This window comes from Leptosomus discolor, chromosome 6 (genome assembly GCF_034619465.1).
Source record: "Leptosomus discolor isolate bLepDis1 chromosome 6, bLepDis1.hap2, whole genome shotgun sequence".
Lineage (NCBI taxonomy): Eukaryota > Metazoa > Chordata > Aves > Leptosomiformes > Leptosomidae > Leptosomus > Leptosomus discolor.
Genome location: NC_141396.1, coordinates 11,482,618 through 11,554,474, shown reverse-complemented (window position 1 = coordinate 11,554,474; position 71,857 = coordinate 11,482,618). Strand labels below are relative to the sequence as shown.

General features: G+C 39.9%; 1 protein-coding gene across 2 annotated transcripts; it reads left to right on the top strand.

Annotated features, from left to right (window-relative positions):
- The first annotated feature begins 17,888 nt into the window (after positions 1 to 17,888).
- On the top strand, positions 17,889 to 55,762 carry SHOC2 (SHOC2 leucine rich repeat scaffold protein). Of its 2 annotated transcripts, XM_009954549.2 has the most exons (8): positions 17,889 to 18,591; positions 32,881 to 33,018; positions 45,379 to 45,509; positions 49,092 to 49,280; positions 50,627 to 50,749; positions 52,870 to 53,007; positions 53,498 to 53,615; positions 55,526 to 55,762. In XM_009954549.2, exons 1-8 carry the CDS (start codon positions 17,889 to 17,891, stop codon positions 55,732 to 55,734), a joined length of 1,749 nt encoding a protein of 582 aa, XP_009952851.1. In that variant the 3' UTR covers positions 55,735 to 55,762. The 2 variants fall into 2 exon arrangements, with proteins under 2 accessions (XP_009952851.1, XP_009952852.1); XM_009954550.2 differs by lacking the exon at positions 32,881 to 33,018.
- Positions 55,763 to 71,857: the final 16,095 nt, after the last annotated feature.

Genomic DNA, 71,857 nt, shown 5'->3' with positions numbered 1-71,857 from the left:
TACAGAAACTGTTTTTTTTCACTTAAACCTGCTTCTTATTAGCAGGGAGACTTTCACAGTTTGCACACCGTTGGTTCTTTGGGCCAGCTTGTTGGCTGTCTTTCAAAAATATTTTAATATAAACTGATTAGTTGTATATAATGGCAATCTAAAAGTGTGCTTTAGAGCTGCTTCTACTGATTTTTTCCCATTGTTTTGTACTTTTATGTTATTTTTGTCCCTCTTCATCTTTGAAGACACTTAAAGTGAAAATACATTACACTCAGTTCCAGCAAAAAGAAATGCTTCAGGATAAGTTTCTGTAATTTCTGTTGTAAATTTCTTGTTTTGTGACACAGAATGAAGTTAATGCAAGGCAAAAGGGTGTACAGAGCGTGAAAGCTACTCGTGGGTACTGCTTGTCTGTGTTCCCTTTTCCCAGGGTAACGTGAGGTATCCTGCCTCCATTCATCTTAACTGAGAGTAGGTGTGCATGCCTGAACTTTCTGCAAGTAACTGGTGTGCTTTGACTATTCATTTACTCTGTTTGTGAGTCTACCTAGAGATATGAAGTATTCAAATAGAAGTAGGGGGAGAGAGCATGGAAGGTTCGTATGAGAGTGCTACTGTGAATATGTTGCTGATAGCTATCTAATCATTTTCTAAATGGAAATCTAGTAATGATTTGAACTTTTCTCATGCACCTTTTCAGTGATAAAGCAGTGACTTGTTTACTATGTTTGGAGATAAGAGCAAAGGATGAGTGACACAGAGTTCTGCATGGATTGTGTGTGGCTGTAAAAGCTCGTGGACTGCGTTTCAAGTTGGCCAAGCACAGTGTAAAATGGCTGCTCAGACCCTTTTCTCCCTATCCAGGGTCAGTTTTATTTCCTCTCTAAGGAACTTTCTCAAGCAGTGAAGGGTGAGATGGGCAACAGCCTTGGATATCTATTTTAATTATGATTTTTATATAAATTGTGTTGTATAACCTGGTTTATGAACTAAATGGGAGACTAAGGAACTAGTTAACAAGTTTACATTTGTGGGGTTGTACTTTGGTGGCTCTTCCATAGGTACTGCAGGTGTGTGTATATATTCATCCAGTACAAACATGTGCTGCTTCTCAGTTACCAAAAGTAAATGGGCAGAGCTCGATTATTCCTGGAAATTCTTTGTCCAGTTTTTGACCACTTCAGGTGGCTGCTCTGGTATGAGAGTTGCATTGATCCATTGTAGAGATGACAATTCCACACCCCCACCATTTAGGATTCATTTGGGTTCTGATTTTCCTTGCTGCCAGAATTCTTTAATTACCAGCTGGTGAGCACTGTGAGTTCTGTTACCAGTCAGGCGGGGGTACTGATGTATGCTCCTTTTTCTTCATCTTATGTGACGGTGGGCACTTTACATCTGAGAGTGCTGTTTGGTTTTGATTATTATTAATGTGCAGCTTTTAGCACTGTCTAGCGCTTGAAGCCTAATGTAAATAAAATATCCCAGCTTGAAAAGCAGTGACAAAGTGAAATGAGTTTTTCTGATATGAAAGCTTAAACATGTGATCACAGAGCAGACTAATTAGCTAGTGCAAGGAATTTGGTTCTTTTAAGTCAAGCTTTTCATTTGCCTGTAAGGTTCACTTTTCAGTACGAGATGTTCTGACACTGTTGTAATTGTACCATTATAAGTGAGAGAGATATATACATACAAAAAGAAGGGGGGATTACTTTGTGCTGTGAAGTTCACCAAATTCACTTATGGATCACTCCCAGCTTTATTTTGGTACTTCTGATGGCATGTAGTGGTTCTTGAAGTAGTGTAGCTTTTATGCAAGTCTTTTAATATTTGAAACAATATCTAGAAATAATAAATAACAAATTGAGAGCTCCTGATGATGATATAGGTGAGAAAGAAATTTTAACTGGAACAGATGGTATTTTTCTTAGCTCAATTTAGATTTGCTGTTTTATCTCTCTTACTGTTTATTTATTTTAAATAAGATTTCAAGACTTAAGCATGCTCATTGTGACGGTCTTGCTCTCTAGAAATATGTTATATTCTTTCACCTGCACCCTGTCTGGGGAAATTATTTTCTTTGGGCTTGATGTATTGCTTAGGCTAAGCAGTATTCTGTTCATTCAGTGTTTGAAAAATGATTTAAAAGGAATAGCCGGGAGATGCTGGATTGATGTTGGGGTATGGCTGTAGCTTCTACTTCTTGTTAAAGTGTTTGTGTTAGTTCTCCTAAGACGACATTTTAGTTGCTAGGTTCTTAATAGTTAAATTTCAGTGAAAGCATGGATTTTAACAGCTCAAAAAAACCCACTTAACCAGCTGTGATCATATTTTCTTGCAGTAGGCTCAAACTTTAATGTTTTTCTTGAGATACCTATGGTGAACAGCTGGTCTTCCTACTGTAGTTTCTTTAGTGGAAAGATTCAGATGTCCTCTGTGGGCTTCATGTTTGCTTTCTGAGTGTAGGGACATGTACAAGTTTTTGAATCTTCTTGTGAAACACAAAAGAAAAGCACTGTATCACTTAGCTGAAATAGTAAAATTTTACGTTCTCGTTTTACTTTAGTACTATGCTAAATAATGGTTTTGATGAAAAAGAATCTAATCTCACTGCTGATTTGAGTTGCTGTTTGTTTGTTTGTTTGAGGGAGTGAGTTGCTCCTTAGTTCTGTGCCTCTGTTTGGGAACTGTTTGTTGGTATATGACTACAGATCCCCAAAACTGTGGTCAATCACAATTACTTTTTGCAGTTATTTCTGATCCCAGACGGGAAACTCAAATAGATGCAGCCTGTAGGGATCTTTGTTTGCCCCAGGGGTCTGTAACAATTCCAGTTTTACAGTATACTGGATTTGTAGTAGTATTTAAATTGGTTGCTGACAGCTGATAACCGAATCCCAAATTCGGAGAAAGATGAAACTCTAATTAACTGATATTTTTCTTTTTGATAGAGGGTCGGTTTTCTTTTTGCTGATCTAATGTAGTGTGGAGAGTGAAACAGCCATTTCCTTCTTGCTTTTTGTGGTCTCTCCCAGACATTGAAAATACTGCGTTTGTGGAGCCATGTGCAGATATCTGAAGTCTGATTTATGGTCACATGAACTCTGTAAGGCTGGTTCTTAAACAAAACTCCAAGCCTTTTAAGCTTAGTTTTAAACCAGATAGTTTTGGTTTCATTTCTGCCGAAGTTATTTTTATGGATATCTTGCATTTTTTTGTCCTGCTGTCATTCACATGGAAAAATACCATCTACTAAGTGGTGCATTCTAGAGATTTTTGTTTGTATTTAATGTTCAAGCTCTTGTATCTCTGTTAGCAGCTTCATGTATTGTATATGTAAGCATCAATATTACGTTGGAGCGTGCAGGGCAGCATAGCTTGGTAGCAGTCCACAGACCAGAATTACAGGGCAATGATTTGCTTCCTTCTGGAAGGGTGGAAGGGCTGTTGGGGCAACAAATACTTTGAGCATGAACTTTTTTTTTAGATAACACTTTGTAGCCTCATCTAGATATCCTAGTACCAAAGGCCAAAGGATGGAGGGGATAGGGAATTTTCTAGCAGATACCTACAGAATTATTGTGTGATTGTAAATAAGAGAGGAAGTGGACCCACAAAAGCATCCCTTGAAGACATCACATTCTTTGGGGGAGAGATGAACAGCTCTTGAATTAAAATGATAGTTGATTAATAAATGCTAGATAGGAAAGAGATGGTACTGCCTAAGATCAAGTATGCTGAATGCTGCCTGCAGTAATGAGCCTGACTATGGCAGGGATCATCTGGCCTGGATTTAGTGGTAATGTTATTCGCTCTGTAAAATAAGCTAGAGGTTGGTTGTGAGAGAAGTGAGCAGTGAAATAGTATCATCTGCCCAGATCTGACGTGAGGAATTTAGGAGTTAGAGGACAGGGCACAATGTGTCAAACAACAGACGCCGTGATTAAAACCTCTTTCAGTCATGCTTCCAACTGGAAGTGCTCATGACCACAGATCAAATTTAACCTTAGCAAGCAAGAATAATTTTAAATTCCCTTGTTTGCGTCATGTCTGAATTTGATCCCCATAGGATGCTGATTTAATACAAAGTCATTTTATGTGTATCTTCATTTTTTTTAAAAAAAGAAATATAAAACACATGTTTATAGCATTTAATTAACTTTAATATAGGGCAATACTGGCACTTGTCAGACCAGTAGTGTTACTGTCCCTGTAAGAATTACTGAAGCTTTTGGTTTGCTAGGAATTCATGTGATACAGACAAGCCATATTCAGCTCTTCAGATTGCAACTTCTTCTCCACCTTCTGTTTGAAGAATTATTGTCAGAGAATACAAGGGGAGGAAGGAGGAATCGTGGGGGAGAGAAGCTGTCCCTGTTTGCACAACCTTATGTCCAAGAATCACAGGAGCTGGAGGCTGGTAGGGAGGAGGAGAAGGTTTCATCAGACACATGGTGATCCTTCAGCCCTGCATAGGAATAAAAGACTTCATGTAATTTGTCTGTTTCTTGCCTTGCAGCAAAGAGGGGGAGGGGTGGAGAAAGGTTTGGGACAGGGTGGAGGAACATGGCACTGACATGTTGTGCCTTGCTGCAATGGAAGCCTGTGCTGGGAAGATGGCATTGGTCGTGCCCTGTTGCAGGAGACACATCGGTTCGGATCCTACTCACCACATCTGCTCTAGTTCTGTCTGTCTGCTACTGCTTTTTGGTCGTTATTTCTATACGTTGTCATACTTACATCTCGTTGCGGTCTGTACCCAGTACTCCTTGTCTCACTTCGGGTAAATGCTGGTGATCATCATCTCTCTTTTACCTGTACCTGTGCTTGTTCTCGCTTTCTCATCCTTTCTGTTTTCACTGGAAGAGTCATTCTTTGTTCCCTTCCCCCCCCGCCCCCCCCCCCCCCATTTTGAGAATGGTTGAGTAAAAAAAAAAAAAACAAAAACAAATCAGTAGCAAGTATTTGTTAAAATTAATCAAATTCCTTGTTAAACTAATTTTTATGTATGTATTTTCAAAGGTTCAAGTACCTCTCCAGTGTTTCAGTTTCTGTTTTTTCCTTCTGTTCAGAAGCTCCTATCTCACTTCCTCAGATATTCTCTTTGTATCCTCATGCTGTTCGTATGAAAATACAGTACCCTGATTTTGAACGTACTGTTCTGGAGCACATTATCATACTAATATTTGTTCAGTCCTTCTAGTTGGTTTAAGAGTCTGTATACCTTTTCTGAGTGCTTTCAGCAGGTGTCTGATTTTTTGGATTACATTTGTTTTGAAAAGGGCTAATAATCTCCCCATCTGGATTACTTCAATTTGCACTACTTGTGTGAATGTCACTTAGGTGGTTGAAATACCCGTCTCGTACCCTGTGTATCAAAGCAAAAGTCCAGGCTCCATCGCTGTGGCAAGCTGTGCAGTGGAGGTCGGGTGCGGTACGGGGACGTGCTGCAAGGAGCTGAGAGCAGTCCTTGCCTTTGTGCAGCTCAGAGAAGAACAGATGTGGGCAATCGAGTGCAGTGAATCATCTGTTCTCAGCTCGCACCTCTGGTCCATTTATTTAATAAGTATAGAGTTTGCAAGGTACAGGTATGTGGAGCAGGTCTGGTGAGGCACTGTGGTGTGCCTGAGCTAGTGTAAAGGTTGCATTTTTCTTAGTTGTTTGTCTTGTAACTTTTAAATTTTCACAAACAGATCAGATGATTCCTTGCTGAGTTACTTAGACATTTATAAATAACATCTATTTTTCTGTCTAAAATGAAGGGCAATAAGGTGCAAGAATGTCATTCATTATAAATAGGCATACAGTACAATTTTTTTTTGTTGTTTTGCTAGGATAGTGGTATGAACTTTAATCTAGCTCTAAGATAGCCTGCTTTTTTTGTCATTTTTGTCAGATTTCCATTTTCTTAATTCATTAGAAAGTGGTGAGGTAAAAGGCTTATTTTTGCATCATATTTGTACAGTGTTGTTTAATTGTTTGTGTGTCTAATTATTTTCCATGACTCTTTTCATTAACATTGCTGTGGCTTTCTACTTTTACAATACACAAGCCTTTCAAGCATGCTAAAGAATTCATCGTCCTCCAGATACCATGGTTTTCACTATTTCTAGTAAAAATGTCATTGAAGACCTTTTGTTTTTTTAGAAGGGAAAAAAAAAAGGATGCCTCATCTGAACAGATTTTGAAGAATCTGCTTGGAAGGGATCACAGTGGTTTTCTTTTTTTCCTTTTGAAGGAAAACATCTTGTTCCTGTGAAGATACCCAATTTATCCTGCGTTTTCCAGAATTGTTGTATATGTGAAATAATCTTTTAAGCAGGCTCCTATAAGCAGAATAATATTCAGTGCCATTTGGAGTCTTTTGGGTGTCAGGCTGGGGCTTAAGGTGTTGTGTGAATAAGGCTGCTTGACAGCAGGAGTGAGCCTGAGTATTCATGGCAGATCTGGACTTTTTACATGGTTCTTCATAGGAAAGTGAACAGGGCTTGCTTTCTCTTCCATGTTTGTTTCAGTTTTATCTTCTATCCTGGGAAAGAAATCTGTAGGATTGTCACTGCAATCTGTAAGAACATGGATGAACTCGCAAGAAGTTCAAATGTTGCCATTCTTGGTTTTTTGTAATGCTAATGCATTAAATGTTGATTGGGGGAGAAAAAAAAACATGTAAAAACGAAATAAAAATATTCTAAGGAGTTATGAAAACTAAGTTTGCAACATAAAGCAGTCAAAATTAGACAGGTATGAATGAGATGGCTTCTAGTGCATTAGCTGACTGTGCTGGTCAGGATGTGTCTAATACCTCTCCAGTTACTACATACTTTTGCCCTCTTTAAGACCCCTTCTCCATGCAGTGTGTAGGAGCAGGAGTGGTGTTTTGTTGACTGATTACTGTCTCAGTATTTTTATACCTGTGATATTCTCTTACGTGGATTTTCTTACCAGCTGCTTCTTGCCCCCCACCCATGCCTGTCGGCCTCCTGTCCCCGTTCTTGTTCCACTGCCTGTTTCTCCCTTCCCCGTGTTTCTCAGCTTGCCTGTGCTTTCCTCCTCTGCGTGGCTGCTGTGACCCCATGGAAGGTGGGGAGGATGGTAGGAGGGTGTCTCAGCCAGTAGGAAAGGCCTGTTCAGCCACTGTGCGTTTGACTTGCTCTGTGGGAATGCCTTCTATCGAAAGGAGTTGGCGTGCAGGAGTTGAGGAGGTGAAACAGGCTCAGGGTTTATGAAATACTCAGCTCTTTGTGGCCAGAGGAATTCCTTACAGTTTTCTTCTTAGAGGTTTCAGAGTGGCCAGGAGTGTGAGTATGTGGTGAAATTCACTGTGGCACCGAACATCATCTTGATAGATTTCAAGTCTCTAATCTAAACCAAAAATGCCATAGTTGTTACAAAATCAGTGTTAAGATTACCATCAACATGAACAAAGCAATGTGCTTTTACCAGCTGTCAGTCTTATAACAGCTGAACCAAATAAATCAACTTACTTTTCCCTCTATTATCATGGCTCCTCAAGGCCCCTATCCCCAACCCCAAAACAACCCAAAAAACCCCAAGGGCTGCCAGGCAGCTGCCGGTAAATGTTAGCTTTGAGGAGTGAAGTCTAAAAAAGTTCAACATAATTGAAGAAGCCTTTGCCACAGAGCACTGGCTGTATATAGCTGTATACAATGCTACCTGAATCACCTATAGTATGCATCTATTTGCTTAAATTATATTTCATTGCTTTATGTCATTATGTTTAATTCTGCTTTGCTCATGGGGGAAAACAGTTGAAAGCTTTGGAAAAGACTTGGGAGTAACTTTATTCTTCATCACCTTATCAAGGTGTATAATGAGCCTACATTTCTGTGGTGCTGTTAATTTACAGAGTTCCCCAAGGTATTTCTAAGTTGCTTCGGCTTCTCCAGCCGTGGTTGAGCATCATTTCAAGCAGCGGTGCAGGAATGTGGTCTGTCCATTGGCATGTGGAAGCTGTTTAACGATGTGCAGTAATGCAGCACGAGAGGGTAAGGACAGGGAGGGAATAATGCAAAATCGAGTTGAAACTGCAGGGGAGAATCTGGGTAGGCAGAATGCAATTAACCTTAGAAATGTAGCAGTTAATAATGAGACTCTAGCTGGAGTGGACACACATACTACAGGAAAAACACCATTTCTCTTTGTCAGTGGTAGTCCTTGCATCTGAATAAGAATACTCGGAGGGCAGAAGTGGTCCATCCCATTATGTTTAGGCAAATGTTTGCTGGAAAAGAAAGATGAGCGTATTTTAACTTATATCCAGTTATCTGAAACATAGCAGTTTTCTTTGTACTCCTCTTCTGTCTATATGCTAACTTGGCCTGATTCAGTTTGTTTTCACCCGGTAAAATGCATTTATCTGAAAGGGTCAGATTACAAAACCAAACAAAAAAACCCACCTTGCTGGAAAAACATTGGTTAAGCAGTAATGGGGGAAGATGTGTAGGTCTCTGATTTTTCATTCAGAATATTCCAAATTTGTTTTAGTTGCCTGTAGCATTTAAATATATAATGTAAACTTTGGAAGAATGTGCCATCCCTGAGAAAACAACTGTAGCTAATCATTGTGCAGTTTTCAAATAAATTTTATTTCATTTAGTTGTAATCAATTGGAAATGTACACTTAAATTGGAGCCAGTTTGATTCCGATTATGGTTGTTATCTTTTCTCTGTGAAGAATGCTGATCTGTTCAAGGAGATATTTATTTTCTGAGAGCAGGTTAGATGCAAAATATGTTAATGACCTCTAAAAGTGAGGAGATGTATAATTGGGAACTTGTGGGTAAATATGTATTTTTTTGGACTTTACCAGACACTTGTATATCTTCCAAACTCACGTATGTTAGTTGGAAAGTAAATGTTATTGCATGTATCTTTTCTATACATTAGTTATATTTAAACTAGGTGTTCAGTAAAACAAAAATATAATTTTAGCTGAAGATCAAGAACTGCAAATAATCATAGCTAGAGGAAAATTGAACAGGGGGGCAGATATTGTGCAGTGCAGAGCTGCCATATGTAGTTATTGTGGCTTTGTCTGCTAGAACATGGAAAGTAGAGAGTCATTCCTCCTTTTCATGTTCAGAATTGTGTTACAAGCATATTTTAAGTTAATTTTTAGACAGGCTTTTTTCTTAGTAGTAACCCACTGCAAAGGGGTCTTGCGACTTACGCGGGCACTATTTATGGTCAGAAAATTCAAGGGACTGAGAGTCATCCAGCACTAAACTTGGTGAAATGGTCATAATTATTACATGAAAACATGTCAAAGACGATGAGCAAACTTACTGCATCAAATCCAGAGACAAAGAAACAAAAAGAAATGCTACAATGAACAATATTTTTGCTTTTTTTGCTAGATAATTCTGTGTTGCTGGTAAGAACCAGGGTAGGATGCTGTCCTAGATAATCATAAAGCAATGTTTTATTTAGCTGAGTTGGCATGTAGTTTGTCCCAGTTTCTGTAGGATCAACGTAACTTAAGTTGTTGATAATATAGATAATCAGTAGGTAATATATTACTCTATGGTTGCTTTGTGTGTTTACTTTCTCTCCTGCCCACCATTCTTGTTTTAGCTGGTTTTGTTTTGATATGTTGTTTTTATTGCTCAGAGGAAATGATGAATAAAAGAAAAATATTTGATTCTGGTTTAAGGTTTGTCTTTGGTGGGACCAATGCCATTTTCTGTCAAAATTGTAACAAAACTATGTGTGGCAGGCTGCTTCCTTTGTTGATAGGTACTGTTGAGGGATCTGAAAGGTAGTGCCTGGGTGCTGAGTAGTGGTAATAGTGAAGTTTTATTATAGTGGAAAGTAAGTTTTTTGCTACAGCGGGGTGATCTTTATTCAGTGGAGGGTACTGTGTAGATTGGGACCACTTGCTCTTGTGGAAGGTTGTGTACCACCACAGATGCAGAATTTGTGTGGTCACAAAAATGAGATAACTGGATGTTCCTAGACTACTATATCCATTTGGAATAAAGTTTGATTTTTTTTTTTTTTTGGCATATCTAATTATTAGGACCTGTACTAAGACTGGGAAATTTTGTTTCATCTAGCGAGTTACGATTTTCAAATTTCATGTGTTGTGCAGGATTACACAGCCTACTGGTACAACAAGTTACCATGGAAACAGAGACGTGAAGCCCAAAAGGTACCTGCTGGGGGCCACACATGCACAAAGTACCTTTTTACATATTAAAATAAGCTGCCCTATGGAGTCAGCAGAATTCTTTGTACTTGTTTTTAAAAGTCTATTTCTACAAAAATATGAAATGGGTATTTTATGTCTTGGCCAAAAACTAGTGGGGTTTTTCCTGTAAAGAAGAAGAGAAAATGGTTTGTAAAAATAATGTTGGAGCTCAGAAAATGAATCACAGTATGTGTATTTTTGTTCTTGCTAGATGAGTTCAAAGGCAGGGCACAAAAGACTATTTCTACCCCCTAGGAACTTAAGGCGTAGGTGACTTTCTGTCTGCTAGCGTGCAGCCTTTTAGTCATGATAGATCTGGACTTTGGTATGTGACCTGGCATTTGGTGCAATGAAGTACTTCCAGAGACCAGCAAATCTGACCAGTGAATGGATAAAGGATTCAAAAGCTTTGAAACTGGCAGTAATTTCCACCTGCCTGTGTGCTTGCTGTGGAAGGGCATGATTGTGTCAGAAGCTGGGGTGGGATGTGCTGGGAGATATGCCTGGTTCTGCAGGCACAAAGCGATCAACCTCCAAACACCTCTTGAAACTGATTTGCTTATTTATAGTAACTTCAGCTTTAATTGCAGGTAGGTTTGTAATTAGGTGCCTACAGTTACAGATGTGTCTGCAGATTTAAGAAACCACAAGTAAAGCAGAAGCAAGCCTTCAAAAATGGTCTTGGTTTGTTCAGTCGTTCCCTCGACCTCCAGGTTTTGCTTGATTGTGAGACTGGGTTGTGCTCAGCTGTTCTGAAGCCATGGAAGCAGCAAGCAGGCAGGGAGCGGCCTTGGCTGCTATCCTTTGGCAGATGAAGATATCCTAAAGGGCTTAGTGGGCTGTCAGGGACCAGGCCTCCTCACTGACCCAGCTCCACAGGCTTGGGCTGTGCGTGCAGGGAGGCAACAAGCTGCTCCCTCAGTGTGAGAGGGGATTAGGGAGGAAAGTGGGGTCACATCCAGATGGACTGAGATCAGGCTAGATTGGTAGTCTGTAAATGAGCGGCCAGCAGATGGTGGTTTACAGGACTGAGATGAATTTAATGGCCAGCCTTCTCTTTCTGAGGAAGCCCGCCATTGCAGCCGGCACTGAGAACCGTTACAGTATGATGCTGCTGCCGTCGACTGTCCTGTACTTTGCAGTAGTGGAGTTTTCTTCCTAAAGAAGAGAAAGGGTCTAACTGGCATATTTCGGGAGCACTACTTTTGTCGAGATAGATTAGGCAACGTTTTTAATCTATGGCAGTGCGATGGCTGGTTGTTCCCATGTCTCCATACCTCTGAATGAGGTTTTGTGTTTAGAGGAGCCGTGCAACCGCCTGGTGCCTGATTCAGCAGTTTGCTCCCAGCTGGTCTGTGGTGGCTGCAGTGGCAGAAGCTCAAATCACTTACGCAGATGAAAACTCCGTAGGTCAGATGTTTGAAGCTAGCAAATTGTAGGAGAGAATGTGCTTTGTTTGCAAGTGACTTGTTGGCTTAAGCTATTTGGGTTTTGAAATGAAAGTAGTGACTTTTTTTTTTTTTTTTTGCGTATGTGGTATTGAGAATGGAAAGTTGTAGCTGCTTGGGCTAAACTTTAAATTTCATCCATTGCTTATTGATGTGTTCATGTTTGTGGTGTAGTGGAGTATGAAATGGTTTTGATACATTCCATGCTATTCTAAGTAAAAGGTAAACACTTCTAAGAATGTAGATTTTTTTCCTGTTTGTGGTTTGTTTGTGAGCAGGTGTTGCTGCAGTTACTAGATAGCATTTGAACTCTGTCTTGTTAAAAGCCACTTCATTCTGACTAATCAGAATTTCCTAGATCAGAATTGTGATCTCAAAACATTTGCTTTTTTATTATGTAGTGGAATCATTGTTTGCTTACTCTGGAGTGTCAAGTATGAGCTGATTCCTTATTCCTGTGACACGTTTAATATTCGGAAAGATCCTCTTCTGTTACTTGGATTGAAAAGCCCTAGGCATGGTGTGTGCCCTTTGGGTAAAGTTTAGTACAAATACAGAACAAAAAGAAGAATCATTCCTATTCCATGATATAAAACTACACACGTAGTAAAGAATTTTCCTTTCAAATGCAGGCCTTTAGGTTTTCTGCTACACTACAGAAGTAAAATTCTGTTATATTTGAGTGTAATGTATTAGCCTTTAGTGAAAAAGATGCCTTGGATATCACATGCTCAGAATATTAGAAATATTTATGATTTAAAGTGCCCGTTTTGTCTACTGATACGCAGAACAGGAACCAGTAAGTATTTAAGTGGAGCTGTAAAGTGACGTTTTGTAAGATGATGTGATGCGATGATTTTCCCTTGGCAGAAGAGGCTGCTCTTTGTTAGCCTCATCACTTGAGAGGGAAGTATTTCAGCAGTGGGAGAATATTTTATTTTGATTAACAATTTCTTCTTCAAACCGTCTCTGGACATGCAGGAAACTTTGCTATACTTGCAAGTCACAAGACGCGTAAAGCATCCTCTGAGAACTGAGGGATTGCTGAGAGTAACTCATGCAGGGCTGGCCTCTTCTGGAGGGGTCTCACCACCCTGGGGTGGGAGCAGCGAGACTTGCAGTGGGACCTTGGTGCCTTTGGCGAGGTGAGCTTTGGCCATTCCTGCCGGCTGGCTTCTGCCTGCACCTGGGGTTTGGTCAGCCCAGCACTCGTGCAGCCCTGGTGCCAGTCACCTCCTTCACAGTTTATTCATATAAATTCAAAATTAAAAGATGTAACTGAGGGGAAGTCTTTACTAAGATGTGGAGTAATACTGGTGGTGGATTTTTTTTTTTTTTAAGGTAGTAAAGTTGCTCTGCAGTAGGGCGTAGGAGACAGTTAAGTCTTTTACAGCCTCCTTTGAATAGCAGTTGGGTGAAATCCTTTATCTTGAGCCTCATATTGTATTAGATAATGACCAGGAAGCATCAGTATTTATTACCAAGTTGCAGGTGATTAGTTTTGTGTTATTTGTAGAATCGCAGACACGATTGTCCCTATGTTAACTTTTTTTTTATAAATGTTTTGGGTTCGGTTGTTCAGAGTAACTGAAATATCTTTTGAATTACTTGTACATATAAAAAAAGAAATCAGTAAAATATACAAGGTTGATGTGTTATTCTCTTTCTGGCACCTAAGGAAGGTGATACAGTTTAGGCTGAAGTTGTTTCTTGTTTCTGAAGTTTCATCAGTTACAGTTGACAGAAAAAATTAAATACATCTGGATTATGTTCACCAGACATCAGGAGGAGTGAGTCAAAACTCTGGTGCTGGTTATTTACAACTATTTACAATTATTTTACTTAAAAAAAAAAAAAATTCCGAACAGGGAAGAGATTATTTTCCTTAACTTCTTTAGAAGTTTTATTTTCCTTCATATGCTGTGCCAAGCAAGAGCCTTACTCAGTTTTCCAAGTTCTTCAGCACATAATAGTTAAATGTTTTTATGTCAATTAATATTGACAGGAAGTCAGTTTGAACAGCATTGGAAAATGGAAGTAGTTGGCAGAACTGGCTAATTTCACTGAATTTCCTTTTGCTAAAAATATCTCTAAAAGAAGCTCTCCTTTTGAGATACAATGAACGCTTGTTTGGCCGTAGTTTAGAATTGATGGCGACTCTTGTCCTTTTAACCAAAAGGGCTTGAAAAATATGAATAACCTTTTGAAATATATTTAGCTTCCTCTGTAGTGTATATAATTATGCTCATGTCTGCCAAAAGTTTACATACATCCTTAACTTGATGTATTTGAGTAACCTCATCAGCTTGAATGATCTGCAAGAGAAACAGAAGTTCTGTAGAGCTGCTTATGTGAAGTTGAGCATTTCATTTGTATGTGTTGGTAGAATTAAGGAGTTCTGAGCATAGTTGCCCTACTGAGCTTTGTCTCAAAACGCGGTCACTAATGTATGAAATGGCAAGATTTTAGTCCTGCTAACTGAAAGCATACATCATCAAACCTGTATTCTCATTTATATTGCATGCAAACATGTTTAAAATCGTTTTAGATAGGTTGCAATGGCCAATATTAAAAGTTAGAAAATGCTGGAAATGGGATGAGTTTCATATAGTTGTTTAGGTCCTGTGCTGCCTCTGCATTATGATAGAAGAACATCATACTGTACTCACAAGACAGCCTAGAACAGTTGTTTCACAGATTTGGCCAATTTGGCAGGTGAGTCAGAATTATTTAGCTAGGAAGACTTCTTGCTTGGACATCTTTCACTTGTGGAAATTGGTGATGTATGGTGACTGAGGATTTTAAGAAAAGAAGTTGTCGTCTCATAAATTACAGTTTTGCCCTAGCTCTTGGACTTGCTGGGACTTTTTCCCACTGGAATAAAGCAAAGTGGGGAAGAAAGGTTGCAGAGATGTCGAGAGCAAAGGGAATCGCCAGGATGGAAACACTGCCTTGTGGCAGAGGATTTTACTGCTTCATGGACCGAGTGAAACTCGGCTGGTACCTGCTGTGCACCACCACTCTGCAGGGTTGTGGAACCTTCTGCTCTTGGGAATCCCAGCCATAGTGAGTGAGAAGGGGGAGACGCTGGTGTCTTAAGGGTGTCTTGGACTCTGGAAGAGTGAGGCCATTTTAGTCGAGGCATTTTCTTTGATGTGATTCCCACTGCATTGGCTCTTATAAATGGTTCTGGTATAGGTCTCATCATAAGCTTTTTCTTCTTCGAAGTGCTAATGGTAGGTATTTTAGATATTAGAGAATTACTTTATTTGGAAAGAAAGAGGCTAAACCTTCTCAAACTATTTTAAATTTGTTTTGCAATCTCAGGGAGTAATTAAAATCCTCAGTAAAAGTGACAGAGGCACAGTACATTTAGCTGCTAGTCTTTTGTCACTCTGAACAGGGGGTGTATTTTGAAGGCCTGCTGCACTGCGAGCTTGGCTCCAGTTTCCATGTGTTAGAAAACCACGGCTGCCTGTGGCTTGCCTGCAGGTTGACTGCCTCCTAACATCTTTAACTGTGAGGCGATGCTGAAGTGTCTGGTCATGACCCTTTGTTTGCTGTGATTTTTTTTTTTTTTTTTCTGTGTTTCAGATGATGTTTTTAATGACTTCTCAATTTTGATCCTTTTGTATAGGCAAAAGATCTTTGTTCCTTACCAGAAAATGAAGTGTTAGATAGGCATATTGAAACAGGGAGCACCACCCCCATCCCCTTTTGGGTTTTTTAGGTACAATTAAAATAATTGCTAACGAAGACAGTGAAATGTGTGCAGATTATTTGGAGCATTTGCACTACCGAGCTGCTTTCAGCAGTACTAATCTCCAGCCGTCCTTCCTTTCTGAGGCTCTTTCAAAACCTCTTTCAGCTGCAGTGCACATAAGAAAATGAAACAAATCTCTTGGCAGGTCCTAAATTTGATTACATTGAAAGCTCATGAGAGCAGCAGCCCTTTGAGTATTTTGCGCTTTCGGGGCTGGATGTGGAGCAGTAGCTGTCTGGCACTGCTACGTGGCTGAGTTTACTGTGTATTATCAGAATTTAGAAACTGTGTTAGTTCTCGATTCTTTGTGTTACCTTTTATACTGAAAACACGTTGTCAGGCATTTCAGGGTTCCACCCTTTGGTCAGCTGCATTTTTGCATTTGGAGTCACTACATTCCCAATTCCCAAGTTTTACAAGCACATAGATTATAAGGTGCTGAGAATAAGTTTTAAAATATAGTGTGGTGAGGTTGGTAATCTTGAGGATGGGTCTGGTTAGTGGATGGTGTAAAAACTGGGTGAAGATCTTAAGGATGCAGTAACTAACTGGATTGTGCTGCTTTAGAGAACTCTGTGTTGGAGAAAATGTCCAGCTGTTGTTGCTTGCTGCTGCTAGCATACGGCCGTGGTCCTTTACAACAGAGTTGTCCAGAACACAGTAACTGGAGGCAGTAGGATTTTTTGGTATTACAGGGTTTGTAGCACACGCTTTGTGATACTGCAGCAGTAATGAACCAGGGTGAAGGACTGGAAGCCACCTCCTGGGGGAGGTTCTCTTTTGAGCTTTGTTACTAAACAGCTTGATTTGCAGCTGAGGTAAAGTGGCTTGTCCTTCTTACTGTCCTTAAATAGATTTCCTTTACTTTTTTTCTTTAATGTGAATGAATATATTGAGCAAAGTGTGCTCCTTTGTCTTCTCTGAGCACATATTTGTACTTGAAGGCAAGCATACATAGCATAACTGTGCAATTAAAAATAGTCGCTTGAGCTTTGCTAAAAAATTATTATATTTCTAGTACTTACTGATGGCTTAAGTATGTGAAATACTATTTAGTTGCTTTTGGTTACAAGCTTTATGAACTTGGAAGCTGGAATGCCAGGACAGTGACACAGGTCCTGTGGAGGTTTTAAGGATATTTTAACATAGCTCAGGTGGCTGGGGAAACAAGGTACTCATCTGAGATACAAGCTTCCTTCACTGCTGAGTGCTGCATAACAAAGGAAAGTTGATTCTAGGCTAAAAGGAGACATGAAATTATAGTTGCTATTGATTGACCATGTATTTTCTTCCACAAGGATGCATTCAAAAACCTCTCCAGAGTATTCAGAATCGTGAAGTTCTTGGGCATGTCGTATGTTTTGAACTGAAACATGAAGCAAAGCTACTTTCTATGATGCGTGATGATTTTGTAAAAATGTAAATGCGGCTCTATAGGTTTTGGATGTCTGTTAACTTACAGTCTGCATATAGGCTGCATTGTAGTCATTGAGGGGGGAAAATTCAAGATACTTTATAAAGATATGTTATCCTACTCTCATGAGAAATTCTTTCATAATTTTGCTTGTCTTGAAGCATAATATATTATTTCTTCTGAGCTTTCAGTTGACTTTTTGATAGGTTTATTTTAAAAATCCTCTTGTTTGCATATTCAAAGCACATGAAGCTGGTGACAGGTTCTGCTCCACGTTGAAGGCAGAGACCTGCAGTTCAGAGCTGGTCAGAAGGGAGATCTTGAGGCGAAGCGTTCGTGTTACAGTGGCATATTAGATTTCACTGTAGATCGAATTGAGGCTTTTCTGTGCTGAAAGAATGAGCCTGTACAGGTTGATTTGAAGAGGCAGGCACTTATAATTTTAGCAGGTTTTTATTGACTGATTGGGCATGGAGCGGAGAGAGAGAATAGTCATGCAGATGACCAGACTGTTATGCTAAGAACTAGCTACGATGTAAGACGGTGACTCAAATGTAGTACTGAAAGCAGTATTATGTTTAAGAATTGTAATTTTTCTTTCCTTATGTGTACTAATTAGTATAGCTTTTCTACCACAGTGACTCTTCTGAGCAATATGTGTAGTATTTTTGTTTTAGCACTGGGTTTTTCATTGACATTTGGAGAGAAAGACAAATGATTAACTTAAGTTAGTGAGCGCAGTCTTGATGTAGAAACATTCAACGTTTAACTGGAAGTTAAGTTTTACGTTTGTACTAACTTTGACTTCTCTTCTCTCTATGTTACAGAAATACTAATACAGAGCATTTGACCTTCTAATCTCTACAGCTGAATCTCCTGATACCAGGATTAGAAAAGAGTGCCTTCGGAACCAATATGTAGCAAATGGGTATCACACCTCCGAAGCTCCTTCCTTGGTTCAGCGCTTGCATGTTTTAAGGATCCTTGTTGCCTCAGCAGTGAATTGTTCTTGTGAACTTCAGAAACAGATTTCATGTGGTGCTTGCTAAACATTGAGTCACCATGAGTAGTAATCTAGGAAAAGAAAAGGACTGCAAAGAGAAGGATCCAAAAGTCCCATCATCGAAAGAAAGGGAGAAGGAGGCCAAAGCCTCTGGAGGATTTGGGAAAGACAGCAAAGAAAAGGAGCCTAAGACCAAAGGGAAAGATGCCAAAGATGGAAAGAAAGACTCCAGTAGCACACAGCCTGGGGTAGCTTTTTCAGTGGACAATACGATAAAAAGACCTAATCCAGCCACAGGTACCCGCAAAAAATCCAGCAATGCTGAAGTGATCAAAGAGCTAAATAAATGCCGGGAAGAGAATTCAATGCGCTTGGACTTGTCCAAGAGGTCTATACACATGCTTCCATCAGCTGTCAAAGAGCTAACGCAGTTAACGGAACTTTATTTATACAGTAACAAACTGCAGTCCCTACCGGCAGAGGTGGGCTGTCTTGTGAACCTGATGACACTGGCCCTGAGTGAAAACTCACTCACCAGTTTGCCCGACTCTCTTGATAACTTGAAGAAACTGCGCATGCTTGACCTGCGGCATAACAAACTTAGAGAAATCCCTTCGGTGGTGTATAGGCTGAACTCTCTCGCCACTCTTTACCTACGCTTTAATCGTATAACTACTGTGGAAAAGGATATCAAAAACTTGTCAAAACTCACCATGCTTAGCATACGGGAGAACAAAATCAAGCAACTACCTGCTGAAATTGGTAAGCGATTCCACTGATTGAAAGCTTAATTCTATGCTTATGTTCGTTTTGCAATTCAGTTAGGTATATGTAAACTGACACTTCTCCGGGTGCCCTTCTCCGTTTGAAACTTCATAGAATTGAGCTCATGATCATACTGTTGCAATGTTCGCTTTTGTTGAGAGTAATCAATACCTTGGATATATTTTTTTTAAAAAAAAGCAGAAGTCCTTTTTCTTAATCTGTCATCTTCAAATTAGATGTATCTTGTTTTTGTCTTTGCCTTGTGCTTTCACATATTGTGTCTTCAGAGCCCAGATGGGTTTTTTTTTAAAAAAAAAGATACAGGGGGATATTTCATTTTAAGATTTCTTTATAAATCATTTATGAACTGTTGCAAGTTATAACCACATTATGGGCCTGTTACAGAGGGGAGTGACCATGGTAATACAAGGCAGAATAGGTAGCTGCGTGCTATTACCATGAGCAAGCTGTTGGATGCCTTAACAGTTAATAATGTAGGTTAATGATTCGTGAAAGCCTCCACCTTTTGTAAGTCATGAATATATTAATACATAAACTCTTAATATAAAGTGACCAAATGTTGTATGCATGGATAATGATTCTTATGACATTTTAATGAATAATACTTGTTTTTCCACAAGTTTGAAAGATGGTGAGGCAGTATGAAAGCGGCTTTTTAATTTAAATAGTTTATTACAAAAAATGTGCTGGAATAGCTGTATATCAGACACTCCTAAGTTGTTCTTAATAGGTTCTGATTGCTGGAAAGCATCTCTTTATCACACTGTTCTCAAGCAATGTTTGAACAATGTATGTGCCTCGTAAAAGGGAGTTTTTATCATCAGTGGGTTTTTTTTTTTTTTCTGTGTATCACCAGTTCGTAAATTGCAAGCATAGCTTAGTCACTTTAGGGGAAGGGGGAACAGAAACTTCATGCAGTTAAGAAACTGCTTTGACTTTCTTCAAACATGGAAAAAACCCCTTGTAAAAGCACTTGTAACACTGTGAGTACTAACTCCTGTGCCCTGTTTTTAAAAGCTGATGTGGGACAGTCTGTTTTTAATCAAGCCAGTGTGTGAGTATGTGAAGTGTTACTGAAGATGGCCCCTATGCTCACTAATTTTGCAAAGCACGGGAGGTGCTCTTGTTTGGATCCCTAATAGATCGTTTTCAAACCAGCAATGTTTGCATCTTTCTCATGGACCTTGAGAGGAAAGATACATAAGGTAACACGTTTTTGATGGCAGGAACTTCTGGGCACTTTTGAAACTGCTAATCATGTTACCAGCAATGTCTGGTCCAGAGAGCTTCTGCATATGATAACAGGGGTAAAGAAATGTAATGAAGCTGTCAGCGCAACGTTGGTCTACAACATCTTTGGCTCCCTGTAGCAGCTGTTGGAATGGATTCTACTATAGCTACAGAAATCTTTTTTTTTGCTAGGCAAAAACTAAATGGTTAATGGGGTATGTGTTCTGATCAGCATGATTTTTGAGTTGGCACGAGCATCTCTGCAATCCTGGGAATTTCCCCTGGGAGAACTAAGGAAGTATAATTTTGACCTATTTTGATGCTTCAGTTTAAGTCCAACAGCCTCTTTGAATCTGTTACTAATCAAAGAATCGTACTGGAAACTATGGGGCTGATGTTTGCAAAAACAACCCCAACATACTGCATGTTTCTCCATATGTTCAAGGAAATTGTGGCAAATTTAGCTGGTTGAGCTGTATTACACAGTTGTCAGTACTTCACCTGCTTCTGTCTGTGGCTCCATTATTAAACATGATCTAGTGAAGAGTGAGCTTCCGAGGTTCAGCTGGGCATAGTACTGCATAAATTTAAATTAATACTGGTGTGTGAAGAAAAAACTTTTGTGAGATGTTGCATTCTGGTGCTTGGTGTTGCCCTTTAGAAACTCTTTGTATGTGTGTTTGATACTGCAGACATTATTGTTGCTGCTGGAACCTCTTTGTTTCTTAACCCATTCAAACAAAATAGTTAGGTTTACATTGAAGTATGTAATTTCTGCATGTGTTTGTTTACATAGTCTTGAAAGGGATCATGTGTAACAGTTTCATGCAGAAATTTAGTAGATACCTGTATCATTAAGGAATATGTGTGACTTGCTTCTGTCTTCGTTCTTTTGTTCTTGTCTTGATACCATACAGGCAGTATTCCCGGTTCTTTATCAAACCCTAGCTTGAGAACAGTAACTATGTTACCTCTGTCTTTCAATCCAGCAGTTAGTTTGCCTTTATTTGTATTGTGATAATGCCCATGTTCCTTGTTACGGGTCAGCACCTAACTGTGGAAGGCATTTTAGAAGCAGAAATGCAAGATGACTGTCACCCTTATGAAGAATTTTGAAGGGAAATGGCTATATTGAGCAATATGCTTTTTTATTCAAAGTAAATTTCTCTGAGTAGGTTGCCTGCAGTTGAGTCAGTTGAAGAGTAAATTAATTAAAGGATTTCTAAGTTCAAGTAACACAAATAATTTTAACTGCCAAGATACACAGAACAGGCGTTTGAAAACCTTTTTCCTCAAGTAGTAAAAACAGAGAAGATAGTTTCACTTTTGTAATTGGTTTCTACTTGCTCACTTTCATGTATCTTTGTACTAGTACAAAGATGAAGTGTTTGAGTTGGAAACAGCTGAAAAATGAAACTGCTGGCAAATGTATTTCTTACTTTCCAATGGAATTTCTCTGTTTCTTTAAACACTTGTTGTTTCTCTACATTTTACATGTGCACTTTAAGAAACCCTTGCCTCTTAAGTCCCAAAGATTTTAATCCCTTGTATGTTTGTAATAATACAGTTCTTGTATGTACTATATAATACTATATACAAGCAAACACACTGATATTATCAGCTTGTAAATAACATGGAATTTTTTGTTGCCACAAAGCGGGAAGTAAAATGAGGCCATTATCTTTTTATAAAGCAATATCATGTGGAACATTTCAAATTCTTTTTGAAAATACCCAATTGTTCTAAGGCCTAAGGCTGACGTATCTGATGGTAAGCTAGTGTGCTTGTTCGTATTTTAAAAAATTCAAGCTTATGTAACCCACTGACTTGTCCAGTAAGGAAGAGTCTTTCACTACCACTGAACACAAAACACCAGTTCTGTGTAACTATAAAAGTCTTTCCAACTTTAGGACCTTACTGCTTTAAAATAAAGGGTCATCTGATTTGTAAGCAGTCATACCATTTAATTACTTTTTAAATCGAAAGTAGGTCCTGGTGTCTTAAGTGCTCTTGGTATTTGAGACTTTTCTTCCAACACCCAATATGTCTATGACTAGCTGATTTTTGTGCCAGTGATGTTTCACTGTTTCAGATGCAGCAGTTTCCCTCTGTTGCTTACATTTGCTGTCCCACTGTATGTGCTGACAGCAGTCATATCTTCTGCCAGCCATTGCTCAGACCATGATTTTTAGTCTTGCATAAAATGTCCATTCCTTCTGTCATCCCACTATCCATTTTCTGTGTTGTCTTATGTTTGAATACTGAGCATGTTTGGTTAGTTTGACTATACTGTTCTAGGTGAGAGTTTCCCTCTGTGCTGGAGAGAACTCTGTCCGTGTGTCTGGATCATACTGCAACTGTTAGACTTACAATACACACGCTCTTGCGACCACCTGAGACACCTGCAGTCTTTGCCTTCTCTGTTCTTCCTCTCCATAAGAGGTCAACTCTGAGATCCTAGTAGAAACGTACTCTTTTTTTTTTTTTTTTTTTTTTTTACTCTACTAAATTTCATACAGTTTTCATTATTTGATTACCTGTTTCTTCCAATACCTCTAGCTTGCTAAACACCATTGCTTTTTAAGTCATTGCTGAAGACACTGTACAGGGTTGGTCTTGAGGTGATTCTTAAGAGTCCTGGAGAGGTAACCTTGGTTCAAGCTGATATTTTACTTTCAGTCCTGTTACATCCATAGAAGTTGTAGTCAATTCCTCAGGTATCTTGACATCTTCTACCAGTTACTTGTGTCTCCTAGTTATTTTCTGCATGCTACTATATCAGACATCTTTGTGGAGTCTAGGCTGACTAAACTGTTAACTCTTTATGTCAAACTAGTTTAATATTTTACTGATACTATTTCAAATGACTTTTTGTTTGTCTCTGTTTTCTTGCCTTTTGTTAATGTTGCCTGCAAATTCTGTTCATCTGTATAGCGTTTAGATGACTGAGGTTGTTGGAATCTCTGCTTGTTATTTCTCCTATCTTAAATTCTGAATCGTTCCTTTGCAATTCTGTGGTGGTATTCCTTGTTTGATAGGATGACATGTAGAAAGTATACTGCTAGTCATGTGATTTCAAAATAAGTTTCTAGAAATGCTTATCTAGAACATCATCTGCTTGCTATGCAAGCACACAGTATTAGTCCTTGTTAGAAATAGATTCCTTTTAGGGAAACTTGAAACTAACTCTAAAACATTTCTTAAAAGCCTGAGTAAAGGTAAAACATTTAACATAATGTTGTTTGCAAGACACTAGTCGATCAGATTTTAAGTGGTCCTGAAAACTGCTTTAAATCAACTGACCTGTTTTGATGTGTGTTGTCTTGAGGAAAACCTAGAAGAGGTGAACCTACCAGCACTGAGCTGCTGGGAAGTAATCATCTAAAGTTTAGTTCTATTTTGGGCTTTAAACTGTCTTTAGCAGTTAAACACCACAAACTTAAATGAGGTGACTACACTGGGGGAAAAGCTGCTTTGCATTTAAAACAAATGTTTTGGTGAGAAAGAGGAACTGTTGTTATCTATAGTTAGTAAACAGATGTGTGTGTTTCTGGTCTCTTCCCCCCCCACCCCCCATCCCTGGTCATGCAGTACCTCTCATTCCCTTGCTACAGTTCAGTTGCTTTATTATAAGTAGGATGATGACAATAAGATTTTCTGTCTTTTCAATATTCAGAAGGATTCTTAATTTTAAATAGTATTTTACTCGACTGAACTCACTCACTAAACCAAAAAATGTACTATCTGTACTTTGGAAGAACGTAGTCTTTTAGTAACTCGGCAAATTCAGGCTCTAGGTACCTAGCAAATCATTGCTCCTAGTCATTTATTGTACTTCACACTTCTTCAGCAACGTATGTATTGCTGCTTGGTATTGCTTCAAGCTCACGTCTTGATATGCATTGTTGTATTTTCAAATAGAATAGATTTGTTTGAATAAGATCTAAAAATACTTAAAAATCCATTTAGCTGAAAACATATTCCAAGGTTTGGGTTTTCTTAATTTTTAATTTTTTTTTTTTGCATGTTTAGCCAAAAGCTCTGTGCAAGAGTAGCTGAATTAGGGAGAGTTTTCATGAAATGGCTGTGCTGATGTGTAACAGCTTCATGATGCTGAAAGGGACGGTATCCACTCCCCTCCTCACAGCTTCACAGCTGCTCACTCCTCCTGCCTTTCATCTGAGCTGTTCCTTGGTGAGCTGGTTTATCTCACTAAACTAACAGAAAAATATTAATGGTTTTGCTACTTTTATTGTCTATGACTTTAGTGGGTTGGAATCACTGAAGTTTCAGATAAGGCTGGAACTGGTGTAGGAGGAGGAGTGGGAGAGCGTGAACTGGAAGAGGGAGAGCAGTACTGACACATTTGCCCGCACTGAGCTGTTAAATCAGCTTGACTCGCTGCAGCTCACTTGTGAAACCTCACAGGTAGGATGGATCATGTTGTATAAAAGCATATGAAGTGCACTGCAAGTGGTTTGAAGAAGGATGGATTATTGTCTGCAGAGAGTCATTGAAAATGCATCAGATTATGTTTTCAGAATCTCTTTTGCTTCCTTTCACCCCTGCTTTCCATGTCTTGTTCCACAAAACCCTGTGTAGCTTATTGGAGTCCTGGTACCATCAGCTCAGCTCCACCTTCCTGAAGCGATTTTTTTGTTGTGTTTTTATGTATAGTGGTGACAATTCAACGATGCAAGTTTCTTGATGGCAAAGCTACTCTATGTTGCTCTTTGTGAACCTAGTCTTTCCTATAAATTGCATCCTACTGAACACTGGTGGTAAATTTTCAGAGTGCATCTTGCCCAGTGTCCTGCTTCTGACTCTAAGCAAACGTCTGCATAAAAATAGGGTAAGTGTATATATGAGGCTTAACCTGACTCCTTTCCCAGATCCGGCTATTTTCATATCAGCGATTTCCTGAGTAGGGTGCAACTTGTCTCTGTAGTAATTCTCAGTAGACTCCTCTTCCAAGGGCTTGACCATTTTTTTCCTTTAAACATGTAAACGCTTTGCATCCTTAGCAAGGTCCACAAGTTTGTATTTAACATTGTTCTTGACTAGAAGGTCACGGTTATGCATATGTTGAATATATACCAAGTGCAAAAGCAGAATTTACCTGTTCATTTGGCTGTCGGATCTCTGCTGGCGTCCATGAAATAAAACCTTCATGGAAATGCTTCCATGTGGAAGCTTTGCCAAAACACAATCTGGAGGGATAATTGTGGAAATGAGTTCACAAGGTGGACTCCAGCTTCATCACCATATCTGGTAAATTGTCTGTTCCACTGAGATCAAGAAGTTGAAAATTAGAATGGAAGAATGCGAACGTTTTGGTGAGTCAGACAGTCAGCACGAGAAGGATGAAAACCAGAGGAACTGTCTTGGGATAAGGCCAAGCAAATGATTGAATTTGCAGGCTGTTACTTAAGCAAGCCTTTTGCATTTCTTGTATTGAGAGTTTTATTGCATTCCTCCATGTTGTGTTGATGGAATTGTTTTGCACAATCAAGTTGATAATATTTTCTTTGCAAAGACAGGGTTGCATCTCACGCCGGTTTTGGATATTTCTGTCTTCTTAGCATACACAGCTCAAATAAAAATAATATTGTCAACACGGTTGAAATTACATTTGCATAGTTTCTGTAAGTTTCTTAAGACTCCAAATATTGTGTTTTCAGTCTGTGAATGCAACTCTTATTCTATGGAGGATCTGGTCAGGGCTGTTCTGCAAGAGGAATATTTTTAGACTGTAATTCAGGGAATCTGCCTACACCAGATTTGGAATGTCTCTGAGACTCTCTTCTGTTCTTCCCTTCCCCCATCTACCCAATATTTAGATTGTTTGTGGTTTCTTCACTACTTTGAAACTCTTTTTCATAACACTTGCACCTGTTTGGTTTTCAGTAGCATAGACAGCGAACCAGATGTATGCAGCTGCATTACTTCATGTCTACTCACTCCATGCTGAATATAGTGCCTCCTTATTAAATGACTTGTTAGCTGTAAAGCTTTTCAGTGATGCTCTGAGTTTCATTTCCCCCCCTTTTTTTTAGCAGACCTGACAATATAGAGAAGTATTTCTTTACATTATTTGTATTCAAGATCCCCTTCTTCTGTTTCAGCAGTTTGAAGGAAACCAGTTGTGTTTCTGGGCTTAGTTGGCATGCTAATGTCTGCAAACACAGTGGTTGAGAATATTTTTATATTTTTGTATTCTAGTGTGATAAAAGCATGAAGTTGTGAACAGAAGTGGAATAAATATAGGCAATGATACTTGTGTGCTGCTCCCTAGAAGTCAGAGAAAATGACTGCTTGTTTGATCCAGTTCTGGTTGCTTTCTTGGGCTGCAGGAAGAGTGAAGAACTTGATTTTGTCTGGCTTCAGCTTTGGTGTCTGGGTTCTCATTCCTGTGAAGGCTCTTACGGGGACGCAGTTTTGTCTTGTTACCTAGTCAAATTCCTCCTGATTACATTTTCTTCAGACTGGCTTTAGGATAATGATTAAGTAGTCCTGCCTTTTTGATCTACTTGCAGAGCTTATTGGGATGATGCCCCAAGTGTAATTCCAGTAAATACTGACAGCTTGTCAGCTTGTTAGAAGTCCAGCACTTTTTTTTTTTTAATATCAGTACTGCAATTATTTTAACTGTTTGAATACTTTGTTAAGCACTGAACAGAGGGAAAATCACTTCCCTCAGGCTGCCCTTGCTGCTGCAACCTGGTAGGTGGTTAGCCTTCATTGTTTGCGTGTGAGCACACTTGTTCCACACTCAAAATGGACAGGATCCAAGATGTGGCCCCAGGTTCAGCTTCACCAGGGCTCCCAGGTCCTTCCCTGCAGAGCTGTTTCCTCACTGGCTGGCACGAGGCTGTACTGCTTTACAGGCTTATTCGGTGCTAGGTGCAAGACTTCGCCTTTGTCTTGGCACTTCATGAGGTTCTTGTTGGTTTATTCTACTGCTCAGCTCAAATCCTGCCTTGAGCCCTTGCTAAGACAATTTGTTCTACATTTCACGTGCTTAAAATGTTGTTTGAACATGTTTTTAATTTTATTTGTATTTGTTACTTTCAGTTATAAAGAATAAATGCGAAGTGTTTTGCTGTTGTGTCTTGTTGAAGCTTGTTTTAGACCAGATTTTGAGTCTTTCTTTTCAGTTGAGCTTAGATTCTGTGTTTTTAACTAGGTCCTGTTGCACATTTTACAAATTCAAAATATTTTACCGTGCTTATTTTTTACTTATATAAATATTTTATCATTGGTGCATAAGTCACTTGTGACCATATTGAAACTGCATTCTTTCTACTCAGTAACTCTTCTGTGTAAGTTGTAATTGTGCAGTAATAATTCAAAATAGCTCTGACAGCTTAACTGTTCTTCTGGGCAGTTGGCAATGCACAGAAGAAAGTTCAGGCTGTTACAGTAATGTACTCAAATCTCATAGAGAGGGAAAAGACTCTGAAACTGTAAAATTTTTTTTTTTTTTTTCTAAAATTAGGACACTTCTCCCAAAGAGTTTTATAGACAGAGTAAAAATTCTTTTGACCCCCCCCCCCCAGCGGAGAACCTACTGAGAGATGAATAGCTACCAAAGTTATTGGAACTAATTGTAGCTTGTTCCCAGCATTGCTGATTTTGGATAATTACTCTTTACAGATTAGCTTAGAACCAGTCTTCTGACACAGCAGCCTGAAGTCCCACTAATATTTGTGTTCTCCTCTTCCTTGTACTTTCTGTAAGAGTCTTGATCCTCTTGCTGTGTCATCTGGTCCAGGATTTGTCATGTTGTGAAGGATTTAATAATTTTCAATCTGCTTAAGCATGGGCAGGCACAGAGTTAATCCAGTGGAAAACAGGCTATATTACAAACTGTTTGCCATCCCAGAGTGTTGCCCACTGGGTGAATTAATGGTAGGTGACACTGAAGCCTCTTTGCTATAGATATATACCCTCTCCCTACATGACTGTTAATTTGTGTGTACTTTTACATTTTTTTTAATGAAGCTGTATTGTTTTTTTTTTTTTTAAATGGCCAAGAAGAATTTTCAGTTATGTGAGTCAGGGCATGTTACTTGGTCCTCTTGTCATAACAGGCTTTCAAGGTTGGCCATGTAATGGGACTGTAATTCTGCCTCATTATGCAAAAAACATTAGTTATTTCATAATGCTGGGGGTTTTCAGCAGGTATATTTAGCCTTGTCATACTATAGCATTTAGTCTCCGTGCCTGTGAGAACAACAGTGAGGTGATTGCTCACCCCACCTTTTTTAAGCATTGTTGACATGTATACTTAGCTGTGTTTTTAACAATGTCTTTAACTGAAAGGCGGTTGGGAGTCTTCACAACTTATTTTATTTGAAAAATGCATGTGAATCATCTGAAATTTTTATCCTGTAGAACCTTTTAAATCATAGAATGGTTTGGGGTGGAAAGGACCTCAAAGATCACCTAGTTCCAACCCCCCTGCCATGGGCAGGGACACCTCTCGCTAGACCAGGTTGCTCCAAGCCCCATCCAGCCTGGCCTTGAGCACTGCCAGGGAGGGGGCAGCCACGGCTTCTCTGGGCAACTTGTTCCAGTGCCTCACCCTCGCAGTGAAGAATTTCTTCCTTACATCTAATCTAAATATGCCCTCTTTCAGTTTAAAGGCATTACCCCTTGTGCCATCACTACATGCCCTTGTAAAAAGTCCCTCTCCAGTTTTCTTATACGCCCATATAAGTTTTTAAAAACTACATAATAGGGTGTAACAAACTGTTTTGTGAAGATTATTTATAGAGAAACTGCTTTATGTATTTCATATGGGCATTACTTCTACTTCAAAATCTTTTGTTGTCAAGCCAGCTAGTACATGCAATTTCTGTCTGCTTTCTTGGCAGATTTTGAGCTTCAAGTGCCTTTTTTTTTTTTTTTTTTTTTTTTCCCCCCTTGCAATTACGGTGCAATATAATATGACACAAAAAAAAAAAGAGAGGGGAAAAAAACCCCAACCCAGCCACAAGCCCCAGCACCTTCCTAGTTTGTCTTCTAGTTCCTGAGGATGCTTGTCCCTTCAATGCAGTTGCAAGTAGTCCATAGAGATTTTTCTTATTCACCACTGTGAGCTTAAGATTTATCTATTTTGGCCATTACTTGTGGAGAAAAGAGTTAGTTCATTTTATCTGTGATTAGTGTTTCCCTAAAGTAGTGTTTGCCTTACTGTGGTGATTTCGGGTGTTTGAACGGTCCTTTGGTGAAGTGATGCTGGAGTTGTCCATGTGGTGAACAGGAATAGTTTTTTCTTTATTAAGCTGCTTTCCGGGTGAGGCTGATTTTGAGCTGCAGCGCATTTGTAGCTGGTGTATTTCAGTTAAATTAAGCTATGAATGTGTTTCAGCAAAGTTTCTGTCGTACACCAGAAAAGAGCAAATGTTGCTTCTTTTAATGTGAGTAAGATCATGAGCTCCTCACTCATCAGCCATTTTTCTTTTTGTACCTGAGCAAATCTTTCTTTTAGGAAAACTTTCTTTTTGATTTTGACATATGCTTCTTAACCTGGCCAAGCAAAAATGCCAGATTTCAGTTGTATGTTGGTGAAACTTATTTTCACCTTTTTTTTTTTTTTTTTTTGGAGAAGCATTTCCTTCAGTACAGTTGCCACTGTTCAGACAGTAAGAAGGACACTTTTAATAACTGAAACAAGCTGGCTTTACATCGGCTTCTAGGAAGAGCATTGTGCAGATGGCCTTAAGTTTGGCCTCTTTGTTCTTGTAGATCATTATTTGTTGTATTGATTGTTTATGCCATGTGTTTATCCTGGCATTATTTTTGAAAGAGCTGCTGTTGTGCAGCAGTGCAGTGCACAGTGTGTCCATTCACGGGGTAAATCACTGCTGTCAGTCAGCCAATGAAAGAGCTACCCCTCTTCTTTGGCTGCTGGCCTGGTGGCAGCACATTCTCCGTGCCCAAAGTGGTTCTGGTTCCATGGACTGGGATGTTTTCAGTAACATTGGTCATGTTAACTGCAGTGTTGCTGGTACTCAGACCTCCACGCACGCAGAACAGAGAGCCTCTCACCCAGGAGAACAGTTAGAAATAGAGTTTAAGGAGGAGGCAGGGCAGATGGTGCTGGTCAGCCACAGAGCTGGACCCTTTTATTTCCTTATCCCTCTATTCTCCCACACTTGTTGTTCCTAAACCACATTGATTCCTGTCTTTCCCCTTCCCTAAAGATCCCACAGCAACTCTTCCCATGCCAAGTTGCTCTTGCACCTCATGGTAGGTGTTCAAGCCCCATATGCAGTAACAGCCCGCGGTCTGAGAGGTGCTCTGGAGAGCCTTTCCACTTACTCATTGTGATGGGTTTGGAGAGCTGATGGCTTTCTTGGGACAGCCAGTATTTGGATTCTCCCACCCTCTGCTGGTCCTCTGTGTGCCTTTGCACGTGAACATGAGCCTCTACTGCATCACTTAAAACATTTTCCACCTTGTTAAGCATACTGGATCTAAAAATTTTTTCCACATGTCATGGAGAACAACAGGAGAAATGTACCTTGAGTGCTTTTTGTTGACTTGCACACTGTGTTGTGCCTCAGCAATCCAAGTTAAAGTATTGAAAGAATTTCAGTGCCAACAGCGCTTCCCCTCCCCTCTCCTTCTGCCCTTAGAGGGGGAAAAAGAATATTTTGGTGAGAAGCTGTCAAACCATAAGTAGTAGTATGTTCAAGAGCAAGATTTCTTACTAAGCAATGTTAACTAAAAGCTAAATATTATAATACCTCTTGAAATTGCTTTCCTTAAGTCACTGTACTTCATGATAGAGCTTTAACTTTTGCCTGATTTCTGCTCTAAAGTCTAGAATTTGCTAGGCAGTCCTCAATCCATTTTAGCATTCAAAATTTTTATTAAATGTTTACCAGTGTCACTTTATAAAGTAATGACTACATTTTTAATATAATGATATTAAGTATGGCTATTCAAATTAAACCAAAGTGTTAGCTTTCCCTTAATTGAGTAAATAAACATGGGCATCTCTTTTTTTCTTTTTTTTCCCTCCCCAGAATTAGCTAGTGAGATGTTTGTTTCAAACATGTAGCTTGCTGTTGTCAAAGTTTTCAGCAGGTGCAAAAATGAAGTGCAGCAAATGTTGCTGCAAAAACCCAAGTCTTTCTTCGACTTCAGCAGATGTAGAGTGGGAAGAGTCAAGTAAATGAGAAATCAGTGTGATGAAATGAAATTTATGCCACATTTCAAATTTGACATCATTGGTTTAGGTCTGAAGTGAAAACAAATGAAAACAGCAATCATGAAATGAAAACTACTGCCCCAAAGTGTATGAAGGTTCTTGAGTTATCTTAGTAAAGATTTGTGGGGTTCTTGTTTGTTTGTTTAAAGGGAGGGATTTTTAAGTCTTCCTTAAGCTTTTCCTCCTTCTATTGCCTTCTACACTTTGCCCACTTGTTTTCACGAATAACAAAAAGGTGCTCCTACCACAGAACATTAACTCTTGCTCAATTTTTTCTTAAATTTGCTTTCTTCTGCATATTAGTGGCATTGAGGCATGTGGTTTATGCAGTGCGGGATACAGTGTGTTTGACTATTGACTCTCGTTGACTGGAATAGACTTGATTGCTGACTTAAGAGAGGGGACAAACAGTGATGGAGGAGCTGCTTAAGCGCCACCTTTACCTTTCCATCTCCCTAGTTTCTAGAAAAATATCCCAATTTGGGTTAATAAATGCAGGAAATAAGATTGGTTATATGTTAACAGTTAAGAAAAATGGAGCTGTTTGGGTTAGCTTTTTTTTTTTTTGCTGGCCTTTCACAACTGTATCATGATTACATGACACCTGCAACTCAATACAGAGTATGAATTTGTAAATATTTTATGATTTATTAAATCACCATTTATGATTATCTGCTGATCTAATGGGTAGACATTCTGCATGTCGCAACTTGCTCAAGCTCGTCCTGCAGGCCTGTGGGAAAATCCTTAAAGGATCATATCAAAGACACAACACTGAAGCTTAAAAATAGACATTTGCTACTCTTCCAAATTTGCTACTCTTCCAAATTTGCTACTCTTCCAAATTTGCTACTCACTGATTCATGCTCTTATACACAAATACAGTGACCTCATCTTTACTGGATAGAGTTGAAGCTGTTCAAATAATTTGCATTAATTTCACCTCCATCAGATGCAGAAAATGTGAATGCATACACCTGTATTCATGCACACACATTATTTTTCTTTTCAAACCCAACGAGCTGTTGCTCAGAACACAGTATATTTGTCATTAAAGTAGGTGAAACTACTGTACATAGAGAGTTGGGCCTAGATGTACTTTTACATTAAAGTGTAAATGTCAGGAATGAAGCAGTTCACTGTAAAGTAGATCTAAACTCTAAGCAAGTCCAATCTTTTTTAAGGCTTAACAGACAAGCCTTTTCTTTCAAACTTTTATTTGCTATAGCTCTGCTTGCATAGATGAAATATAACAATCTGTGTAAACAGACTTACAGTTTACTTACCTTACATTGCCTTTTTTGTGATGATTAAAAATAGCACTCAGGGCTTTGGGTGAATTATATAGGTTGTCAGCCAAATAATTTTGATGTCTCTTAATTGATAATTTTGTGCCTGGAAGTAATTCATGGTATAAAAACAGATCTCAATTTCTCAAAATTGAATACAATCCATGTACTCCGCTATGTTTTAAACTTCTGCTCAGCCTGAAAAAAGTGTGAGGTATGGGTTTTGTACTCTCACTCAGCAGCTTGAACTGTCACAAGAAAATCAATAAATAAGTAAGATTTCCTCAAAGAATCTATAAAAGCTTTATCTGAGTTTTTAAAAATTGTTGATCAGGTTTTAGATCTGACTGATGAAATTATGGTCCAGTAATGACTTATTTTATATGTATAACTTTATGGAAGCAATACCTTTTTTCAGATTGTCCCCAAATCTGTCTGATCCTATTAATCTCTGTGTTGAAGTTGTTGTCCGGAGCTGTACATTAAAGAACTTGATGTTTTGGTTTTCTTGTGTGCTTTTAGGTGAGTTGTGTAACCTCATAACGCTGGATGTAGCGCACAATCAGCTTGAACATCTTCCAGAGGAGATTGGAAGCTGCACGCAGATCACCAACCTTGACTTGCAGCACAATGAGCTCTTGGACCTGCCAGAAACCATAGGTATGTGAAGAGGCCAAAGACGACAAAATAGATTTTCATTAAGAGGAAAAAATCTAAGAATGAGTGTTTAGTTGGTGACTGTAGAATGACTGGTGTTCAGCTCAAGGCAGCTTCACCCTTGAGATCAAAAGCAAGGTGTGCGTGCTACCTTAAATGTAATTACATTAGTAAATCTAGCTGTGCTATAGAGTGCAGCATCATCTAAGAATGAGAGTTATAAGGAAAAAAATCCATCACTTCTAACTCTGATTTAAGGTGTTCTGTGGTTATGAATAAATACCTGCAGCTTGTCTGTCCATTCTGTAATGAAACTGAGCATATAAAGGAATAAAAGACTAAAAGACTCTCAGTTAAAGTGTAATAGTGTGGCAGATAGTTTTATCTAATGTCTTTGGCTAAAGAAAAATAGAACTAAAAAGGTAAATGTTTTAAATGAATTCTGTCTATTTTATGCTTTTCCATAGAATGATTAAAAAACCTTCCAAGTCCACAAAGTCCATGATCTAATGCAATAAAATACAGAGGATTTGCAACTTAGATTGGGAATGAGACAGAAATAAACACTGTCCTGGTCTGTTTCAGAATCTCATATTGGATGAAACAACAAAATATGACTTTTCTTAGTTAAATAAATCAGTTTTAAACAGATGGCAGAGAAAGATGCATGCTGCGATTTAAAAAGACAAAAACAAGGCCATCATGATTTTGAGCTCTTATTTGTCTCCAGAACATACTTGAAGAATTAATGTTATCACTTAAACAATATTTATACTGAACATTTTGTTAATGTACTTTAATGTATAGTAAAAGTGAATGAGTAGAAGAGTGAGGAACCACTTAACAACACTCCAGCTTTTCTTCTATCAGTAAATTGTTAAGTGTGGAGCTACTGTGGCTTTTTATTTAGAAAGTTTGACCTGAACAGAGTTTACATTGATGAAGTATCCACTGGAGCTAAACTTCCTTCCTGGATTGATGATATTTTTAAACTCTGGAGATCCCGTACCGTCTGGAATTTGCATCTAACTTACACAATTCATAAGCACAACCTTTATTTTTGTAGCGATTTTGTAAATGTTTTTGAAAGTTGTTTTAAATGAAATTTATGTGTAATGTATGTGTCATATTTAGGAAACAAGTTCTCTGGATAAACGGCGAATTATGGGAAAAGTTCTCTAAGCAAGTGTGAGATTTCCATTGCTAGGACTTATAGACCACTATTGTTGATTTTTGTGCAGAATGGTAGTATGATTTACTGAATTGTTCAGTGAGTAGCAGCCACAAAAATCTTACTCATAATATGCTGCAAGACTGTGCTTACAGGGAAAGGTGTTTGGGTAGGAGAGGCACAAAGTTACTTAAGCAGTTAAGTAATTTCTGATAAATAGGAAATTGCTGACTATGCAATCAAGATTGTTTGGACTCACCTATTTCTTCAGAAAGTTAGTGTGAGCTTCGGTGGTTTGTACTGAGTCAGGTTCATACCTGGTTGGATTGGATTTCTGCCTATTTTATGTGTTTGGGTTTTTTTTTTCCATTGCATTTTCTTTATAGTTTTTTGAAGTTATTTATTTTTAAATGTATATAGCTGTCTCTTTACATTCTTATCTGAGCTGAATATCAATGCTATATAGCTCAACAAACCACCAAAGAGATGAATAATGGTAAGAGACAGCAGTGCACTGTAGCGTGTTTAACCTTACACTGCTTCAGTTTTTGCTCCACTGGAAAATACTTGTTGTTTGTATTGACCAACATGTAGTAACTGAGCATTTCTTTTTAAAGACTTAAAATCAGAAATCAATACTTGGGCCACGCATAGTTCACAAACAGCCATAATTGAATACTGAAGGGGAAAACTTTGAACTCCATCTTAAATGATAATGATCAACCTACGTTTATACATGTTACAGAAAAGGCAGCCGTAGCCAGTTCAGCAACATTGGCTTTATTTCTTAGTCATTGCAGTTTTGGTTCAACATTAAAGCAAGTTGTGGCTTGATTTTGAGATTACAGCTTGCCTTGTGGTTAGGATTGTTCAGCAAGAGACTGAGTACTCGGAAAAACCCAGGCAGTAAATGGCGCGTGGTGGCCTGGCCGGCGTTGCTCTGCGGGACAGTCCTTCCAGCCTCTCCATCTCTTGCTATGGTTTCTGTCTCTTTCCTGCTCGCTGCTATCTACCTGGTGTTGGGGATAACTGGCTTTGCTTGCAGTATTTGCACGCTGCCAGGTTTCACTATGCTTAATGTGTAAGTGCTGTTAATGTTTCCCCAGTTCAGTCTGGGGTGGGGGTCGTGGACCAGCTACAAAAAAAGACCAAGCACATTTACTCATTATAAATATTTAATGTACTGTGAGCCTATGAGCCTCCTGGTATGGAACAGGCTTTCCATTACTGCCAAGTCTGTCCCCTCCTCCCCTACCGACACCCTTTTGATGGAGGCCTGTTGTTTTTCTTGAGAGGGATGTTTTTGTCAAGCTGCTTTGAAAAACAAACAGCCCCCTTCCTTTCTATTTCACCCTCCCCTCCAAAAAGGACCCCCCTCCAAAAAAACCCACCCCCCATCCCCCCCAAAAAAAGCCACACAAAAAACCAACAACAAAACCCTTGCAAAACTGCTTCTTAAATTCACTGCAGGACTATCTAACCAAGTTTTAGTTTTACCATGGAAAGATTTCTGAATCTGCTAATTAAAAAGAAAAAAGAAAAAACAAAAAGAAAAAAACCCTTGTTTTTTTAACTAAGAGTACTGTACTGAAAAGTGCTGGAGCTGTAAGGGAAGGGATGTTGGAGGGTGACATGCAGGGGAGTGGCAGGGCAGGGATTATGCATCAGCAATGATTACAGAGGTAGCAGAGCCAATATAGCCACTCTGTAAAAGTACAGAGTTCTTGTTTCAACTAACGCTTTATAAGCACACTTTTGTGCAGTAACAAATGTCGATTTTAGATATTAGTTGTCAGGAAGTGACCTAATGTCTTGCTTTATAGATATTGGCTTAATACATTCATATCTGTATTTCTGTTGATTGAAAATTGTAAAGTACTTGGTATATTAGATCACTTCCTGTAAGAAAAATGAGCTTTGTGGAACAGCTTAGCACATTCCAAGAGTCTCAAGTCTAGAATCAAAATCATAGTGGGATCTTAGCTGCTTAGCATTTTAATCGCAGATTTTCCCCCTGCCTCCATGTTGGGTTTTTTTGAGGGGGGGTGGGTGGGGGTGGATTATGATCTACTTTTATTTACACAGTGTCTTATCTCTGTATACTTAGCTGGCACATTAATATTCAAAAGATATATAAAAGAAGGTGGAGAGCATACCGTTTATATTAAAATTAATAATTGGACTTTTGAGGTGGAGAAAAAGCAAGTTTTGGGTGGAGTAAAGTGTTTCTTTGGATTACAAGCTAACTTAGAAAATTCTGTTCTGCAAACATTGTTAGCGTTCCCTCTTTGAACTTTTAATTTTAGCATTCTGTACAAATGTGTTCACAATTTTTTTAAAAGCACAGAAACACTTATTTGAGAAATAAATTCAACAGAAACAGAATTGCAGATTTTAAAAAAGTCAGATTCTTCATCTGCTTTGTAATTTTCTGGTTTTATGTGTTTACATGTGCAGTTTGATTATAGTTAAATGTGCCATATTCATGGACATTTAAGGCAACAGACGTTTTAATAAGAAAAAGAATAGTCACTTGTAAATGTTCCAAAATGATGCTTTAAAAGCACAAAAAATTCCATCACTGGACACACTTTCCAGTGTCTGACATGGCACTGTTCCTAAGAGATGGTTAGGAAAATGAGAGGCATATTCAAAGCCCTGTGCTATACTCCTGCCCTTTGCTGCGACACATTAGCTCAGAACCTGAAATCATAGCTTTCATGAAAGCAAGTATTATGTGGAGTAATTTGCCATTTTTGCTGGCTGAAATTGTGCTACAAACTAGGCTTCTAACCTGTGTAGCCCCAGAGTACCTCTGAGAGCACGGTTGTGCTTTTAAAACACATAGTTGATAAAACATGAAGGATCGTGGCCAGAACGGGGCATGTGTAACTGAAACAGCTCGAGTTACACAAATTGTGGTTGAGAGCTTTAAGTCCCTAGAAGTCCTAGTAAAGGTATTTCTGTAGAAAAGTGGAACTACTTTAAAGTGGTATTTTTGGTTTAGCAGGCTTAGCAAAAACTGGAGGAGTCTTAGTCTGAAACGTCTGACAAATGCACTGGTCCTGATGAGACCCAGCAGAGCACCTGCAGCTTCCTCTGTGCTCAGGGGTGGTGTTCATATGCGACTGGTGGGTTTGATGTTACTAATTACTCGCTGTTTTGGTGGAGCAAAAGGCACAGGCTTCTGCTTCAGCTTTGATGGCAATATTCATATTCTTAAAATTCAAGTGCATGACCTAGTGCTTTGGTCTGTGAGCGTTCAGTGCTGCAAGATCAAGCCCATTTCCATAGGCTCACATTGGGAGATCTGATCAGCGTTCAGTGCTTTGTCTAAGATTTTGTTATTAAACTCTGCTGTTAATGAAACATCTTAAATTAGATTCTGCTAGTATTGGGCAATCTCAATAAGCTCGGCCTTTTCTTTATCTGATGGAAAGCAGTGGCTTCTACTCTTTTATTCACATTTTTGGGTTATTATAAGCCCTTGCTAGTTCTCATGGAGGTCTCATAAAGGGAGTGAAGCTTCTGGTTCTTGTTGGCTTCAATTCTAGACTTGGTAAATGTAAAGCAGTGAAATTGGCTAGAAAACAGTGAGTGTCGGGAGAGGGTAAGTGGGAAGTGACTCCTTGCTGCCTGCTCCAACGGCAGAACAGGAGGGATGAAGCAAAGCTGTGAGTCGTCAACCTCAAACCAGCAAAAAGCAGACTGTACTGCGTGCGATGTCTAGGGAACACTTGGGTGTCAGCGTTCACACAGGTTGCTGTACATGCTAAAAGCTCAGAGGACAATGTGACAATTGTGCAGAAGAAAAATGTATCAGTTGCTTGTAAGTTCAGGAAGTTGCTGAGCTGTACACTGTTGAATCTTCCCCCGGCTCATGGGGAGGTTTCAGGTTGTGTTTTCCCCTTTTCTTAGGTGGTTCTCTTGGTGTCCGCTTGTTGGGTATTTTTTTTTTGCCTCGAGAGAAGATACTAGGTGGATCTCTGGTCTGCATACAATAATTCTCACATTCCTTAATTAGCTAAAATGATAAATGTGTATACGTTTTATATGTTTACTCTGTGTAGTAGGACAAACTTAAAAAATTAAACACATCTATCACTTTGGAAGGGTTGATATTTTTTCTTCATTGCCTGTTAGGTATAAACTGTTCTTATGATGTGATTTACATATATGTAAGTCTTCAATTTCACAGAAAGGTCAATAGTCAATTGAAAAGGAAAATAAGACTAGCACTGAAAAATTAAATAATAAATTTGTGTTATTGTATGAAGTATGAATTGAGTAAAATGCAACCCTTCAATTGATAGCACAAAATAAGTCCCAGCTGTTGCTTTTGACTCTGTTGCAATGTGGGTTTGTATTTTTGTATCACTTTCAGCTAATTATAACTTCCTTTTTTTGTTTTAATAAGTAAATCTCCAATGCAAGTCCAATGTGGTTATATATGTATGTACTGTTTTGCTTTAAAAGTTAGGCTGACTTCTATTTGCTTATAAATTCTGAGTTTATTGGTTTGTGTATTTATGAAAATATTTTTTTACTTTGTTTTTTGGTTGGATATTCTTCTGGTGAGACTAGGGTGGGGACAGTTTATTTTAGCGAATGTACATACCGTCACACGGTAATTAGATGCCGAGACCAGCAGGTACAGTATAACTGCAGCTTAGCATTTTCAGAATGATTTGTATACTGCAGAAAGAAAAAGTCTATAATCTTGTTTTCTGTATGCAAGAAGCAGACACAAGGGAAGAGTGATTCAAAGGAATACATCAGAATCGAGACAAACAGGTCTATTAGTTACATGCATTTTGATGAATGCATGTTAAATGAAGTTATATTTTCATAGCTTAGAGTTTGTGCTCTCTAGCCTTATACAGGTGTTGTATGTGGTGCATGTCAGATACTTGAGCCTCTGTTGCTCAAGTTTTGCTAGCATCTTGTGTGTGTCTTTTGCATACATGCAGTTGGCAATGATTACAGTCTTTAATTGGAGCTGAAAAATAAGTAATGGCTGACATGGTCACGCTTTAGCCTTAATCCTGAAATAGTGGGGGAAAGCCTGTCTTTGATACTATTGGACTGAAAATAGAGAGAGAATCTCTTCGCTCTCTTGAAATGGCATTTAAACCAGTAAGGGTGGTAGAGATTAATTTCAAATTAATTCTAATAGATAACATCTTTATGAGAATTCCTAGCCTTTGTTACAAGTAGGACAAAAAATAATGGACCCTGATGATCCTTGTAATTTGTAAGTCTGAATCTGCATCCTACACTGGCCTCGTATATCAGGACGTATTGGTGGCTGAAAATAAAAAATAAAATACACTAAAAATCACTTTACTGTTAAACCACTAAAATCTGGAGTTCGTAAGTCAAGCTTTGTCTTATGTTCAATTATATCTTTGTATTTGGAAGAGAATAATTACATTTCATGCTTTGGCATTGGTAGTTGGTAGCAATGGTCAGGAGGGATTCTCTTCTCTTCTCTTCTCTTCTGCAGTTTTCCTGAGTGGTTGCCCACCCATGCCTATCACCTTTCTGTCCCCATTCCCAATTTTCCTAAAACATCAACCTTTAGCTAGAGCGTATTAAACATTAGGGATGTTCCAGCCATGCAGGTTGTAGAAAGGATTTGACCTCACTTGGATGATTGATTGGTGATGTGAGTTTACATTCATACAAATCTATAGGCTTTGATTTAGGAAGGAGTTGCCCCAGATCAGCTGAAGATGGGGTTTTGTTCTGCATTCCTTTGCAAAATGCTCACCGAGATCACTTTCAGGATGTCTTGCTGGACCGGTGACTTTGTGCTGTCGCAATGTTGGACATTGGCAGACATCGTCTTTGCTCGCGGAATACAACTGAAGATTAAAGCTGTTTGTCTGAATCCTTTTGTTTTACTCTACAGCTATCATGGGAAATAGTTTGCTTTCTGACAAGAGATTAGATTAAACATGTCAACAGTTCCTTTCACCTAAAAATCTGTGAAACTGTTCCACAGTTGTCATGGAGTATGGCCAACATGAGGAAAAACTAATATAGAATAAGTACAAAGCGTGATACAGGCATCTTCTGACTTACGGCTATTTTGGACTAGGAGCACTGTTGAAATGTTTGAGTGCAGTGTTTAATCTCTGTCCGCAGCTGGCCATCTCTAGCTTGTCTAGTCTCTCTTTCACTGTTTTCAACTCTTTTAAGGCCTTTAGGTCCCACCTGCTTTGTAAGCGTACTCATTGAAGCTCTTTTGGTGTTTTCTTCCACATTGTCACCTTTGTTATTCTCACTACAAGATTAATGTGACATGGTGTATTAAGCTTAATTCATGTATGTTTTTTTTAAGTGACAGCAAGATTATTTTTGTTTAACTTTTTAATTAAAATTTTGGACGTACCTCTTGCTTTCTGTTTGTTAGAAATGACATCTGGTATCTTTGTATGCAAACCAGCAATTTATCTTTCTTAGAAGAAAATCTCTTTGTGAGTTAGATGAACTGCACCCTGAAATAATGTGTGGTCACATAAAACATGTAAAAGCTTTAAAAGGTGGCTACTCATTTTGTGCAAAGTTTCAGTCAAATTAAAATCTAAGAATATTTATAGAAGTTAGACCATCAGAAATACTTAATAGTGCCATGTTGTTTGTGCAGTTATCTGTTGCGTGCTGAGGTTTGTGTATCCTTTTGATTACAATCTTACAGGGTTTTGATGTGCATAGCTCTTGTAAGTCCAATTTGTGTTTTTAACGTTATCTGCCGAAGAGTTTTCTCTAGTGAACAGATTTGTAGTTGATCTGATGCTTCTGGTTTATTTAGGAGAAAGCAACTGACCCTGATAGCAAACTAGCTAGATGAACCAAGTTATATAAAACAGACTAATTACTGCATCTTTTAGTAATGATGCAGTAACATTTTGCACTAAGTAATGACCCTTCATCTAAGGATAGGGAATTTGAAGGATTATTTTAACTAAGGGAGGGAAAGGAAGAGGTGTGGTAAATCTCAAAGAAGAGCGCATTTATCACTCCCTTTAGAAGCACTGGTAAGAATTTGAATTAGGAATTTGGATTTCTTTATATTATTCAACATACCAGATGTATTGCTCCTACTTGGACAACCACTTCAAGTGGTCTTTCTAAAAAAGTGTTGTTTTGTAAGTGCAGTTTCCTGCTTTATTTCCAGTCTTCCTTTTGTTTTGAGATTAGCAAACGCCTGTTTTCTCTTTGACTAATACTTTTGAGGTACCTTTTAATAGAGAATTTAATTTAAACCATCTATTTGGAGTCTTTTTTTATAGTAACAGAGTTTAATTTAATGTTCTGGATTTGCATGCTTCCAAGTATTTTTAACTCATTTCTGTGTAAATTAAACAGCTAACCCTGAGAGAGACATGCAATCACTCCAGTGAAGTGATTATGAATTCTGTACTTACATTGCTTCAAACCTGAGAGCTGGGCAAAGTAGAACCCAGTGATGGGCATTCATATGCTTTGCTGGTGAGAAAATGGACCTGAAACAAGATGGCTGCATGAAGCCAGATTCCCAAGAGTGACTGTTCATGCCAAAAGCAGAACTAAAATAATTTTTCAGTGGCTTTCTTAGGCTCGGCATAAGTTTAGGGCTTTGTCAGGCTTTTGTATTGTATTTTTAGAAGTACCAATGGATGGGACAGTTGAGTTTACAAGGTTTTGTGTAATGAGCTCTCTAAGAAAACAGATTAGAAGGGGTTTTGCTTGTTTTTTTCCTGCTAGTAGCTGCTTTTCAGTTGTGGTTATCAAACTATCATGTTCGTGAACATCTAGTGCTGCGTTTTCTGAGTCACTGCCTCCAAGGGGCTGTGCTAGAGGAACCGCTGAGGTATGGTTTCAGTGACAAAAGTACAACTGCAAACGATCCTGATGACAGAGTTGATCATGATCAGTTGTTATCTTCCATGCCTTATTTCTTAGACTTAACCTGACAGCACGTCAGTGGCGTCCCTAATATGGTGCCATCTCAGAAACCAGTAGCTGAACTGGAGAAGATGGAGATGAGTGCAGATGCTGTAAAGCAGCTCGGAACATAAGTATCAGCTAGGTAATCCTGAGCTCAGGGAGCTGAAAATGGGATTGCTTTTGATTGTGCAATGTGCAAGGTGTGCTATTTAGCAACTTGTAATGGTTCCTGTTATAAACCAGAGTTTGTCTCTTGGTAGTCAGAGAACCAGCAAGGAGGCCTGAGCCTGTTAGCCTGCTGGCTGTCAGCTGGCCCATGGAGGCAAATATTAACATCCTTGTACTAAGCATTTCTCAAAAAAACCCCATGTAAGTTTTAACGCACTGAGCAGAGGGAAGAGCTTTAAGGATCATCCTTGTTTGGTGAAGAGGCTTCTTCATTATGTGAAGATAAAAGCTAATAAGGGTTTGTCACTGTGATGCGTTCAGTGAGGTGTGAATATGAACTCTGATGAGGATGAAAAGATACCTGAATCTTGTTGACAGAAGACTAAATGGCAGTAAATTGGCTATGAATAAATTCTGGCTTTAAAGAAGGTGGCCCGTACTGCCTGCATCAGCTCGGTGCGGGACAGCCCTTCCAGGAGCAGTGGGAGAAGTGCTACTGAGAAATTGTGCTCCTTTTGTTCTCAGGAATAACTATTTAGTGCTGTGGTGTTTAAAACAGGCACAGGGAACATGGTACATGCAGGATGTGTCTTCTGTTATGTCTTTGTGTGCCTTTCCCATGGAGGAGAAAGATACCTAGTAGAGAAACAGTGATAATATTCTATTGAGAAATGCTACTTATGATAAGAAAAATTTACTGGGAGCCGCTATTTCTGCCTCCTTTCTGATAGTGCCATGAGGATAACCAATGTGTGGTGTTCTCTCCTGGAAAATTATGGTACAGTTTGACTCTCTCTGATGGCTGCCTTGTTTCATTTTTCTGAAATACCTCGTTGCTGGTAGGAAGAGAGCCATATACATACAACCTGTGCTCACAATCTGGGAACTGGCATAGCGACATATTGCTAAGCAACAGTTGGCATCGTGCTGTGTGCTAGAGCCATTCCTCGTTCATTTCCTGAAAAATCCAGATCAGCATCTAGCTCAAGGTTTAAGTAGTGAAAAACATAGTAGATTTGTATCTAACTTTGTGTAAAGTTTGTAATTTGTTTTGTTAGTAGAGCATTAAATAACAGTTCAGAGAAATGCAGTCAGGATGTGTTTTGTTCATCCCTAGATCAGTGAATCCTGATGATTGTGGTGCCTTGCAATAGGATGTCTGTTGTGTGAAATGGGGCCAGTTTCCTATACAGCCAGCAATGCCAGATCTCACTACACAGCATGAAACACCTGTTACATACAAATGTGCACTTTATACTAGTGGATTGTAAGATCAAAAAAGGTTTTAATTATTCTGTTTAATGTGTATATGTACTGTAGGATTTCACCTTGAAAGATGAAGATTTGTGCACTGGTGAGCAATATTGATAGCCCTGGATCTTAAATGCCTTTTTTGGGTTAAGGGAAGACTTTCTTTGCTGCTTCTGCAAAAGTTAATTGTATACTTGCTCAGAAAGAAAGCATGTAAAAAAATATAACTCAGAATCCCAATGCAAGACACTAGTAGTGAAACAACTCTGGGTGGCTACCTGTTGTTTTAACTTCTGTTTAGTTATTGACAATGCCAATTAAAATTTATTGCTAAGCTTGTTAGCTAAATATCAAATATGCACTGAAAATTCATCCTCTTTTCTTTCTTCATTTGTAAGACCTGGATAATTTTTGTTCTAAGTTTTTGTTGTTGGTTTTTGGAGTTTTTGTGGGTTCGTTTGTTGGTTGGTTTGTTTTTTTTCTTTACTTTCACTGCTCTTGTGAATCTCCATTTTAGTAACTACGGTGAATCATACAACATTCTGAATTTCCAAGTTTTATTAGCTACGTTCCCAGATAGTCAGTGATGTAGGGTTATTTTTACAGTATATTTTGACCAAGTTCAGGACAGAGGTATTTTGCCATTTCCTTTCTTGAGACTTTTTCCTCTGTCTAGCAGATCCCATTGTAGCATTTGTATTAATTTTCATTCTCCATTTCTTTTTATTTTCTTTCATCCTTTGCTTCCAAGTGTGTTTCATACACTACATTTGTTTCTTCCATTGCTGTGTTCCAGTAACCTTTGTATAAGTATGTATACATAGACATTACTATAGTTTTCATTTAATGAGTAGTTAGACTGTACATATTACGCTCCCTTCATCTTTTAAAATTATTTCTGGTTATTCTTGCTGCCGTCTTATGTTTCTTTTCTAATGTGTCTTTCTGGTACTTCAATTTGCAGAACAAATGTGTTGTGCCGTGAGTGGTTGTAAAAATGAGTGTAGAACAGCAAATGTTTTGCAAGGAACTGATTGATTGTGTGAATCTGTTCACAAGCTCCACCGGAGCGATGTACGCACGTGCACAGACACGTTTTCTGATCATAGGGATGAGCCAGAAAACTAAGTACTGTTCTTCGTACTATTTGCCAGTTGACTTTTCAGTGAAGTTCAAGGTTTCTCAATAATTTTTTTTCCTGACAGAAATATGTTATCAACCGGGACTGTCTGCCTGGCAATATTCAGAAATATTTTTACATGCACTATTGTTCAGATTTTTGCGGACTTTCTCCAGACTTTTGCTTCAGTATCATTCGGAAAACTTGCAAATGGTTGGGTTTTTTTTCTGTTGTTTTTTAAAGACTTCATTGCTTTTGGTAGAGGGTTTTTTTGTTTTGTTTTTGTTTTGGTTTGGTTTTTTTCCCCTGTAAAGGAAATTGTTTTTCCAGGACCTGAGCTGTGTGATGTATGCCCAGTTTCTGGTAATATGAGTCATGACATTGAATGATGCTATCTGTAATTTTAAAAAGTCATTTTGGGGACATCTAGAAAGTGATAGAGTTTTTGGTTGGTAGAAAGATCGGGATAGAAGGACTTCTACAATAGGATGTAAGCCTTGCTTGCTTACTGTATTATGCACAACTTAAGAAGAATGTTTAAGATGCACAATCTACATGGTTGACTTCAGCATTGGAAGGTGCTGTAATCTGTGTATCTCCTGGTTGAGGATGAGATAGCTCCATTTCCCCACATGAAAAATTTGAAGTGTAGAGAGAACCTTGTTCTGTGCCTTTGTGTTAATCTAATGATCTGTTAATACCTGTTTCCTACCTGTAGGAAATCTGTCCAGTCTAAGTCGTCTAGGCCTGAGGTACAATAGGCTGTCAGCAATTCCGAAGTCTTTAGCAAAATGCAGCGAACTTGATGAACTGAACCTGGAGAACAACAACATTTCTACTTTACCAGAGGTGAGAATTAGAGGGAGTGGATTGGGGAGGGAACGTTGTTGTAAGGCGTCAGTTTTGTACAGGGATTGGAACATATGAAGTTATTTTGTCTTGCATCATAGCTCTGAGGAATACCCTTTGTTTTAATCTACATGTGTGTAATGTGAAATATTGCAATTCTGTACATATTTGGTCTATCTAACTGGGATAGAAGAACTAGTGTTATACAGCTTCATTCAAAAGTGGGAGCAACACATGTGATTGTATTTGTTGTCCTGTCTCTTTAGAAAACCTTAAATAAGGAGTCCAGGTTCCCACCATTCAAGCTAGATAAGTGTGTTTCAGTGTTCCTGTTTCATGGAGGTGGGAAAGAAGTAGAAAAATGAAAAATGGGATATCTCTCTACCCATCTAATTGAGACAAGAATGACCTTTAAGAGAGTGGATAAAGCTTATCACAACTACTTGGCCTCAGCATCCTTATTTTAACGTGGGAAAGAGTGCTGTTGACACCGATGTGATATTGTCTGACCACTCTTTGACACATCTTCCATCAGTTATGAAAAAATAAAAATTTGCATCATTTTTCAGTTTCCAGTGACTTTGTGAAGATTGGGAGAAAGGGAAAGAGAAATCTGTTTTCTTGCTTTTCTTTTCATAGCTGTTACACTTGATTGTCTTACCTTGGTGTCTCTTGCTTCAACCAAGGAAAACGTCCCTAGTTACAAGATCTGGAGCCACCTTGTCAGTCTCTTCAATTAACATGTTCCTTGAACAGAGTGCTCTGCTAGCTCTGGGGTGAAGAGGCAGAAGGTCATAGTCCCCAGTGCATCTGTATGTTTTTGTATACTCCTGCTCTAGAGTTATCTGAAACATGCCCTTGTGGACTCCAGTTTCACAGTCCTGGATAGCTAGTTGATTACCGACCGTTTTTTAAATACAGCTTTGATGTCTGCAGACTTTGAAGCTCTTTAAACTGCTGGGTTATACCTTTAAACCTTTATGTTCTCTTAATTTCTTGAGACTATTTATCAGGGCAGCAGAGTGTGAGATGTTCAGCTGCATCACTTTGGTGCTAGTGAACACTTTGAGAAAAGTGTTCAGGTTGCAGCATTAGTGCCTGGGAAGAATTGCTCTGATGACAGACAAAAATCTGATGTGATTGATTCTTGTTTTAGATATTTCTTCCATTGCTTTAGAACCTTTTGAGATGGAGGCTTTAGGACACAACACAGAGTTTATATTCTGTTCTGCTTTAATGACAGTCCAAACTGCTTTCCTAAGCTGTCATCCCCACCTCACTCCCCCAGGTTGTATAAATTCCTAGTATAAAATAACTTAAAATGTTATCTAAAGAGGTATACAGGAAACTATACAAAGAAGGAAAAAAAAACGCAAACCAAACCAAAATGCATTTGGAGTTAGGCAAAGTACTCAGAGTAACAAAGTGCAGTGTTACAACTACTTTTTTTAAGATAAATTTCTGAACTCAGCAATGATAGACAGAAAACAGAATTTAATAAATGTTTGGCTAAAACTATCATTTAAGAAAACGCTACTGTCTGAAAGCCACCAGGCTGCTTTTAAGATGAGAGCTAAGCTAGCCCACCCCACCCAAGCATATTATAAAAGCAACTACAGTATAATTACAAAAAGGTGATGTGAGGGATGATTACTTGCTTTAAAATGTTCAGTCATAATACAAAACTCTTTGTGACTGTGCTGCTTTCTTCATGTATATTTGCCAACAATATGTTAACACTTAAGCTGCTACCTTGCAGAAGTGTATAGTTTGTACTGTCATCTGTTTAAAATAAAACATTCTGTGCTGTAATACGAAGAACTGTATTTGTGGAAGAAAATTCTGAATTTCAAAACATAGCTGAAGCTGCTGACACAATGCCTAATAAATATTTTATCTTAAAAGGATGGACTGGGAGAAGGCAGCACTGCCACAGCTCTTGTAGATACAAAAGCATTGTTCTCTTTGTACTGCCAAAGCTCTCTTGCTTCCCTTCAAATGTGTTTAATTGCTCTAGGCTATTAGAGTGTATTAGCTAACATATTTTTAATATTTTTTTGTATGGAAGCAGACTTCAAAAATGGCTTTTTGAAATGCCAAGATCCATTTGAAGCAATAAAGTGTTTGTAACAGAGCTCAGGGACTGCCTAACCCTAGGACAAAGAATATCTGTTAGTTAAAGCATAGCTAGAAGCAGGATTTCCTAATCAAAGATTATACTAGTTAATGATTAGGTTAGATTAATACTGATTTGAAGATCCATTATTTTATCTTTAGGGGGTAAATTGCTTCACTGATGTTTGCTGAGATGCCCCCAGAATTGTATTTCAGTATTTAAAGTTTTAGCCATGACATGTAGACAAGCCCCTATTTAATCCTGTTTTATTTACAATAAACTATTTGGAAAAGTAGCTAAAGCTTTCCTGGTGAAACAGCAAAGCCATGTTCTTAAAGCTTTTACAGCGAATGTAGCACTGAGATTGCAATCTAGAAATACTGCCATTAGGAATATGGTTGGAATCATTACCCTGTTACCGCTCATTCCTGATTGCAAATGTTACATTATTTATGGTATGTAACGCCATGCATAAATCTCAGATTTCTGTAATACTTAAGCAAATAGGGCTGAATTCAAGTTGGCATAGTAATAAGCAAAGGTGTCGCTTCAGCAGTAATTTAGATCTCATTATTCGTCCCCACTGATCCAGCAACGTGCTTGGCACGCAACTAACAGATAAACTCTTGAGATCTGCACTGCTGAGATTTTAGAATCCAGTTAGATTGCAAACTCTGGATTCAGTGGGCAACCACTGCTATCCAGTTTAACTCCAGGCTGCTTCTTTTCCTTTCTTAAGGGGTCGGGGGGAGGTGGAGTAGTAACTACTTTGGGAGGTTTTGAAAACCTGAAAAAACCCTGGAATTTCCAAGCCCTTCCCTTCCTATTCTTTTTCTCTGTCCTGTCTGATCATCTGAAACTGTTACAGCCTAAAAGGAAACTTCTACTAGATGTGATCACAATATGTATTTTTATTAAATTAACAAAGATTTGTACTGGAAGTATCAAATGCCAGTTCAAAAAACTGTGTGTGGAGCTGGTAGTTCTTTGGGCCCCGTCTCAACTGTGAGCAGGCATCAAAACGGAGCGAGCTGCAGTTGGGTGGTGCTGGCTGAAACTAGGACCCCTGTTCAGGATGGACACGCTGCTGACTGTGCCTGCCAGCTGCTGCCCTTGTGCTCCTCAGAGCTGCCCAAGATGTAGCAATGCATTACTAAAAAAAATCCCTTCGGAGGAGAAAGGAGTTACAAAACCTCCTAAACTTGTGCTTTTAAATGTGACATGTTTGCTTTTTCTGTATCTGTATGTAAGGAGAAAGGGGGAAATAAGGTAAAGGCTGATGTCTGTGAGCAGAGGTTGTTGCTGATGGAAGTTTTATCAAATTTAACACTGGTTTGTGTGTTGCAACACTTATTTAGGGGATGGACTTGAGGGGGAAAAACATTTCTAATTAGACCCATGAGGGAAAAGAGATGTATTCACATAAATCTGTCCTAAGTTCCTGGGTGGTTTTCTTCTCTCTACAGGGTCTTTTATCCAGCCTTGTCAAACTGACTAGTTTAACACTGGCCAGGAACTGCTTCCAGTCCTATCCCGTGGGTGGCCCGTCCCAGTTCTCCACAATCTACTCTCTCAATATGGAGCACAACCGCATCAATAAAATCCCCTTTGGAATTTTCTCTAGAGCTAAAGTATTAAGTAAGCTGAACATGAAGGTGAGGCACAGAAACATGGTACTGTGTGTGAAATCAATGAGGAGTACTGTTTGCTGCTCCATGAATTCTGGCAAACTTAATGATATAAGGAATGAATTTATCATGCTGAAGTGGACACTGCTACTGTCACGTATAGAAACAATTGTGTATTAATTTAAAAATGTGTTATCAAGATGATGTTGATTTGGCTTTATTTTTGTTAGTGAAGCTTTTGTCACATTTTCTGGAGTTTGAACAATGAAAATAAGGAAGGTGGTTGCAAAGTTCTTGAATATTCACATGGGACACAAGCATGTTGAGTCTTCCCCCCCAGTTACGGTTTAGATTATAAACAAAATTATGTAAAATATCTTTTTTGAATATATTCTTTCAAAACCTAAGTTTGGAGACTTTCGACAGTAGTTGTAGAACACAGCAAAAGGACCTTGTAAGTCTGTGCTACATATGCTTACGGTGAAGAGAACTAGGGAAAAGAAATGGTGTTTTTCTATGAATGGGTTTGTTTCAAGTTCTTAAATTATTATAAAAAAAAAAAGTTTAAGCAATAGTGAATCTCAGCTACTGTTTTAGAATATTTTTTTGGTGCGAATGGATTCTCAACTTGCATTAAGACCATTTTTTTGGTCACACACCCGTTCCTAAGTTTGCAGGTTTACCAGGACTTTGTATGACCTAGATTTTTTTTTTTTTAGATTTTGTGTCTGGTCTAGATCAAATTTTGTAGCAATGTTTTGAGCAGCAAGATGTTCAGATTCATTTCAGATGCTTTTACTCTGAGCCATTAAGATATATTTCCTTTGTGGTGTGTTTGAGTTTTGGGGTTTGGTTTTTTCCTTGGGTTTTTTTTTTTGGGGGGATGTGGGTGTTTTGGCTGCTTTTTGTTTGGTGTGGGGCTTTTTGGTGTTTGGTTTTTTTTTGTTTTTTTGTTTTTTTTTTTTTTTTAGCAAACTGTATGTTTCTAGAATTCCGGTGTTGCTGATAGCACCTTTGTAAGTTACGGTGCATTTTCTGTTAATTCCCCCCCCCCCCCCCCCCATTTTATTCAGCAGGACAAAAAAAATGTGTTAACTACTGGGACACATGAATCTTGAGAATTATGTACTCTTAATTTTTCCACTTCAGTTCATACTAGTAACAGAGAGTCAGTTCTGTAGCTCTAGGTTGGGACTGTTTATTATGTTTGGAGGAATTAAAAAAATATTTTGCCAATCATGAACATTTTATTCTTCTGATTTAATTATCAACTATTTTGTTTTGAAGTATTTTGTAAGTTTGTTTAATCTCTCAGATGCCTTGCCAGCTTCTTGTAAGTGCAGACCCTAAATGTTTGATATGTTAAATCACAGGACAATCAGCTGACTTCTCTCCCTTTGGACTTCGGGACTTGGACTAGTATGGTAGAACTGAACTTAGCAACTAATCAGCTCACAAAAATCCCTGAGGATGTATCTGGGCTTGTTTCTCTTGAGGTGAGAAGAGTATGAATGAACAGCTAAGCGAATCCCTGCAAATAGGCATTCTCTACTTCAGGTTCAAGTAATACTACTATTGGGTCAAATAAAGCCAAATAAATATGTGTATGTATGCTACTTAATTAGATGTGTTGCATCTGTTTATGGTTGTTGTCAACAGCTTTTTGAATGTATTTCTTTAGGCTTTAGGTAAGTGTCTGTGCACAAAGGGCTAAGTTCATACATGTTTTTAACCACATAGAAAGAAAATTTTTTTCAGCAGAAAGTTAGTGTTATAAATGCAATGGCACTGAACTCAGTTTGATTGTTGGAGGAATCAGCATGGAAACAGCAGGGATCAGAAAAACATAATGAAATGGTCTACAGCCAGAAGTGGCTTGAATGTAGTAGTGCTGTGAACCTTGTAGGCAGCAGGGTGGGAATTCTCAGCCTTTGAGGGGGAAAAGCATGTAGGTTGAAACCATGAACTAAACCTGTTGTGTCCCCTAGTCCTGTTTCCCAGGGTACCATCAGCGGAGACAAACTTAATTGCCTTGGAGGGACATAAAGGTAGAGATGCTTGTTCAGGAAGTTGAGGGGACTTAGTAGCCTCTGGGAAAAATCTGTCAAAGTACAATAGCAAATGGCATGTTTGAAATTGCAAATTTCCAGTGTGAGTGCTGCTCTGAATAATTAATAATTCCTGTAGTTTGGGGCAAAAATGATACGGCAGAGTAATAGCTATAGTAATGGTGCAGTTCTTTTTAAGTTAAGGCTGTGATTGATGTGATTGGGAAGTTAGTAACCTCTAATAACTGGATTTGTCGGTGGTCTGCTGGCTGCCGAAGCTGGAGAGCTGCATGGTCTGCAGCCCCATTAGCACTATTTTCCTCTGTAATTAAAGAATCAAATACAAAGAACTATTTGGGCAGTGTTTACACAAAAGTGAAGGTTCCCACAGCAGTGCTAAGTCAGCTGTGTGGCATGTAGGTAATATTTTCTGTTCCTGCCTTTGTTTCTTGATACGCGATTAAAACATTACTATTCTTATCATTCTGTGTATATCGTAACGCGTAAAGGAAGGCCACCGAAATACTGCTTGTGCTAATGCTAGGACTTTGGCTTTTATTCCTTTTGATTTTCACTTTGATTTTAGCCTTGTTTTCTATTCTGTTCCTGCCTTTGGTGTTTCCACGTTACATGAAGCTGGGAGTTGGGGTTGGTGGAAGCCAGGCATTTGTAACCTTGGCTGGCTTAGCAGGGAGTTGTGTGTGGCCAGGATAAGGGTCCATGCTGGGTGCTTTTTCACATCCTTGTGTTTCAATGTGCCTTGTTAAATAACTAGATAATAGCATTGTTCAATCAGTAATTAATTACCTTACTACTTGCTGTGTTGTTATGAGGCTTGATTACTCCTAAGGACTGCAAGACTTCTCTGGAGGAAAAATGGTATATTAGTGTAACCCCTGTTAACTTGCTTGTGGTATAATGAGTAACTCTGTTAATTGACGTTGCAAATAAGGATACATTTCTTGAACCTAAGGTATTTATAATTCAACTTAGGAAGGAGGAGAAAAACAAGAGGATAACAGCGTAGTAGGGGCGGATGTGATAGGAGACCATTTTGGATAGCTATGCAGCGTTCTGCTTAGGTGCTTTGACCTGTATGTTTACTTGCTGCTGCTCCTAACCAAAGGGATACAGGGAGAAGAGGAAGTATGAAGCCTTTAAAGGAGGACTTGGCAAGCATGGCAAATGATGTAAAACATGATTATGAGATAGCTATGGGGAAGCGTAACAAAATGATAGGGAAGTCCAGGAAGAAATTGTTTTTCTTTGGTCATTTGAAGAAATAAGGTGTTCTTTGGTTTTGCTCTGGATTTATTATTATGTAAAATAATAATCGAAAGATTTCTGTCATAAATCTATGTATGTGTATCATTAAAGACTTTAAAAAAAAAAATGTTAATCACTGATTTTTTTTTTTTTTAATCTCTTCAGTTTGCTTCCATAATTTAAATGTAGGCTAATCTTGGACTTCATTACTTGAAAACATAAAAAGATCCTGTCTTAATTTGTTATTTACTTACTGCCTTGCTGAAATTATGTGTGTGTGTTTTGGTTTTGTTTTTTTTGAGGTTCTTATCTTGTCAAACAATCTACTAAAGAAACTTCCCCATGGAATTGGAAATCTACGGAAACTCCGAGAGTTAGATCTAGAGGAAAACAAACTGGAATCCTTGCCAAATGAAATAGCTTACCTCAAGGATCTGCAGGTGAAACAATAATTGGCCGAGATAAACATCTTGTGTCCTTTATTTACATGATGCCGATTTAATTACAGCTAGTTTGATGAGGGAAACTATTTGGGGCTGGTTGTAGAACAAAAAGTTAAGGATCCTGTGCAGCTTCATCCACAATCTGTCCTCGTTAATTCTTCCCCAGACTTATCAGTTAATATTGAACAAACAAATTTTGGAGAGTTTAACTATTGTACCATCAGTACAAAGCTGCCACAGGAATAACTTCTGATTTCAGTCATGTTCGTGGAAGCCTTTATATTTAGGTACATGTTTTACTATGCATTATTTTATTTTTACATTTATTGGTGCTTAATACAGGTCTGAAATGTTGAAGGGTAGAAATTTTTTTGTTCAAATGCTGGAGAGTAGAACCCATCAATTTATCAGCTATGTATGTTGTTACTTGCTGTCATTTGAAGCAAAAGTCATTAAGTAAATTTATAAAAATGTGTTTTTCCCTTAGAAATTGGTTCTGACTAATAATCAGTTGACCACCCTTCCCAGAGGTATCGGTCACCTTACCAATCTGACGCACCTTGGGCTTGGAGAGAATCTTCTTACACACCTTCCTGAGGAAATTGGTAAGATCCTTTTTCTGGTTTTATGCAGTGTGCCTGAGCCGAAGCAGTTACTGACACAGAAGATAGGCATCTACTGTGCTCATAAGTAGAGACCACAAAATTAATTTGAAACTTCTAGATATGCACAACCTGATGTGAAGCGTGTGCCACAGGGACAGCACTGCAGTGTATGATCTTTATCTTGCCAAACTGTAGTGAAATGAATAGTCTAGCTTTTTTCAATTCTTCTGCAGAAAGCTGATGAAGGAATGGTGAGATGCCTTTTTTCTCTCCAAATATTCCCAGAATTTGCATATTATCAATCACTCGACTTCATAAACTATTCTTGGAAAGAGAAAGGAAACACATTGGTCCTACTTTGATCCCATGGTATGGACAAAAACCTTGTGTAAGGCGTAGACATCTGAAGCAAATGTTTCTGCTGATAGTTCCTCTGCACACACTTCTGTTTCTAGACCATCGTGCTGGTTTTCACTCTGTTGAGATAAGAAAAGGAAGTGAAGAGGAGGAAGTCTATAGGAAAAAAAGGGAGGAATAGGATTCTTTTTGTCTACTTGAGACGTTCAGAGTAAGTGGGATTCAGAGCATCTGAAACTGAGAGCCACGTTTCTCTTATAGTTGGTTGCAAGCATATAACTGGTCCAAAGTGTGATTCTGAGCCCTGAAGTTAAAAGCTTAACGTTAGAGCTTATTATGAAGGAAAAAATGAGGGGACAAGCTACACAAAGCAAAATGTGGTCAGGAACAGCGATGTGCAGATGGGAAAGGCATGGTCTGTCTCTCCCAGCATCTTTAGTGAAGAACCATTACAGCTTCTGCTCATTTTGTATGTCCCTCAGTGTGAGAAGAGCCTAAAACAATCTAAATCTGGACCTCTGTAATTTAGTTCATAAGTTAGTGGAGACAGCTTGGATGCTGTGGAAATGAGCTGTGGAATTAAAATCAGTAAGGACACTTGAAACTTGTTGTACGAGTACAATTTGGTTATTAAAGCTGGTTGTCTTAACAGATTAGAGAATAGTTAGCTATGTATCATGCTATCAGCTGTTCTTCGTTGTTTCTTCTATAGCCTTTCGTTTTTGTTGGTTTTCTATGCCTTAAGCCTAGCTACTGCCTTCTCTTGTGAAAGATTAAATAGTCTTTTAGGTTATAGGAGGGGTTTATGGTATATCAAATTGGAAAATGGGGAATGTTTTGAGGAGGACTTGTTTTGTTTGGAGTATATTTCAAAGATATGGATTAATTTTGATATTTGATTGCTGTGGAGGAATGAAGGTCTTGAGGAAGAAATTACTCTGCTTTCCAGCTTCTGGGTAATCTGTATTGTGTTATCTATAGTAGAGTCAAGTTGTAAAATTTGAATTCAGGAAAAAAGTTTTGCACAGGTTTGTTCCATTTAATAAATTCACTGCTGTGCAGGGATCTCTCCTGCTTTTTGCCGGTGGCGCGTTACAGTTATAGCTTCAGGTCTTTAATATATGGGTTCTAGTTACATAAAAGGTATGGCATATATATTTTTAAAGGGATAGTAGATACCGTATGGTATTTTCTAGGCTCTTCTAAATAGAAGCTGTTAGCTTCTAGCTGTTCAGTGTTGCCTGCAATTGCAAAACACTTGGCTGAACAGTTATGGTGAAGTCCCTCTCAATTCCCTTACTCTGTGTACTCTCAGTTCAGTTGTTATCTAAAGGAGTAATGGATATTTTTACAGGGAAACTAAAGCAAATTGGTTCTTGCTTAGGACCAGTGAACAGAAAACTTGCTGTGCTTGAAAATAGGAGTTTGGATGAGTCACTGGCTCAAGATGCTGTATAGTAAAGAATCTTCAAGTGGACTTAGAGCTTCTGTCTAAAAGTTATAAACTGCATGAATCAAAAAAATACTACTTTCTGTCATTTTATTTTTACCAGGTACACTGGAGAATCTGGAAGAACTGTATTTGAATGACAACCCCAATCTGCACAGCCTTCCCTTTGAGCTGGCTCTTTGCAGCAAACTGTCAATAATGAGTATTGAGAACTGCCCGCTCAGCCACCTTCCACCTCAGATTGTTGCAGGAGGACCCTCCTTCATCATTCAGTTCCTAAAAATGCAGGGACCATATCGTGCCATGGTCTGATGCTAATCGGATTGTCCAATACACTGTACAAAATACAAACTGCATTAATGTTGTAATTGTCTGTATATGTATATATAATATAATATATGTGGTTTATATTATATTATATATATATATAAATATATAAATAATATAAAAAGGCAAATTTAAGACTACATTATGTGTTTCTGCTAATAGAGGAATCATAGCCATTTAGATTTTTTTTATTCTGTAAAAATGCTTGTCTAAGTTTTCTTTGCTGAATTTGATGGAAGTTGTCTGAATAATCTGGAAATGCCAGTTCATTTAAAGCAATTGCCAATGAACTCAAAGTTTAAATTTAAGGGACAAAAGTAGTTTTGCTTAGATTTACTTTCAGTTAAGAGAAATGTATAACCTTTATATAATGAACTTTTTCTGTTTTCCTCCCTCCTTTTTTTTTTTTTTTTGTGTCAAAACCTGATAAGGTCATGTGTCCTGAGGTTGGGATTTTCTTTTAACTTATTTTGAGATTTGAAGCAAATGGTGTTTTTATATTGTTTACAGTCAGAGTAAATCACTGGATTTTGTTTTATTCTGATTTGCTCTGTTTTAATCAATCATATCTAGAATTTATATGCCTCTGCTGATGAATTTTTATCAACCGGTTTGTATACTAAAAACATACACTCATCAGAACAACTGGCAGGTGAAAAGGATGCAGTCAAAAAAAGAGAAAAAGTAAAGAAAAAAAGCTTGAATTCCTTTGTCTTGCTTTCCTGAGTTATCAGTTGCAGGCATAACATATCTGAACTGAGCCTTTTGCGGTTGGTCTTTTCTAGCACAAGTAAACCTTTTCAGATTGGTAAAAAACATTGAGTATACTCAGTGAAGAGCGGTTTTCATTTTGTGAAGTAACAAGTCCATGAGGTCTCGCAGTACAGTTAAGTGGCAAGGAAATAATATATATGTACATTTTTATTACAATGTTGAGTCATAAACTACAACAGGCAATTTTAAGGATTCCTTATAGTCCTTGTACAATAAATGAATGTGTCTTACTTTTAAACACTGCAATATATGTAAGTTTTAAGGTTGGTTAACAATGTACTATGGTTTTATATCTTGACTTGCCTTGTACCTCCTTCCATTATGGAACTTCTGTGTCCAAGCACAATATCTTCACACTGTGCTGTTTTGCTGCTGAACTAAATGCACTTTTCCCCACAGCTGGGGCACTTGCTTCAAAATATTCAGTTCAGTATCTTGAGTATTCTTTTTTAACGTCATCCTATCTGTTTCAGTATTAAACCGATCTATTACAAAAGAGGCACCTTTTTCATTTGTGCATAGATGTTAGTAGCTCAAGAGAAACACTGTAAGTAATGGACATTCAGTTTTATCACGACTTTCTTGGTTGTTTAAAAGGCAGAAGACGCTTCAGGGAGATTTATGCTATTGCTGCACTTGTAGGGCCAGCTGTCCTTTTTCAGGAGGGTAGGAACTCGAGGCGGTTGCATTCCATGGTTACTCAAGAACTGTCCAGTTTATACTCATTGGAATTGCTGCTGGGGTAGCATGACTTAGCGGACTGTACCTTTTGAACAAAATCAGATCAACCGATGCCATGGGAAATCTATTTCACATGCAGCAGAAGTTTGGGGAGTATGATTTCTGGCTTTCAGGCGTGCTCACTTAGACATATTGCCTTGATCTATTTGCATTCTGTTTTGTTGTACATCTTTTCATTAACAAGGAGTAAGTTAAAATGGAAGGCAGGTGGAGATATAAAACCTTAGAGGGCTTAAACATGCTGTAAAACTATTGTAGATGTCACTGGATTTTACTAAGTAATGTTCTGTTCTTTCTCACATACTCTGTGTCTCTGTCCCCCACACCCCTGCCTCTTTTTTTTTTTTTTTTAACATCTACTGTAGCTCTTCAGTTTAGACTTTAGTTTATAAAAGGCTAGTTCCTTACAGCTCTGCCTGAAGTTAATCTTTCTCAGCATTAAGGTGTTAAAATATGAAGATGCTGAAATGCTTAGTATCAAGACTGTAATCTAACTTCTCAGTATACTGCTAAATCCGTTATTTGTGCCCTCAGGTCACTAGGGGAAACTGGTTTGATTAATATGGTTCTTAAAACAAAAGTGGCGACCCCTTGTGTTTTCAAGCATCTTGGTCTCATTCCCTGTCTGCTCCTCAATCCCATTTTTATGAGTTGACAGGACTGAATTTGTTTAGTTTGTAAATATGTTGATTATTCACCTTGTTAAGGTACATGATTAATGACTGTATGATTGGAGCTGACCCTCTATCACATACATTCTTGTGGAGAAGTTGGCTACTGAAATAGTGCTCGTTACACTTGCTTAAAAACAAACTATTCTTTTCATTACACTTATAGGAATAAATAAAGCTATGTTTTAATTCATTACTCTATTAAAAACAGGATATTTTTTCAAACTATCTTTGTACTAGTATGGTTGTTGCAATGCCAGATAATCCTGACCCCTGTTTTAGGATTTTAATTTTATGCATTCTGAGGTGAACACTTATTTTTTCAGTGTCTCAATTTGAAATTTGAATAAAAGCAGAATAAAAGAGAAGTTCTGGTACAGGAGAAATCAGCTCCAAAGAATTTGAGAAGTTCTTTAAAATTATCCAAAAGTTTAAGTATTAAATGTGTGTCATGGATTGAGAATAGATGCATATAAATCCATATAAGACAGACATGGATTTATATCCAAATCTATACAGATCCATATAAATCCAGCTGTATTCATCATTCAAAACAGTCTTACATCCTGACATAACAGACTTCTGTGTTTCCCAGGATGCTGGATTGTTAACTGGTGCAGTTTCTAAATTGTATTTAATGCCCAATGATATTCAGTTGGACATATGTGCTGGCTTATACATGTTTAAGAATTTTGTTTGGCCTAATCAATTAAAGTATGAATGGAAAGAACCTCATCCTGACAAGTGTATGTATACATACATACATATATGTATATGTGTATCTATAAATGTATGAAAGCATAGACAAGGTGGAGAAATTAATTCTGTACAGCACCTTTGAAAAAAAAGATGGAGAAACAGGTGATTTCCCGGATACTTGTATTAAATATTTATCCCCCTTCCCATGCTGGGGGAAATAATTTAGAAGGGTTATTGAAAAGTGTGACAATCTTTACTTTGGGTGAAAATCATGGCCTTGATTGCTTGCCCCTAGACAAAATACCAATTTTGTGTGTGTCTGTGCCTGTGCCCATAAGAATATGTACATATATACATATGCCCCATAAAGACACTCTCCTGAATCATGCCTTGATTTAGTAAGCTAAATTCCTGTACTATAGACTATATAGTAGTGTGGAAGTCTGGTGAGGTGTGAAGCAGATTAGGGATTTGTTAAATAATGAATAGAAGGAGTAATTGCTGTTGTGACTCCTGTTGGTCACATAATTGCATTTAAATTTGCTAAATAGGAAGTTGTTTGGCAATTCTTTGCAAAAGTGTTTTCTTTTAGTATAAATCCATTAAAGTTTTGTCTGTGGCTGTCCCACATTTAAGTTCATCACCGAAGCTGTCTAGTATAAATGCAGTGCAAATGCTGCTTGTAAAGTTGGGTCACACAGCTGTGTAATTGGCACTTTTCTGTTTGCCAGATGCTATTGGAAACTTCGAAATTCTTACACCCTTTTGAGAGAGATTTGGGTTGTAGAATATTTGCTTCAGTGTCTCTCTTGGATTTAGGTTTTCTCTGCAGTTTTGTCCATCATTTGCTAATGTTGTGTGAGAGTGCGTGTTCAGACTTCTTGAAGGTCATATTTGCTCATGTACATGATTTAGTCAGTACTCAAACTGTCTAGCTGGTTAGCACTTAAACCCATTGTGTCACCTGGAATTCAACTATCATCTTTAATCCTGGGAGTTTGAAAAATACCTTTTATTTAACAATTATAAAACTTTGAGAGGTTATTCCCCCCTCCCTTTTTTTTTTTTTTTTTTTTTTAAACTCAAAAAGAAATCGAATTTCTGAATCAGTACAAACCCATATCAGGGGAGTCTTCATATCTGGATGCAGCTAAGAATTTTCATAGAGTCAGTATCACACCTCGGTTGCATCAGATTGGCATGCCAGAATAGCTTCTAATTAGAAATTAGAAATGTGCAGTTGGCAGTAATTTGCACAACAAACTTCAAGGCACAGTAAGGACAATTACAAACAAATGATAGTATCTACAAATGGTTTTTGTTTTTACGTTAACAAAGATCAGACAATTATGTTTATTATTCTGATGTTTAGGTCTTAACCAGGACTGCACAGGATTTTTGCTGTGGAAAAATACCAGACCACACTAATTTTGTGGTTAAAAGCTAAACAAGAGTGTAAACAGTCTACAAAAATGTACTTTTAATCTGAATTATTGTAATGTTGATTGTTATGTCTATATAAAAGATTGCCTTGCTTTTTTATAAGAGTCATTCTGTATTGATGCATTCATTATAAATAGTATATTTGTAAATAAGCTGCCACTGAGTCTTTTGAAAGTTTTATAGTATTTCTAGTCTAATATTAACTTGGATGTAAGTCATACTTTTACAGGGCCCCAAATTATCAAGAACTTCTTTCTCGTTATATACTCATCACTCTTCAAAAGACCTCAAGTAAAGTATAGATTTTCATGTAGAGCAATTACAGGAAACTCCAAAATTGCATGATAGCAACTGCTTTACTCATTCATGTAGATTGGACACCTTTTATATAGCGACTGTTTGTAAAATCGTTTACTTTCGTTTTGTTATAGTACAGTAGGACATTTAGTAAAAAGAACCCCTTTCTTTCTGAAAGGGAAAATAAATCTTGGATTTTAGTGGAAAATGCATTTCAACAACAGCAACAAAATTAAAGTAGGTGTAGAATTTTGGTGCCTAAAAGAGACACCGGCTTTTAAATGTCTGGTTTAATAAAAGACTATGTTGCCAAGCTGACATGACACAGCTCTTAACCGGTGTCTCAACTCTGACGCTGTTTCAAGTAGGTCATGGTTACATCATGTCATACAAACAAAAAAATGCTAGTATCCTTTGAAGTCAGAATAGAAGGGCTTCAGCAGGTTGGATATGATGGCGACGAGGAGAGCGCCAGTGTACTTGTAGCTGGTCACTTTAAAGAGCTGGAATGGGTTCTCGTAGTGTGCAGTGGGCACTTGTGCGATAATCCGAGTACCGCTGTCCTGACGTCAGGTCTGTGCTGGCTAAAATCAGTAGAGGGTCTGATCAAACTGCCTAAAGGTCTGTCTTTGAGTCAAGTCGATCCCTGTTACTGTAGGTGATCCAGCAATCCAAAAACAAGCGAAGGCATTGGCCAGTCTCACCACAAGAGTGGCTGTGCCACGCTGTGCTGTTGGCCACACACCATCCCTCCCCTGTCTGACAGGGCTGAGTGGCAGCTGTGTACGGAACATAACAGGGCCACGCAGTCCTCTGGCACGCTGCTCCAGACCTCACCAACCAGAGTCCGAAGGGCTTGTGACAAGGAAACAGCAGCCGCATCGCTGCGTTTAGTAGCCCTTCATAGATTAGGCAGATTCTAAATCTGTTTGTCTTTCTGTCCTCTGCAACATCCTGTGTCTAATAATTCCACAATATAATTATGTGCTGGGTGAAAGAGTACTTCCTTTTGTTTGTTTCGAGCCACACCACCTTATTTCATTTGGTGACTCCTAGTTCTCATATTCTGAGAAATTTATGAACAGGTTTTTTTCCTGTTCATCTGCTTTTTACTACTTTTGAGGGTTTTTTTTCCGTAAGTGGCAGCATTTTTTCTCCAAGTTAGAGTTCTAGTTTTTTAGCTTCTTTTCAAACAAAACCTCTTCCATTCTCTGATAATTCTTGCTGCCTGTCTCCATAGTTTTCTGTTCCCAGCTCTGGTTCTTTTTCCTAATTCATGGCCTTTAGCGAGCTGTTTTGTTCTTTGTGTGCTTCTAGTTTGTGAAATAAAAGTACAGCTCTGTTAGGAAAACTGAAGTTGAGTAGGTGATAAAGTTTACTGCTGAACTCCAGTGGGGAATAATCCCACTAGGCAGGGATCACATTGGGGTTTAGACTTCAGATGCGAGCCACCCGCTGCAGTCATGAAGTGTTTCCTCTCATTAGCTATAACTGACTTTCATCGTCTCTTGCAACTACATATGGGAAACAATATTAAGTTTTTCATAGTATACTGATTTAAATAATGCCAGGATTTAAAATACTCTGTTGGTGCTGGTAAGGGTGCATAGTTTTGGACGGTGTGACTTCTGACTGTTTTTCTATTCTGGCCTTTTTAAACTGTCAAAGCTCAACATTTTCTGAAAATATTGGGAAATTTCTAGTCTTGCTGTTTCTTTGGAAGACAAGTTGGAGATTGACAGTGCACTGGCTGGGTTTTATTTTCCTCCTTGAAGCCTTTGCAGAAAGCTATGTAAGAATTTCCCATCGTTTAAGAAAACAAAAAGAAAAAAGCCATTTCCCCCAGCCCCAGTAGCATCTTGCCAAGAATCAGTGTCAGCCAGACAGCGTTTGGCAGCCACCGGGACTGGGGGGAACTTGCTGGTCATGACCACTTTCTGTTCAAATGATTGAAGTGAGCATCCACAGATGAGCCTGGCCTCAGAAGAACCACGACTGTTGGCTCTGAGTGAAAAGTGAAGAAAATGTCTTGGTTTTGGCATCCTGTGTCCTAAAGGCTGTATTAAAGGCCTCAAAAATGTGCAGGTGGTGTCTTGGGTGACTCTGGCGAGACAAACAGATTACGTTTGTGTAGTTAATCCAGCCGAAGTGCTTCAGGATACCAAATCTCCCGACGCTGCTCTCCAGTGACAGGTCCTGCTTCCCGCTGGTTGGAAGTTTTGGATTTAGATCCCTACCGTACGTTGAAGTGTTTAGTGTGCAAATACCGAATAAAACCTGGATGCCAGGCAGCTTTATGGAGTATAGCTGGTGCTTTCAACTGTGTGTGGTGACAACGGTAGAAAAAAGGTGTTAAAGGGCTGGAGATGGTTAGCTTCGATACAACTAGAAGAAGCTGAGTGCCTTGAAAGCTAATTTGTTTTGTTTTTGCAATCCATCTCAGTCAAATAAAATACATCATCTCTTTGTAGAAGCCTTGCCTCACTTAGGATTGTAAGAGTGGGAGATAATTTGATCACCAAGATCAAATGATGATGTTTTAGAGGAGGAGCCATCTGGAGTATTTGAGTGAGCAGCTGGCAGCCTGGGCTGCGCAGTTAATGATCTGACTGAATGCCTTGCAACTATTTTTTTTCCACTGCAAAACCTTTTAAGAGTCTTTAGAGATCAATCCACCCCACTGCCTCTGAGGAAGATGCTATCTGCAGAATTGCACACAAGTGTTCCCTTTTAAAAGCTCTTTCCACAATGCCCTCTTTTTTCCTTTCTATTAGTAAAGTATTTCTTTGTTAAGACTCATAATGAATCCTTAATTTGCTGTTGTTTGGTAGTTGTTTTGCTTGGCCTAGTAGCAGCTGGTTTGCTTTTTGTCCTGCATTATTACACCTATGCTGCCTGAAGTGATTTCCAAACTTCATGTGGACGGTTTTAATGGAAATATATTTTTCCATTAAAATCTTAATACCTTGTTTGAAAACAGCTGTGGAAAGGACAGCGCAGTGAAACTCTTCTCTCTGTGTGACCCAAGGTTTTTGCAGGCCCTTCAGCATTTTACGGTCCTTGCCAAGTATATTGACAGAGTGGGAAGTTGTAACTGAGGAGTTGGAATCATCTATCCTTGACAGCGTAGCAGAGGGCAGGAGGTTCAGCTAGGTAAGGAGCTGCTGGTCAGCGAGGCAGCTCTGATTTCAGGCTTTTTAATCTTCTCCAAGTACTGCACTTCGTTTTAGGCCTGATGGGCATTTCCAGCCTCTCGAGATGCTGCATCAGACAGCGCCGTATGGTCCTGGTGCCAGGGACCAGGATGGATTCCCAGCGGCACCAGGGAGTCGGAGGTTTGCCTGGAAGGGCTGAAAGGCACTGGAGGAGATTCCCTAAAAGCAAGTTGAGCAAAGTGGTAAGCGGGTCCCCTGCGGCCGGTGTCTGCTGGTTGGTGCCGTGGATAGCCCGGACCCAGCTGCAGCTCCAGGGACAGCCTGCCAGGCGGAGAGCGCAGCCAAGATTCTTGGGTCTGTGGCTCCACCAGATGGATGGTCCTGGAGCCAGGCCACCGTTTCTTGAGAAGAAGCTTTTGAGATTTGGGGGGGTGTTGATGTCGCATTAAAACAGAACCGTATTTGGAAGCAGCAGAATCCTCCCTGAGGAGGAGAGGCTTTTCCAGCAGTGCCTGGTTTTTTCGCTTTGAGCTCTCGCAGTGTCACGTGTGATCTCACCCTCTCCGCTTGTGCTCTCACCTCCCATCTCCCCTACTTCAGATTTCCCTCTTTGTGCAAACAGCCTGTTACCTCACCGCAGTGCTTACCGCGCTGTGCTGGGCTGCAGTAAGTGGAGAAGGGCAAGGAGAGCAAAAAGATGATGTGGGACTAGTGGCTTCCGATCCTGTTGGTGCATCCAGTTCTGAACTCGCTTTGTATCGGTTACAGGCCCCTTTTCTCCAGCTCCGTTGAAGAATGGAGACACCAGGAGAAAAACACGGTTTGGGAGCAGATGGCTGGGAGAGGGAAATAAAAAAGATGGATCTGCTGCACATGGCACAGCTGTGCATTGCTCTACAGCTTCTCTGTTGGCTCCTTGGAAACTTGGTTTATAGAGCCCAGCCAGGTTTTCACATGGTGTCTCAAGAGTCCCTGTGAATGGGTTTGATGTCTGAGTACTTACCAGATAAATTATTTGGCTTGGGATACATGTCAAGCCTCAGATAGAAATGAATTTTGATTAAATGACAATTTGGCAGCCAGTCTTTGCTTCAAACCATTTAGGAATAAGGATGAATGTCTGCGTGTTTGAAGTGACACAGAGTGCTTAGTGATCCGTAAAGAGTTCTGAAATGTGTGTAATACTTAATAATAATCATGGCTTTTGGTTTAGGGAAACCCACATGCTCCCACAATTAAATTTTTAGTGAAATATTAATGAGATGAAGATATTATCATTTCATACAGACATTTAATTCCCAGAAATGTTAAAAAATTTAGATTTTCCTAAGATATTTGTTAAAGTTACCACGACTGCTTATACCACTCTTGTCTCCAGCTCTGCTTAAGGAAAATTGAGATTGGATTGTAGTGAGGAATCAATGGTGGTCTTCAGTGGCTTTAACTCCAGAGGACACTTTGCTGGCCTGGCAAGGTGTCCCAGTGCTCAGAGACTCTGGAAACCCTCCTCGGCAGGAGATGAGCCTCATTCCTGGCTGGGTGGGTGGTTGATCCCATCCACATTGCCTGCTGGGCAGCGAGGAAGGTCTCCTCAACAAAGCAGTTTTGAGGGGCTGCCAATTAAAGCCAATTACATTTTCCCAGGAGCTGCCTTTCTGAGGACTGGGGGGATATTTTTAGCCTATCTGAACCAAATTGGTGCTGTTAAGCCTTGAGATTTCGATTGTGCTGTTTTCCTCTCGATGTGTCTGATTGCACTGGGACTACACCTCTGGTAATCTTCGGATGCTCTACAGCAATTTCCACTTTTTGGGGTTGTGACCCAGTAAATGTCTTGACCTCAACAAGTAGAAAGAAGAGTTCAGGGCAGGTTTGATGCTCCCCGTCTGTAGGGGAGCTCCAGCATTTCTCATAAAGTTTGCTTTCCCTTTCAGTCCTTCTGCCCTTGCACTTCACTGCTGCTGACAGGCTGAATAGCAGAATTGTACATGAAGTAGCAGAGATTTCTCCCCCCGGCCCCGCTGTAGCTCCCATCGGTCGCTCTTGGAGTGGCAGAGGGTATTAAAGACACCAGGCCTTGTGAGGACAATGATGGCATCCTGTGCTGATGAGAGCACTGCCCTGCACTATCCTTCATCCCAGTGCAGAAACAAACTGGCAGAAGAATTTGCTGGTGCTGCTCTGCACAGGGTTGAAAATGACTTTGCAGGAAAGAAAAAAAGGAAGAGATATGTTTGTAGCACCAGAGATTAATGCTTGTTGGTCTACGTTTAGTTTCTGTGACATTTCAGGGTGAGACATGGATTATTTTGCTTTTGAATTTTGTATGGCAGGAATTTCCCTTGCTACCTATGATGTTTCCAGGGAAAAGGAAAACCTGAGTTGATAAAGCACAAGTGGACACGTATTACACTGCTTCTCTGAGCATCTAGTATATCAGCCTGCCTTCTCTAAGTGCTTTGTCCTGGTTACGTGTTACCACCCTCAGAATAGTATTCCCAGATAGGATAAATGTTTCTTGGGGAGGCAGCTATTTTGTATTTCTGAAAAGCAACTGACAGTGCTGAATAAGCAAATAAATCAGAAGCTGGTGTTTAAACTTAATTTGAGTCTCTCAGGAAAAAAACCTGCATAGGGATAATTGTATTGTAGGCAACGAGGGAATGAGCGCAGTAACGATGATGGATTTCCTTCTGTGGCACGTTGCGTGCAGGAGCTGCAAACCACCATGAGGATGGAAACTCTGGCTCTGGAGATGAGAACCCTCCCTCCTGTGCCCACCAGAAGGTGAATGTTTCTGTCTCCTTTCCGCTCGCCTGGCTATTATCACACAGGCTGGGAAAGGTGTTGGACCATCCACCAGCCGGAGTTTAAACACGGGGCAGCCCCTGGCCCTGCTGTGAGGGCTGCACCTGCTCTGTGAGCTCTCCTCTCCAGAAAGTCCCCCCGCAGAGGCAGGCCCCTGCTCCTTCCTGGGGAACAGATCCACGTGCAAATCTTTCTGCTGAGTCCAAGTGGGCAGATTGTGCCTGGGGTGTGGGAAGGGAGCCTGGCTTGGGAGAAATCCTCCCCTTCTGCACGGCCTGATGGCAAAGGGGCAGCACAGGGAGAAAGCACCTCTAGGGAGCTGGTGAAGGCAAGCTCTCCCCAGCACCCCAGGAGCTCGTAACACCCTGTGTTACTTTGAAGGTTTTTCCTTGAAGGTGTATGTGTCACTTTCTAACACCCTTCCTCCTCCACCCACCACAGCCCTGGCAAATGGTTTAGCTGAGGTGGGGAAGGGAAAGCCTCAAGTGGGACTCTGCTCACCCTGTGACATCTCTTCCTGGGGCCTTAGCTCAGCCTGTGCCTTCAGCTAAGCTGGGTTTGATCACTGGGAGACCTGGGTTTGCCCTGCTCAGTGCTGCTCTTCTACAGCTGTCTTCGCTTACTGTCCCCCTGGGAGCTGGGGCTGGGTCTTCCCCAGAGAAAGCCTGGTGGTTTTGGGGAGAGGCTGAGGGCAGGAGGGTGGGAGGTGGTTACTGGTGCCTTTGGGGAGAAGTTCCAGGAGCCTGTGGGTTACAGCTGGGGAGGGGAGACAGCAGGGCCACAGCAGCAAGGGCTGGGAGTCAGCCTGTGCAGGGGAGTCTTTACACAGGGCCATGATTTAGGGCCGAGGGACTTGCAGGGCTCTGGATGCTGCCCCATGTTCTCCTCTGTGTCCCCAGCTGAGGTGGCTGTGGGGGTAACTAGGAGAAGCTGGTGCGGAGAGAGGTCTCCTTCCCGAGCTGGCTGCAACTCCTGGGTGGCCTCTCAGTGCTATTTGCTTTTGCCACTAGGTGGTGGAATAAGTAATAAGGGACAACACGGAAAGTCTTGCTGCATTCCCTGGTGGCCTCCCTCCCTGTGAAACCATGCTGATGTGCTCTGCTTTCTGGGAACCCAGCAATTTAAGGTAATTATCCCCTGGACCTTTTATACGGCTCAGTCTTCACGAACTGCTGCTGCCACCGTGGCTCTTTGATCTTTTTAACTCTAGTGCTGCCACCCTGGATTCATGTAGCCACAGCAAGCTGGGTTAAAGGGAGACAGCAAACCTGCCTGATGCGAAGTGTGCACGGAAAGCTGTCTCCTGCTGCAGCAGCTTGCTCTGGTCTGGGTTTTGAAGGGAGTGTACGATCTGCTCCCCCTTTCCCCTGATGATCTGAACCTGCTGTGAGACCCACACCTTGCCAAGTGGGAATTGCAACCTTCAGTCCCTGCTTGGCTGCTCTCTGTTGTATTCTCTCTTTTCAGAGCTGTTTGCTTTGCTGGAAGCTTGCTTTGGCCATGTCAAAGGTGCTTGCTGGGGATGTGCAACGAACCGTAGAGTTACAGCTCACCTGGGGCACTTCTGCCTTCGCAAGAAGGATTGAATGAATATTGCTGACTGCAGCCCCTGCTCCAGAGGTAGCTGTGTCAGTCTCAGGTGGAGATGGTGAAGAATGGGGAGGGAAAGGGCAGAGACACGCTTGGGCCCTGGGGAGGGAAAGGGCAGAGACACGCTTGGGCCCTAGGGAGTGGAACTTGAATGAACGAGTTACTCCTCAGCTGAGTAATTGAATGTTAACCTCTCCCAGTTGGGAAATTAAATGCTTCAAAGTGAGGCAGCCTTAATGTTGCGTTAAACATGGGCCGGCTCTGCTAAAGAACGGTAACTTGTTGAGCTGCAGCAACTTGATTGGTTTCATTTAGGGGAGGTTATAAAGGAAGCAGTGCCCAACCTTTCTCCTCTCTGAACACTGTCTTGGGTGGCTCTCCTACAGGAGAGTCCTACAGAGCAGGACTGCCTGCTTCTCCTCTGAAAAGCTGGTTAGAAAACCCTTTCTGGCCATTTCTGTACCATTCCCTTTGTGCCTGGCTGGAGTGGCTGATGACATGGCTCTGGGAGCCAAGCAATGCTCCTGGCTCGGTTATTGCTCACTGGGGCGTTGCTGCAGGGGGGAGCTGGCTGCCTTTGTGCTGGAGCGGATCAGGGAGTGCCCATGGGAGCAGGGCTGTGTGGGGCAACCTCCGGGAGGGGAGCGGTGCTGGGGTGGGGGGGGTATCGCCTTCCCTCGCTCTGGCCAGGGCTGGAAGGACTTGGCTGTGTTTTCACTGTGTTTTGGCTGTACTGTCCTATATGTATGGAAAAGCCCCTCACAGTCTGGTAAGGGGTTTTATGGGAGGCAGTGAGTCAGACCCCTGAACGAGGGCCTGACAGCGAGCAGTATGGAATGTCCTTGTAATATATTAGGAATGGTCCATAGACTGTTTGGTTTATTTTTTGTTTCTGCCGTTAACAGCTGATTTCAGTGGGATCCATCTTGTGGGCTGGCAGGATGGGAAGCTTGGGGGGGGCAGGGGGGGGTGGAGCTGCTCCCCAGCACTGAGGGATGGCCCTGCAGGTGTTTAGTTCTGGCCACGTTGCAAGATGCAGAGAGGAGGGAGGATTTCCAGCTAGGGAACTGGATAAAAGAATATTGGACTGCGTAAAAACCACAGTCATCTGTGCTCAGCACAGAGGAACACATGTGTGTATGTACTCGCGGGTGCTACAGAGAAAAAAATGCACATTTCTGTCCCGCCTTCTCCCCTAGGTATGAAGTGCCTGAGGGGCAGAGGGCCAGTGACATGCAGACAGCCGGGGAGGTTTCTTGTGCATCACTCCTTCTGCACAGCTGAAACGAGCCTTTAATGCCACAGAGGCCACCGTGACACCAGGCAGAAGCAAAAGAGGGAAAATAATGAATAAATAAACCAGAGGCTCGCATGAGTGCAGTCCCCGTGTCTCAGCCTCACCCCCAGCTCTGCCACACAGATAATAATCTGTAGCGCAGAAGTGTTTCTTTAGGCTGTTGGTTTAGGGCTGTGCAATCAAACCTGGTAGTTAAAATCCTGCTGAACAGGGCAGGCAACCTGAACGGCAGCTGATGAGGAAAGGCAAGCAGAGCTTTCGAGCTGTTTGCAAAAAAACCCAAAAAACCACCAGAGGAGCAGGTGGTCACATAGGATCCATCTTGTGCTGGTTTGAGCAGCTCTCAGCAGATGGGGGGGTAGTAGAGAACTGCTGCCGTAGGTAATATTCAGTGTGCCTCCTTTCCTTTGCCTCTGAACATCTGATACCGTGGCAGCATCCCTGCTCGCGAGGGGATTAGGTGCTAGCACAGACTGCTGTCGCAGCTATCCATTTCCTACTGGTTTATTCAAATAACTCTGAAAAGTACATCCAGCAGCTGAGTCCAGACAAACTCTGTTGAAAAACATGGCTCTGCAGAAGCCATTGCTGTGAGATCTATGAAAAGAGCAAACGCCAAATGTGCACGTGAAGCAGCGGATGGGGAAAGCAAGGGCTGCGGATTTAAGTGTGTGTGCAGGAGAAGTGCCTGGGCTCCCAAAGCAGCTGGAGGGGTGGCCAGACCAGCCACACTTCTGATGATGTTCTTTAAAGAAATCAATTTTTAAAATTAAAGGAAAATATCAATCACAACATTTGAAACACCTCCCTGGAAATGGATGGTGTGCTTGCTCTCTGTTGCTTTCTATTACTTTGCAGTGGTACCATCATACACCCAGCAATGCCAGGTTTGCCTGCAGAAGGTTTGCACCTCTTCCCCTGATAGCTTCTATGGTGTTTTTTGTCCGGGGAATAACACAATAAAAGGGAAAAGCATTTTTTTGTGTGACTTGGGTGCATCTCTGCCAGCTTTCCCTAGGCCTGGAGGAAAAGTGGCCAACTTGAAGCTGCTGTGAAGGACTATTCTGTCATTAGTCCACAGGGTGATACAAGCCATGGGATTTCAGTGCATCACCCCCAAGGGGGCCCAGGAACTAAAGCAAATCTTCCTGAAAGACACCCTGCTTTGATTTATTCAAATACACCCAGCAGCACGATCAAAATCCCCAGCTACAACGAGGGTTTCCTGCCTTGGATATGCAAATATTGAGATCAGTGCAAATGAGCAAACCCCAGCTCTCCTGACACAAAGCAAACTGTGACTGCTGTTTACCTTGGCTCCAGAGCACCCATGGCTCCAAACCAAGGCTCCCCTCTTCTAGGGCTTGTGTCCATTTGGCACAGAGCTGCTCTTTAAAGGGTCTGTTGAGAAATAATTTGGGCACCTTGTTCTAGTGGCTGCTCTTTTGTGTGGCACCCCCAGGAGCCTGTGCTGCCGTGCCTGGAGCTAGCCTTAGGTTTGTCCAGCTTCTGTAACTCTGAACCAGATTGTCCGAAAAGCAAGTCTTGGTCCTTCAGCAGCTCTTGTTACTTTTTACCCTGGCAGAATCTCACTGCTGTTCTGGGAATAAACAACTCCTAGGGCTGCTTGTTCAAAACACACATTTTGCAGCCTTATTACCATAGCGATTCTTTCCAGAGATTATCTCCCTGTATGTAATGTGCTCCGTGCTGTGAGCAGCTCTGAGACCCCATGAATGTTTCTCAGCTCCTTCTCCCCAAGAGGCAGCAGGGGAGGGTGGTCTCGGCTCCTCCTGCGCCACTGGAAGTGATGCTGGAGCACATGGGTGGAAGAGATGTATAAACACGGAGGCAGCGTGCCTAATTAATGACCTGAAACCCGCCACAAAGGTCAGCTTGTTTGCAAGGGACGCGCTTGAGGTACACGCGCTGAATGTGAACTTTGCCGGCGTGCCTCAGAAAGGGCATCGCCACCCGCTCGGGACGGCGGCTGGTGGAGGGGGAGCTGTCAGAGGAGGATCAATATCCTTCAGCTTCGCTCACTAGCGTGCACCCAGGCTGTCCCTCCTCGCCTGGTGAGCCCGTCTCCTCGCGGGGCTCTGCTGAGAAACCAGGCTGCTTTCCGGGGAAAGGGCAGGCTCCTGCAGCATTTCAGTGTGCGATGCTGCCGCAGAACAGGCTGTTTTCTGGGCTGTCTCATCAGGCACTTGTTGACTGAGTTTGAACTGCAGAGTCCTTATAACTCATATCAACGCTGTCAGCAGCACGCATTCAAAAATTGAGCATCTGGATGCAAATGCCAGGGGATTGATAAAAAAAATTTTATTTATGACCAGGTTTTTTACTCCCTGAAGCTTTTCTCTATGGTCTTTCAAGGGCTACAAATTCAAGTTTCTTGCCTAGTCCCAGGACTCTGGGAGTTGAGGCTTTGTGAATGTTCCGAATTATCATCAAGCATGGTACAGATTTGTAGACGGCTGTCCCGTAGGACAGGGTGCACCACGGGTTGTCATGTGAGATTTTATGGGTCTTTGCCACCCTGGCAGTTTCCGACCATCTTTCAGCTCAAGAATTGGGTGGAGCCACGAGATACCTGCAGAGAAAATAAAGGGGAGACCTGGCATTACCGAGTC

Bases quoted from the DNA above. Each gene is read 5' to 3' on its own strand.
- SHOC2 (XM_009954549.2), top strand. From the start codon at position 17,889: ATGAGTAGTAATCTAGGAAAAGAAAAGGACTGCAAAGAGAAGGATCCA. The intron at 49,281-50,626 runs GTGAGGCACAGA...GTTAAATCACAG, and splicing joins TAAGTAAGCTGAACATGAAG to GACAATCAGCTGACTTCTCT. The intron at 53,616-55,525 runs GTAAGATCCTTT...TATTTTTACCAG, and splicing joins ACACCTTCCTGAGGAAATTG to GTACACTGGAGAATCTGGAA.